Below are 72089 nucleotides of genomic sequence, written 5' to 3' on the forward strand. Positions count from 1 at the left end.
AATCTTGAATGTTTCTCCGGCTAAATTTATTTTACAATCACGGCAAATTTTATCGGCTTTAATTAGTTTACTATTAGCTAACTCAATCATGTACTTAGCATCTAGAGGTAATGATGAACAATTCAATTTAGCGTAAAAGTCTCTACGCACGTAACTTCTATCGGCACCAGTATCAAATATAATAGATGCTGATAAGTTATTAATGATAAACGTACCCGTAACCAGCTCCGGGTCTTCATACGCCTCTCTAGCATTAATAATAAATGCTCTTCCACGTGCAGATCCGTTATTCTTCTCTGGATTCGGGCACTGGCTCTTATAATGACCCTGTTTCCCACACCCATAACACGTAACAGTGGCCAAGGTAGTTCTATTTGCATTGGTGGCAGGAGTCTTGGTGCCATTGGTATTTGTAACAGGAATCCTACAATCTTCAGCAAGATGACCCCTTCGATTACAATTTTCGCACACCACATTACAATAACCAGAGTGATGTTTGTGGCATCTGTTACATAAAGGATTTCGTCCTTTATAACCAGAGCTTGAACCACTACCCGCACCTTGCGTGGTTTCTTATTTCTTGTTGGATTGTTGATTACCTTCCCATTTTCTTTTGTTTTCTGATGTCTTGACATCGGTGTTCTTATCCAGAATAATCTGGTCCATCAACTCGTTTGCCATGGTGATGGCTTCGTGAATAGTCTTGGGTTTCGATGCTGTAACATTTGCTTTGACATTTTTAGGCAAACCATCTTTGTACAGTTATATCTTCCGTTCTTCGGTTGGTACCAATTCGGAACATAGCAAAGCTAATTCCATGAATCGCTGATTGTAGTTGGTGAGTTCGGTACCAACAACTTTCAGGCTTCGTAATTCAGCTTCCAACTTCCTAACCTCGTTCCTTGGACAATACTCGTTGATTAGCATTGTTTTGAATTCTTCCCAGGGAGTATCATAAGCTACATCTCCTCCTACGGCCTTTACATAGTTTTTCCACCACGTGAGTGCACTATCTTGTAAGGTGCACGATGCATACTTGGTCATGTCCTTCTCAATACAACCACTGATTTTAAACACAGACTCAATCTTTTCGATCCACCGGGTTAAACCGACAGGTCCTTCTGTTCCACTGAATGATGAGGGCTTGCAACCTTGAAAAGTTTTGTAAGTACATCCCACACGAGGATTTGGGTTAACTGCAGCACCTCTCGCAGCCTCGACCCATAACATTCTGTCGTCCACTCGCTGATTGATGAGTTCCTCGATTTCTTGTTCCGTCATTCGGTTCAATTTCGCCATAATCTTCAATAAGAATGAGAAAAATAATTATTCACATGGAATATTATAGATGTAGTATGTATTTACAGTACATCGTAGCTTATTAATAATATGAACAAGTTATTATTATAAAAGCATTTTCTTCTTATTAGCGTTTTATAATTATATCTAGGGTAGTACCTAGCCGTTAAAGTTCATACTTAATAGCTTAGTACAGAAATTAATTACTACCATCCAAATAATACTCAACCATGGAAAATTATTGCATTTCACACTTCACTATTTTACAAATGCTTATCTTACATCAAACATTAAGCAAACCACACTAGTAATATTATACAAAATGTTATATGATCCCATGGTTTAAAACAACAGCGCATCATTTAACCCAAAATGTTTGTGTTCAAAGAAATTGCTTAAAGGTTATCTTGACTGTCTCCCTGCGTTTTGGCTGAGGGGCTGAAGAACTGGATGCCGGGATAGAACAAATAGGAATAGCGGGAATAGGGGTGGAAGTGTCTGGTGGAGTTGGTGCCACAACATTCTCACTAAACTTGGGATTTGGATTTTCCAATTCAGTAGCCTTTCGTTTCTTTCCTCTTTCGAACTTGTCTTTCGTGATTTCCTGTATTTCTTCCTCCTCAGGATCACTTTCCGGTTCCTCTTCATTTGATTCATCCGAAAATTGTGAGTCTTCCCCAAAGGTGTCGTTTTCATCATCGAATAGGTTAATGACTGGAACACCATCTGAAGATTCTGGTTCGGAGTCGATGAATGTGATAACAAGTTCTAAGCCAGACATCTATCACATAACAACTAGCAAATTAGTACCACATAATATTTACATATTAATTTTTAACCAACAAGGATAAGCAATAGTTTTCAAAATCAAACACGTTCAAAGTCCAGACTCACTAATGCATCCTAACAAACTCGATAAGACACACTAATGCAAATTTTCTGGTTCTCTAAGATCAACGCTCTGATACCACATGTCATAACCCGACCTTAACCATAAGTACGAATACAATAACATATGATTTCATCGCGAGGTATTGACCTCTATATGCGACATTTTTCAAAAACTGCATTCGTTTTTACAATACGAACCATAGCTTTTATTACAAATACAAGGTTTAAACAACTTAATAATAATTATCATTTAGCGATAATCTTAGACTTACAAACTTTACATGTGATAATAACAATACGACTTCCAACATATTTTACATTACAAATCCTCCGATATGCAGTTTTATTTTTGACACAAATATGCATACTCAAGATCTTGCTTAAATTCAACATGTTGCAGCGGAAGCTTTTAGTTATCACCTGAGAATAAACATGCTTAAAACGTCAACATAAAGTTGCTGAGATATAGGTTTAATGCCGGAAGCGTTATAAATATAGACCACAAGATTTCATATATAAACGTTTTAATAAAAATATTCTAAGTTGTTGAGCACTTGATAACCATACTTAACATTTAATCAACGTCGCATATTCCCTTTATTATGAAATCTTACTACACCGAAACGAAGTACTGTGCAACCGTTGAATACTGGTCGTCCAGTCCGGTTGGGGTTGTCAGGCCTGATAGATCTATCAACAGGATTCGCGTTTACAGTACCTCATGTAAATAGTAGTTACCAAGTTACAGGGAAGTATGCCAGTGGTACAACTCAACGTAGAATATATATTTTTAATCACTTGTGTCCATAACGTAAATCATAAAATGCATGTATTCTCATCCCGAAATATTTAGAGTTTAAAAGTGGGACTATATACTCACTTTTGCCTTGAAGGTATTTAATTCGACTTGGTCTCCGATAGATATCACGAACCTAACCATATATATAATATATCAACATATTTTCTTTTTAAGTAATCTTTATATATATATATATATATATATATATATATATATATATATATATATATATATATATATATACTTTTAATACTTTTAATACTTTTAATACTTTTAATATTTTCTTAGTCCGTAGTTAGCAGTTCGATGTTAGTGGTCCACAATTAGTTGCTTAAATAAAATAAATAAAGACCCCATCGTATTCGTATTGATCAGAATTAATCTCGACCCATGGTACCATGTTGTCAAATGACGTGTTGCGTACATAAAGTACCGTGTTGTCAAATGACGTGTTGCGTACAATCATGAGGTCTTATGATTAATCTTCTCGTGTTGTTTACGGGTGGTCCTGAAATATATAAAATCAAATCATAAGTAATTATATATAATATATCATATTAATTAGAAAAGATATGATTAATTTACTTTTTCTCCAAATATTTTCGCAGCTAAACTAGCTTCGGATACCCAATCTTGTTTTAGTCGTAGTTTCTTCATTACAACTCCGTTTTTGTTGGTTCAACTTGCCACTTCCTTGGATCGAGTCAAATTTTAAGAATATGAACTGAAAATACCTTAGTTTATATTCGAAATCATAGGTTATAGGTCAAACTTTGGTGAAACTTATGAAAGTGATCATTTTCCATCATAAAAACAACATTTAATGATCATTTTTCTAAAAATACTTACACTTTGAGTTAAACCATGAAATCATTATGTGTTAACATATTCATAAGAAATATCATTTTTCCAGAACATGAACTTCCAATTCAAAGTTCAAGATAGTTTTTAATTATCCAACCCAAAACAGCCCCTGGTTGCACTCCGACGACGTAGATTCAGTTTTTAAGATGTTCTTTGTAAAACCAAGTTATATCTTGTTAAGTTAGCATATAAATATGATATATTACAGATCTTGAAGTGTTTTAAAAGTTAAGTTAGAAGGATCTATTTAGTTTGCGAACAAGTTTGAAATCATTCAAACTATGTTCTTGTTGTTAAAATTTTATACCACAAAATAAGATAGCTATATGAATATGAATTGAATAAGATTATGAACAAGGTTACTACCTCAAGTTACTTGGACAAAGTTACTGCAAAAGATAAGAAATAATCTTGGAATCAAAGAGTGGTGGAGTTAGATCAAAAGGTTGGAAGTAAACTTCTTCAAATGGGTGGTTATTTTGATATGTTCTTGAAAGAGTTTTCTTATGGTGTTTAAGGCTTGTAATTGAAGCTAAATGATGGGGAAAATGCTTGGAGATGATCAAGTATGAAGTTAGGAGTATTTTGAGAGATAAATGAGGGTGTAGGTATGAGAAAATGGAGTGAAGAAATGGTGTTCTTTCATAAAAACGTTTTTAGTTTATAAAGAAAGAAAAGGATTCCTAATTTTATTTTCTTACTAATAATTCATGCTACTTGACAAATCCTAGTTATCTCATATCTAGGGCAGTAATAATGTTGATTAGGATGTTGATTTGATGTGTATATACCAATAGTAAATACATATAGAAGCTGGGTATGATACGGGTACATATACCCTAGATATACGTATAGAAATCTTGAGGAAACGGAACGAGAATTCAAATATAGCTATCTTTTGTGAATATACTTATATTGTTTTATGTATTTAAGTCCTTAAAAAGTGATTAAATACATTATATATATGATACATGTATAAGCATTATAGATTATAAGTATATATATCAAAGAATGTTACGTATAGTTATCGTTTTGAAAACTTAAGTTAGTAGTTTCAAAATATACTTATAACTCATTGTCATTAGTACACAATGAGATGTTAAACCATCCTTAGATCATGTTAAATATATATAAATACATATATATACACAAACGTATAATTAGCGTATGTTATATAGTTCGTGATATCATCGGTCATATTGGACGGTCAAACGTTGTGTAAAACTCTTTTCAAAAACACAAGTCTCAACAATTTGGATTGCTTATCATGTTGGTATGGTTTAATTTATGTAAATATTAATCTCATAAGTATAAAATGATCTGAAAAATCCGTGTCGTTACAAACCAACAGTATCCTTATCAAGCACTGAAGCAGAATATCGATCGACGGCATCAGCAACACAAGAAATTATGTGGTTGAAGCAACTAATGGAAGATCTACATCAATCAGCAGATTATCAAGTAAAGCTTTTCTCCGATAACCTATCAGCTATACGTCTAGCAGAAAATCCAGTCTTTCATGCGAGAACAAAGCATATAGAAGTGCACTATCACTATGTTCGCGAAAAGATTCTTGAAGGGGAGATCAATATGGTGCCAACAAAGACAGATGAACAAGTTGCAGATATATTCACCAAGAGTTTAAGTAAACCAAAGTTTGAAAAATTCAGAGAAGCACTTGGAATGGTCTGCAAGTCACCAATAGAAGAAAATTTGCATTGAGGGGGAGCGTTAAAATGCAATGCAAATTTAGATAATATGGAATTAGTAATGTATGTAAATATCTAGATATTAAAATGTTAAAGAAATATCTAGATATTAATGAGGAAAAATCTAGTTGTTTAAATGTAAAAAATCTAGATATTTTTATGTGGTAAAAATATCTAGATATTTATCCATGGAAAATTCTAGTGTGTAGAAGTTTCCATGGAGTAGTATAAATATGGGTGGTGATTTTCATTTGTGAGTAAGGTGTGAGTAAGTGAAGTGTGAAGTAGAGAAGAAGTAAGAAGTGAAGAAGAGTTAGAAGTAGAAGTTGTGAAGAAGTAAGAGTGTGTGTTGAGTCCATAATATTGTAATTGTTTCTTTGTATTAATAAAAGTGTTCTTTGATAAGTTTTCCGGTTAAGCCTCAGTTTGTGTTTAAGTTCTTAGTGCACTTGTGTTGTATCTATTATATAGTCGGCTTTGCCGCCTAAGTGATATATGGTCGGTTATACCGCCTAAACGATATATGGTCGACACTGTCGCCTAAGTATTATTGTGCACTAAGGATTTATAAAATTAAAGGCTAACCAACGTCAAAGTGTTGGTGTAGTGAGTGAGTTTAACCTAGGTCCTCTATAGTGGGTGTGTTGGGCTCGTCGAAGCTTCCAACATTCACTGGGGTCGGTCACATGAGCGGTGTGTTGGTTGTGTATGTAGTTGGAAATGTTAGTGAGAGGGGAGGGAGATTGAATTGGTTCCAACATTACACTGAAAACAGTCGTATTAGAATATTAAGACCAGCCCAACTCGAATGTATAGACGGGCTCGGTCCATTAGGGTTTAGTTAGGGTTTATGTATCTATAAATAGTGATCAATGAAACATAACACCTCACGGGTTCTAGTCTCTTACATGGTATCACGAGCCAAAGGGTTCCTATTTTTTTTTCTGTATATTCTTTGCCGCCGCCACCAAAAATCGGTCTGCTGCCGCCATCAAAAATTGGTCTGCCGCCGCCACCGAGTAATGGTCTGTCGCTGCCTTTTGTATTCTCTTTAATCGCGTTCCCCGTCAGCGAATCACCATCTTCAACCTCTTTCGTTTCCTTTTTTTTAAGTAGATAAAATTCTCAACTACTTCCAGGTGTCCTTACCTATCTTCAATATATATTCTTTTTCGACTAAAGAAAATACTCCATATAATAATTCTCCGTTGCATGCTCTCAACCAGGTTTACGCAACCAGGTTTTCATTCTTTTCTAAAATCCCTTTTCACTAATTTGTCCCCAAATTTTGGACATACTATTGTATTTTCTTCTTCCCTACTTTTAATTCGTTACCAATTCGTGAATCCTTGAATCCTATCATCTAATCTTCTTCCATCTTTTTAAAAATTTAAAAAATAAAAATAAAACTTTTCGTGTCTACTTTGCTTCTTGTTCTTATCACTCCACTATTTTTCCTTTTAATCTTGTATCATATTTCCTTTTATTTATCTTTGTTATTAATTCTTAAATTTTTTTCCATAACTAAAATTCTCCATCTTATTTCTTGTTCGTGTCCTTTATTCCGATCTCTTTAAAGAAAAAAAAAATATGCTTCTTAATGTCCGGATCTTCTCAACCTCCTTCCTATCCATATCTGTTATTTTATTTACTTTCCAAAAAAAAAAAAAATCCTTTCATTCTACTTCAATATTTCCTTTTCTAATGTTTCCTATTAATATTCTTTTTCCTTATTCTTCTTGATTTATTCTCCAAAAATAAAACCTTTTTTCTTTTCTATACTCCTTACTCTAGTATACGAAGAAAAAAAAAAGAATAATGAAAGCAACAACATCAAGTCACGATCGAAGTTTAAGCCACGATCAAAGTCAAACTGCAAGATGAAGCATGACGATTTTAGTTGTATTTTTAGTTTTGTTATGTTTGTATTGTAATTATGTTTCAGTTTGAACGTTTGTATTTTCCTCACGCTCCAACTGCGGGGAGTATTAGAATATTAAGACCAGCCCAACTCGAATGTATAGACGGGCTCGGTCCATTAGGGTTTAGCTAGGGTTTATGTATCTATAAATAGTGATCAATGAAACATAACACCTCACGGGTTCTATTCTCTTACAAGTCGGTTAGACATGTTTTATTGGTTATTAACTGCATTATGTCTGGGTTTTTTTACCATACGGTTTTCGGTGTTCCACTACTTCAACAAAAGACTCTATTGTTGGAAGCTTCGACGAGCCCAACACACCCACTATAGAGGATCTAGACTATACTAGACTCACTAAACCAACACTTTGTCGTTGATTAGCCTTTAATTTTATGAATTCTTAGTTCACAATAGTACTTAGGCGACAGTGTCGACCATATATCATTTAGGCGGTATAACCGACCATGTATCACTTAGGCGGCAGAGCCGACCATATAATAAGAACAACACAAGTGCACTAAGAACTTAAACACAAACTAAGGCTTAACCGGGAAACTTAACAAAGAACACTTTTATTAATACAAAATACAATTATAATATTACTTACAAGCTTTTCTTCTCTACTCACACTCTTCTCACTTTTTCTACTTCTTCTCTACTTCTCAACTCACTCTTTTCATAACTTACACACAAATGAAACACTCACCTCTATTTATACTACTCCATGGAAGTTTCTACACACTAGATATTTCCATGGATAAATATCTAGATATTTCTCACCTACAAATATCTATATTATCTAGATTTTTCTACATATAAATATCTAGATATTTCTTTTACATATTAATATATCTAGATATTTTCTTATACATATTAATATCTAGATATTTTTCCATACATATTTACAAATTTCATAATATTCCAAATTTGCATTGTATTTTAACACTCCCCCTCAATGCAAATTTTCTTCCAACGATGACTTGCAGACCATTCCAAGTGCTTCTCTGAATTTTGTAAACTTTGGTTTACTTAGGCTCTTGGTGAATATATCTGCAACTTGTTCATCTGTCTTTGTTGGCACCATATTGATCTCCCCTTCAAGAACCTTTTCGCGAATATAGTGATAGTGCACTTCTATATGTTTTGTTCTCGCATGAAAGACTGGATTTTCTGCTAGACGTATAGCTGATAGGTTATCGCAGAAAAGCTTTACTTGATAATCTGCTGATTGATGTAGATCTTCCATTAGTTGCTTCAACCACATAATTTCTTGTGTTGCTGATTCCGCCGATCGATATTCTGCTTCAGTGCTTGATAAGGATACTGTTGGTTGTCTCTTGCTGCACCATGATATTACTCCCGATCCAAGACTAAATATGTATCCAGTTGTTGACCGTCGTGTATCATAGTCTCCAGCATAATCGGCATCACAATATCCAATCACATGACATTCTTTTATTTTCCTGTATAAAATGCCAAAGTTAATAGTGCCTTTAACATACCTTAAGATGCGTCATACAACATCAAGGTGAGGCTTCTTCGGATTGCTCATGTATCGACTAACCACTCCAACTGCATAAGATATGTCTGGCCGGCTTAGTGTGAGATAAATAAGACTTCCGACCATCTTTCGATACATGGTAACATCTTGAAGACTTTTTACTTCATCTGCTCGTAGTTTTGTATTCGGATCCATTGGAGTTGAGATAGGTTTGCAATTAAGCATTCCGTACTTTTGTAAAAGATCACGCGCATATTTCTGTTGTCCCAGAAATAATCCTTCTCTTTTCTGCTCTATTTCGAGTCCAAGAAAATGTTTGAGTTCTCCAAGTTCCTTCTTATGAAATCTGATAGACAGATTCTCTCTTGTTCTTTGGATCTCCTCATAGTGATCTCCCGTGATGATTAAGTCATCCACATATACTAGCACTATGGTTAGTTTTTCTTGATCTTGTTTCACAAATAAACTAGAATCTGAAGGAGCAACTGTGAAACCACTTTGTACTAAGAACTCTCCAATCTTCCCGTACCAAGCTCTTGGAGCCTGCTTCAAGCCGTATAGTGCTTTCTTTAATTTGCAGACATGCTCGGGATGGATTTTGTTCTCAAAGCCTCTTGGTTGATCCATATAAATGTCTTTGCCAAGTTCTCCATGTAAGAAAGCGTTCTTGACATTCATCTGCCACAGCTTCCAAGATTTTCTAGCGGCTAAAGCTAGTAGAGCTCGAATTGTTGTGATCTTCGCCACTGGACTAAACGTTTCTTCATAATCCATCCCATATTGTTGAGAAAAACCTCTAGCAACAAGTCGAGCTTTATACCTTTCAATGGAGCCATCTGGTCGAGTCTTCACCATGTAAACCCACTTACAAGATATTGGTTTCACATCTTTTGGCTTTGGAACTAAATTTCATGTCTGATTTTCTGTTAGTGCATTAATTTCTTCTTCCATTGCTTTCTGCCGCTCTTGACTTTGTGCTGCTTCTTCATAAGTGAAAGGCTCAATAGGTATTGATTCATCCACATGATCAGCATTGGCATACCTTGGATTAGGTTGTCTCAGCCTTGTTGATCTCCTTAATTCTTGTGCATGCTCCTCGACTTCCATTTGGCTTGGACGAACCTCCTCTGATATAGATTGATGTACACCAGTTTTCCATGGACTCTTTTCCTTAGAGTACGACACTTCTCCTTCTTTTATTGGATCCAATATCTGCTTTTTAGGTTCTTCTTTTTCTTCTGGACCTTCTTCTAATCCATGAGATTCTGGAAGCTCTATCTTTTGAGGTGACCACCATGAAGAAGCTTCATCAAATACCACATTTCTTGAAGTATGACACTTTCCAGTATTTGGATCACAACATCTCCATCCTTTTCTTGAATCATCATAACCGACAAAAATGCATCGAATTGCCTTCTTATCAAATTTGCTTCGGAGATGATCTGGCACTAAGACGTAGCATACACATCCAAAAACCTTGAGATGATTGACGGTTGGCTTGATCTTCCATAATCTTTCATATGGTGAAATATATCCCAACTTTGTTTGTGGGAGTCTGTTAATCACGTATGAAGCCGTCCTCATACATTCGGCCCAAAATCTTCCTGGTACATTCTTACTATGAAGCATACTTCGATAAGTTTCAGCAAGATGACGATTCTTACGTTCTGCCACTCCATTCTGTTGTGGAGTATTAGGGCAAGTTAATTGCCTTCTGATATTGTGCTTCTCAAGATACATATTGAACTCAGTCGATAAATATTCTCCTCCATTATCTGTGCGTAAGCACCTAATCTTATTATTGAGCTCACTTTCTATCTTCTTCTTGAACTCTTTAAACTTCTGAAAAGTCTTCGACTTTTCTTTCATGAAGTAAACCCACACATACCTTGAGAAGTCATCAATGAATGTCACCATATACTTCATGCCTCCAAGTGATGTTTGTTTCACTGGGCCGAAGACATCTGAGTGTATGAGCTCTAGTGGTGTCTTGGACTGATGCGCTGACTCCTTGAATGGTAATTGGTGAGCTTTGCCAAATTGACATCCAGCACAAATTGTATCTGTTCAGATATCAATTTGAGGAATCCCATTTACTATGTGTTTCACCATCATCTCCTTTAACTTGTTGTAGCCCACATGCCCAAGACGTTCATGCCAAAGATCAGCCGTCTCATTCTTTCGAGTCTTATCCACATATGCTGTTTCAGCAGATAGTACATAGACCGACTCTATTCTTCTTCCTTGCATAATTGGATTGCCAACCACCTTTACTCTCTTGAATAAGGACACATCTTCTGGTCCAAAGAGCACATAATTCCCTTCTACTGTCAATTGTGGTACTGACAGTAAATTCTTCTTTAGGCCAGGGCCAGGGACAAGATACACCTTCTCGAGTTGAAGCTTATGAGATCCACCTTCACTTGGAATTATTGTCTTTCCAATGTGAGAAATAGACAACCTTGAATTGTCGGCTGTCAACACGACTCTCTTTCCTTTGTAATCATCCATTTCTTGCAGCTTCATCTCATCATTGGTCATATGATTTGAGCACCCAGAATCAATGATCCAATCATCTTTGTAGTTTATTTTTGACTTTAAGGTTGCTGCAAGAGCTTGATCATCCATGTCAGCTTCAACGGAGAGTCCTGCTTCTGCATCCCAAGTTTCCTTATTAATGGATGCTTCGAATGTGACCTCTTTCTTCTCATTTCTTGCGGTGGCCACATTTCCTTCGAAAGTTCGCCTTCTGGGAAATCTACAATCTCGAGCAAAATGACACTTCTTGCCACAATTGAAGCATTCACCATTCTTTCTCTTATCATTTTCCACGTATTGTTGGCGATGATCTCTTCTTCCTTGTTGAGCTCCCCCTGAAGCGTTGCCTTTTGATTTTGGGTGACCCTTCCACCCATATGTCTTACTTTCTTTCATCGCCTCTTGTCTTTGAGATGTTGCTTTCTTCTTATTGGTGAAGAGTGCATCTTCTCCGTCTTTTATGGTTACTTCATTCATCTGCTTGGCTAATGCCTCTTGATTAGCCAATAAATTCTCCAGCTCTATTAATGATGGTTGAGTAGGCCATCCTCTCACAGCGGCTATAAATCTATTATACTCGAATCTTAAGCCGTGGATGATAATTCTCTTCATCCTTGCATCACTCACTTTCTCTTCAGGAGCAAGTTGAGATATCTCACGACAAATAGATTTCACCTTGGTGAAATACTGAGAAATATATAGACTTCCTTGTGAGATAACTGCGAGTTCATTTTTCAAGAGCTGGAGGCGTGCTTCATTCTTGTTTGAAAATAATTTTTCAAAAGTTTCCCAAGCTGCCTTTGGTGTTTTCTCGTCACGAAAGTGCTCCAATATATCCTCCTCGATTGTAGTCTTCAATATAAATAAATCCTTCCCGGCCTTGATGTTCCATTTTCTCAAGGCTTCGGCATTTTCTTTCGGTGGAGGCGTTGTGTCACTGCCAGCAACTATTTCCCATAAATCATGTCCTTGTAGGTAGGATTCTATGCAAGTCCGCCAATAACCATAGTTGTGGTTATTGAGACTCTTGATTCCACTGCTCGTATTTGCAAGATCTGCCATTATGACGTCCAACGTCCAATAAGCTTGGTCTCTGATCAATGAGCTTTCACAGTTCCTAACTGTGCTCCGACAGAATCTCTCTTAGAGCCTTGGTGAAAACAAGTCGATGTAAACGTCCAACGTTTACCGATTTTCTCCACTAGAAATGGTCCCGAACGACCCGCTCTGATACCAATTGTTGGAAGCTTCGATGAGCCCAACACACCCACTATAGAGGATCTAGACTATACTAGACTCACTACACCAACACTTTGGCGTTGATTAGCCTTTAATTTTATGAATTCTTAGTGCACAATAGTACTTAGGCGACAGTGTCGACCATATATCATTTAGGCGGTATAACCGACCATGTATCACTTAGGCGGCAGAGCCGACCATATAATAAGAACAACACAAGTGCACTAAGAACTTAAACACAAACTAAGGCTTAACCGGGAAACTTAACAATGAACACTTTTATTAATACAAAATACAATTATAATATTACTTACTTACAAGCTTTTCTTCTCTACTCACACTCTTCTCACTTTTTCTACTTCTTCTCTACTTCTCAACTCACTCTTTTCACAACTTACACACAAATGAAACACTCACCTCTATTTATACTACTCCATGGAAGTTTCTACACACTAGATATTTCCATGGATAAATATCTAGATATTTCTCACCTACAAATATCTATATTATCTAGATTTTTCTACATATAAATATCTAGATATTTCTTTTACATATTAATATCTAGATATTTTCTTATACATATTAATATCTAGATATTTTTCCATACATATTTACAAATTCCATAATATTCCAAATTTGCATTGTATTTTAACATCTATCCCAATTCTCAACAACATCCATTGGTTGCTGACGCAAATGTGAAATGTATACGAGAAAGTGGGACTAAATTGCGGCGTTGTTATTCCAGTTTATGTGGTGGATTACGAGTGGTTGTGAAATAGGATTGGTGTTGTTGGTTTGAACTCAAATTTAAAGTTATTTTATGTATCAATCCATACATCTTCTAGGTGGGGTGACAGCTAGTTTTGATATGTGCTTGCAGGTTGTAAATAAGCATAGTATGGAAAAGCATTTATGTATATAGGACACTACTATTTTTCATACAATGGTAAGTTAATCATCACATACACACAGCTCTATTTAATATTTCTATTCCTAATAGTCTATCAACAGATTGTAATCCATGTTTTTATATCTTCATTAATAGCAAGAAGAAAATAGTCTCAGTTTGTTTTTGATAATCAGTAGACTATATTCAACACTCGGTAGTAGAGTGTGATTAAAGCTAGATGTAGAAAGGAAGTAACATCAGGGGATCATGAGTCAGTGAGTAGTGGATAACATGAATGGTTAATTAGATCATGTGTATGTTTTGCTATTTGTTTTCTAGGATGTTGTGAATGTCAACACATTGTAATCCAAGTATTACATTTTTATTAATAGCAAGAAAATTGCCTCACTCCGTTTTTTTATAATTAGTAGAGTATATCTAACAAGTTACCCATAGAACATCCTACATTACTTGTAACTTTGATCTAGAGATCACCTCTCTTATACTTTTCCTATGATAGAGATGTTAGGATATTAGGACCCAAACAACGCTAGTAATTCTACAAGATTACTAGCCGAGTAGTGATACTATCAAGATCACTCAACCCACTTAATGAACGAAAGATTAAAATGCAAGAAATGTAAGAATGACACAATATATAACGTGGTTATACGCAATCGTTGTGATTGCTTTAGTCCACGGACCAACTAGAGAGTGTTTATTTACTGAATATTTGTATGTGGTGTGTTACAATTGCATACAATGAGTTATATATATAGAGAAAACAAGAACACCATGAAACTTCAACTTGTTCTTCAAGTGTGCTAGCTAACATGAAAGATAAACCAACTAGCCATGCTTTCCACCTTGTATTGGCATGATCACAGCCCTAATTTTAGGTGTAAAGTGATCAACTTTGCACCTAAAGTGAAAGGAGTCCAAAGCATGCTCGGATGTCAAGTGTGCAAGTTGACAACTTGCTGACAGGCAGGCGATGCACCGCATCACCAAGGAATGCGCCGCATCCCTTTGCTTTCCACGAATGCAGATTCAAGAACTGGCATCAGATGCGCCGCATCTGAAGGAGATGCGCCACATCTCTGCCCTTTGATGCGCCATATCAGCTTGAAACGCCGCATCCAAAACCTTCGAACCATTTTGCTTGCATAGATGCACCGCATCCACCTATGATGCGCCGCATCACAGCCCAGATTCAGTTTTCTTGTTTGTTTAACGACTCCATACTCCAACAAATCTCCCATTTGGAGACTTTGAACAAACTCCAATTATATCAATGAATTAACCAAGAACATTAAACCACCTTCGATTATCGCCAAATACCATTTGGAACACGCACGCTCAACACAAACTTCGGATGAGTAGACTTTCGATAAAAGGTCTTCAATACTACTTGCTAAACTTGTAACACCATTCAAATCTCTAGCTGGGGTCTTCTCTCATCAATTCGTGAGAAGACCAATTGAGGAAATGCAAAACCTCAATTTCTCCGTCGTGACCACCTTAGTAAACATATCGGCAGGATTCTTCGTACCAAGGATTTTTTCCAAGAATAAAGTGCCATCATTTATATGTTATCGAATAAAATGATACCTTATCTTGATGTGTTTCGTACGACTATGAAACACCGGATTCTTTCCAAGATGAACCGCACTTTGATTATCACAATACAAGGCGCAATAGTCTTGTCTTTTACCCAACTCGCCTAAGAAGTTCTTCAACCACACTAGCTCTTTAGAAGCTTCCGCAATAGCCATGTATTCGGCTTCGGTGGTTGACAAAGCAACACTCTTTTACAATCGAGATAACCAACTAATCGCCGTCTTCCCCATTGTGAAAACATAACCCGTAGTGCTTTTCCCCGAATCATCACATCCACCCAAATTAGCATCCGCATAACCTCTAAGTATGAGATTGTTTTTGGAGAAACACAATCCCATATTAGAAGTACCTTTCAAATAATGAAGCAACTATTTGACCATTTCCCAATGCTCTTTCCCCGGATTAGACATATAACGACTTACAACTCCCACTGCTTGAGCAATATCGGGTCTTGTACAAACCATGGCATACATAATACTACCAACAGCCGATGCATATGGAACCTTTTCCATATCCATTTTGTCTTTTACTGTCTTTGGTGATTGACTTTTTGATAATTTTAAGGTGCTCCCCAAAGGCATAGAACGAGCCTTTGAATCTTCCATGTTGAATCTCTCTACTACTTTCTCAATATATATAGATTGAGACAAGTATAGAGTACCCTTCATACGATCACGCACAATACTCATGCCTAGTATTTGCTTAGCACCACCAAGATCCTTAATCTCAAATTCTCGGGAAAGTAATCCCTTCAACTTGTTAATTTCGGACATGTTAGAACCTGCAAGCAACATGTCATCAACATACAACAATAAGATTATGTAAGAAGACTTGAATTTATTCAAGTAGCAACAGTGATCCGCTTCACATCTTAAGAAACCAATCTTCTTCATAAACTCGTCAAACTTCAAGTACCATTGCCGAGGTTCTTGCTTCAATCCATACAAACTTTTCTTTAGCTTACAAACCCACTTCTCTTTACCCTTTACCTCAAAGCCCTCGGGTTGCCTCATGTAGATCTCTTCAACAAGATCACCATGTAAGAATGCAGTTTTTACATCTAGTTGCTCAAGATGTAAGTCTTCGGATGCAACCATAGAAAGTACCAAATGGATAGTAGTCATTTTAACTACCGGTGAAAATATCTCTTTGTAGTCAACCCCTTCCTTTTGTTGAAAGCCTTTGACTACCAAATGAGCCTTGTACCTTCTCTTGCCATATAACTCATTCTTGATTCTATACACCCATTTGCTTTGCAATGCCCTTTTATCATGAGGTAACTTCACTAGTGATCAATTCTTGTTCTTCTTAAGTGATCATATCTCTTCTTTCATGGCAAGCTCCCATTGTATGGATTCTTTTGTCTTCCTTGCCTCAAAGTAACTTTCGGGTTCACCATTCTCGGTATAGAGCAAGTAGTTTGCTGATGGAGAATACCTAGGATTAGGTTTGTGCACTCTAGTCGAGCGTCTAGGTATAGGAGTAACCAGAATGGTTGGACCGATTTCATTTGTGTCCTCCTCATCACTAGAACTCGCACTATGTTCGGAATCATCACCGCTTTTCGAATCATTCCCATCATTAGCATTTTCCGACGCCTCTCCGTCATTCGGCAATTCATTGTTTCCCAAACTCCCACTAGAACCTGCAAGATCATCAATAGAAACATCATCAAAAGTAACTTGACTCGGTTTAGGAATCCCCGTTTCCGGTTTGCCATAGACCGAATCTTCATCAAAAGTAACATCTCGCGAACGAATTACTTTTCTAGCTTCGTTGTCCCAACAACGATAACCCATTTCATCCGACCCGTAGCCTATGAAAATATACTTCTTTGACTTAGCTTCAAGCTTGTCTTTATCCACATCTTTGGTCTTCACATATGCATTACACCCAAAGATCTTAAGGTGACCATAACTCACCTTCTTGCCTTGCCATTCTTCCTCGGGAATTCGGAAACCCAACGGTGTTGAGGGTCCCCTATTTATCAAATAAGCTGCCGTGCTTACCGCATCCGCCCAAAACATCTTAGGCAAACTGGCATGTAGTCTCATACTCTTAGCCCTTTCATTTAACGTACGATTCATACGTTCGGCGACCCCATTACGTTGCGGTGTCTTCGGTACCATTTTCAACATTCTAATACCGAGCTTTGTACAATGGTCTTTAAACTCAAGACTACCATATTCCCCTCCATTATCCGACTTCAAGCACTTGACCTTCAAGTTAGTCTCATTTTCTACCATAGCTTTCCACTTTACGAAAGTATTAAATACATCGGATTTAGCTTTAAGAAAATAAACCCATACCTTTCGAGTGGAGTCGTCAATGAAGGTGACATAATAGCGAGAACCTCCATGTGATTCTACATTGGTTGGACCAAACACATCCGTATGAACGAGCTCCAATTTCTCTAACTTAGGTGTATTCCCTGATTTCCTAAAAGTCACCTTCTTTTGCTTCCCATAAACACATGGTTCGCAAAACCCAAGTTCTACCTTTTACAAATCCGAAATTCTCCCACTTGAAACAAGCATCTTCATACCCTTCTCACTCATATGCCCGAGTCTTCGGTGCCATAGGGTTGTCGGACTCAACATTAACTGTAGCAACCACCGTGTCTTCATCAAACACTTCAACCATATAAAGAGTTCCCTTTTTATGTCCACGAGCCACTACACAACTACCCTTAACCACCTTCCATTGGCGGTTTTCAAAAGTAACCGGGGTACCTTCATCATCTAATTGACCAACCGAAATAAGTTTCCCTTTTAATTTAGGAATGTACCTTACGTTCTTCAAAATCCAATTAGAATCAAGAGTAGTCTTCAAAACAACATCTCCAATGCCCTCTATGTTGAGTTGCTTGTTGTCCGCCAATCTCACCTTGCCTTGATATGAACGAAAATTCTTCATCATGCTTTTGACATGAGTAGCATGAAACGAAGCTCCCGAATCCAAAATCCAAGACTCCATAGAATTTTCAACACTACACAAAAGTGCATCATCACTTTCCCCTTCGGCCAAGTTTACACCTTTCGCGGAACCATTTTTGCAATTCCTTTGAAAGTGCCCTTTTTGATTGCATCCCCAACAAGTAACTTCACTTCTATCTTTCGATGGATTCCTCTTCTTAGACTTCTTCCTACCCTTCTTGTCACCGCGTTCAAATTTCCTACCCCGGTTGTCGGTACTTAACAAAGAACCGGACATTGATTCACCCGAGTTTCTCCTACGAGTATCTTCACCAAGAATCAAATCCCTTATGGCTTCAAACGCTAGCTTAGTAGTTCCCGTAGAGCTACTAACCGCGGTAACCGTACCCGACCAACTTTCCAGTAATGATGAAAGCAAGATAAGTGCTTTTAGTTCATCATCAAACTTAATCTCTACCGATTCAAGTCTTGAAACGATATTATTAAATTCATTGATATGATCCGTTGCACTCGTACCTTCCTTCATCTTAGTATTAAACAATTGACGCATGAGAAATACCTTATTTGCAGCGGTAGGTTTCTCATACATGTTAGAGAGTGCTTTCAAGCAAGCAAACGTCGTCTTCTCATTCACAACGTTGTATGCAACGTTCTTAGCAAGTGAAAGACGAATAGCACCCAAAGCTTGGCGATCCAAAAGCGTCCAATCGGCATCGTCCATGCTTTCGGGTTTGGTCTCTAACAAGGGTTGGTGTAGCTTCTTTTGATACAAGTAATCTTCAATTTGCATCTTCCAAAAGCCAAAGTCTCTCCCATCGAATCGGTCGATTCTAAACTTTCCATCTTCTGCCATCGTTCCCTTAACAAAACCTTGTGCTCTAGATACCAGTTGTTAGGATATTAGGACCCAAACAACGCTAGTAATTCTACAAGATTACTAGCCGAGTAGTGATACTATCAAGATCACTCAACCCACTTAATGAACGAAAGATTAAAATGCAAGAAATGTAAGAACGACACAAGATATAACGTGGTTATATGCAATCGTTGTGATTGCTTTAGTCCACGGACCAACTAGAGAGTGTTTATTTACTGAATATTTGTATGTGGTGTGTTACAATTGCATACAATGAGTTCTATATATAGAGAAAACAAGAACACCATGAAACTTTAACTTGATCTTCAAGTGTGCTAGCAATCATGAAAGATAAACCAACTAGCCATGCTTTTCACCTTGTATTGGCATGATCACAGCCCTAATTTTAGGTGTAAAGTGATCAACTTTGCACCTAAAGTGAAAGGAGTCCAAAGCATCCTCGGATGTCAAGTGTGCAAGTTGACAACTTGCTGACAGGCAGGCGATGCGCCGCATCACCAAGGAATGCGCCGCATCCCTTTGCTTTCCACGAATGCAGATTCAAGAACTGGCATCACATGCGGCGCATCTGAAGGAGATGCGCCACATCTCTGCCCTTTGATACGCCATATCAGCTTGAAACGCCGCATCCAAAACCTTCGAACCATTTTCCTTGCATAGATGCACCGCATCCACCTATGATGCGCCGCATCACAGCCTAGATTCAGTTTTCTTGTTTGTTTAACAACTCCATACTCCAACAAGAGATTATAAAAAGGAATGTGCTAGTGCTAATCGAATCTTTAGATCAAAGTTTCTAGCGAATCGTTAACTTGCAGGCATCGATTTAGTCACACCGATCAATATACGACGGATTAGATCGATGCCTAGAGTTGTTAATTCGATATGGTGGGTTTTCTAGATGAATTATGATGAGAGAAAACGGTTGGAATCTAATAGAATGATTAACCCTAAATGTGAAGCATTAACCTCCTTATATACTGGCCAGGTCTTCTGTCGGGCGACAAAATCATCTATCGTGTGGCAGTGTCTTTTGTCTTTAACTTGGGTTGGTTGATACGAATTAGAGACTTAAAATGCACCAACAAAATGTCATGTTATTTTCCTTTTATGTTGTATGATTTTAGAACATGTCACATCTTATCAAAACAACCCTTGTTAGTTGTTAGAGCATAAACTATATAGTACATTGTAGAAAACTTGAAAATATATGCTATATTTATAACGATGCACTAAGAAAATATAGGAACAGAGAGGTATTTTATACAACATGTGTTACTTGCATAATCAAACTAGTTCACCCATGAATGTCAATAAAATTTACCACTTTTTCTTACTCAATATACTTCGACTATGATACGTCGACTTCAACATTCTCCACAATAGAGGGCATTGTGAGAACACGAAAAACGTCACAGTAAGACCTCCCAGTACAAAAAGTGGAAAAAGTATTATAAACTTTTTGGTGGCAACTACAAGATACAGAGTAGCACTGAATGCAATCAACATTGTCGTCACTGATAGAAAAAGGGTAAAAAGGCCAATACTTAGTTTATTTGGTAAGGTGTAAAGAAAGTTATCAATGGTGTATCGTGTAGTTAGGATGGATAAAAACATTAATACCGAAGATATAGATGAGAATAGTGAAATCGCTATTGAAATGATGAAGATTGTGAATGATTTCGTGTTATAGAAAATGGGGAGGCCGGTTTCATTGTTGGTGCCACCTGGAACAGTGATGCCTGCTGCGAAAACTACGGTTGCAATGAGTGATGCAACGAATGTGCATGACTGAGCGGTTTCTTTCATCCATTTTTCACCGTCTTCAATTAGTTGCTTATGTTCTTCGGTGAATACCATCAACGGCGTCTTAACAGCATTGTTCTTCATGTCTTTGTAACTTGGCTCTACACATGTTTCCACCACCTGCACATCATGTCATATCATTTAATGATAGTGGTTGAAATGTATCAAACTGGGCCTGCAAAATGAAGTCTCCGTTTTTATATATATAATTAATAATTAATGGTATAACGCGTTTAGTGCTTCGGTAAAATAGATATTTGGAGGTGGTAAGCATTATATATACACGTTCAACTTCTTTTAAACCGTTTGACCCATTTGCGCCCTTTCCCTTACAGCCAACTTAGTACTCCCTACGTCTCAAAAATTACTGTCCAGTTTGACTTTTGAAGTCTTTCTTTCATAACTTTCACTTTAAATATTTTTCACAACTTTGACTTTAAAATATTTATGTTTGCATTATATAAAATTTGATGAAAATTTTATCAATAAAAACACGTTTAAAACTTGGTATATTCATACAAATTCCATCAAATATCATATAAAAAATAAAACATTTAAAGTCAAATGGGATAGTTATTTTGGGACGGAGGGAGTATATTAGCCATTCGACCCGTTGAGGATAAGCTATAACCTAGATCAACCTATTCATAAATACGTGGGTCAAAATTGTCACCTCTAATATATGATGGTATTGGACATTGGACATACACCTTTGTATGATAAATTCCAAAACATAGAAAACATTAAATATACCTTAAACCATTGTAGTTCCCGTTGCATTTGTAGAGCTGGTCCTGGGACGATATTCAACCTATCCGCAGGTGCTAACATTGCAGCCATATGCAAAATGTTATTATTATATATATCTTTATGTTTGGTTATCAGTTGTCTATAGTGACTCATATGGTATATGAGGCTGAACACTTTCTCATGACGATTTAAAATGGCTACTTGTAACGCGTTCCTTATATGTTCATCCGTTAACCAAATTGCAGTAGGAAGTTCCATCACAATGGCTTCCACTAGCTCATGTATTCCCAATTTTGTCGCTAAAAATAACGGTTTACTAATTGCTTTCTCTACTTCATTGTGATCCAATGCATTTATTATGTTACAGAATTTTTCAATTAGTAGCAAAAGTCTGGCATGATTCATCTTCGTATTGTAAATGCTTCGAAAGGGCATTGCTGTGCCAAAAACACCCAAAAAAAATTAATAAAAAAAAAAAAATTTCAAAAATGATAGAAATCATCAATGAGGATATTGAAAGATATTTATCATTTAAATTTTAAAAGTCGGTTCTTGTACCTATTCTTTCAATGAATCCCTGGATCTTTCTGTGTATATTATGCCAAGGTATATTAGCTGCAAATTTATAACACAAACAAAATTAGTATAAGTCATATTTTGATCAGATGAAAGTAGTTAAATAAGAGTTTTTATACAAAGTGTATGAAATAAACTCAGAAAAAAATTTATATGCAAATAGTTTTGAGAAGAAAAACAGAAAAATAATAATTGGAAATCACCTTCAAGGGTTTCATCATCCATGTCTGTGTCACCTATTGTGTTATTTTGACGGTTTGCTTGCATTAAAATAGTGGTTTCTGCATGATTATCTTTAGCATCGATAGTCAAATGGTTATGCATGACGTGATGTTAAAATGAGTATCAAGTCATTAAAAGATATTCAATTCAATACCTGTCGGAATTCTTATCCCCTGCATCTCTGTTTCGTCTGTGTTGTGTTGTTTCTTACGTGCAGGATCAACTATTATTCCTTTGGTCTCACCTTTCAAATTTAACACTTAATATCAGATTTATCAAACTTAATAAACAAGTAAAACATTTCATTTAATTAATATAAACATATGCCCCCATACTATCACAAAATAGCCTAGTGATAGGGACCTGATATCCTTGCAAGAGGTTTCAGGTTCAAAATTTGGGGTGGCCAGGGTAGGGTTTTGAAACGGTTACACTGTTCCGGATAGGCGGCATACATTATAGGTAAAATTAATCGCTTCTAGTAAACATATTATGCCTATTGTGACAAGTTTACTAACTACAACAATAAGTTAGTTTTGGATAATACTTTTTTAAAAGTTTCATGCATTTTGGGTCAGCATCGACCCATTTGACCCAAAAATTAAACTGTTTTAAACTAATATTTCAAAATTTGCATGTTTGATTCGAGTTAAAGTCTGTCCCAATGATAAATTCTGTTATTCAATCAGACATCTTAGCAGTTCTCACCATTAAAGAGATATATACAAATCTATTTAATATGTATGTAAATGTAATAGATTACTTACAAGAATTATATACCCACTGTTGCCAAAAGTTCAAATTGATTCCGCTTAAAAAAGCTTCTTGTTTTGCAGCTATTAAAGCCAAAGGTGAATCTTCGCGGTTCAGGTACTCCAAACTCAACAAATAACTGTATCTGTCAACTAACTTCAATGCAATATCTGCACAATACAACGTAAAAACTGATAAATCTCTCTTTTTAGTCCATATGTAAAAGTATATTACGAAATTTTATTCGGCTTACTAACCGTAAAATCCTGCAGATATGACCAGCTTCAAAAGTAAAAAACCGGACTCTCCTTCACAAGGATTTTGTCCTCCCACAACATCATCACGATGAGGAATAAAGTCAAACAAATAGTCAACCATCTTCTTTTGCACGTACTGTGCAGCTCGATGAATTGGAAAGTAACCGTCTTCCCCACTAATGTACGGCTACTTATCGTTCACCGAAATCAATAAAACAGCTGCATTTAGGTTCCCAATTGCCGCAGCAATCAAAAGCGCCGTTTCACCTTTATCATCAGGCAATAATAAAGCATCTTTTTTCATGTTTTGTAACAACTTTTTTACAAAATGGTTGCCATTAGTTGTCCCTGTTCCAACTGCTATATGAAGTACTGTCTTCGAGTCACCTGTAATTGGATCATTGTATGCTTCTGGATTTTGTGGAAATATATAGTTTTCAGCAAGCTCCCAGTGACCACCCAATGCAGCTCTGTATAAGAGTCTGTAATCTTTCTTTTTTGTTTCATTAAGAATCACTACTTGTGGCTCCAATTCTACAAGTAATAGTCATTAGATGCATAACAACCGCTTATGATTTATAGATAATAAGAAGTTCAATCAAAATGACGCCTTAAGCAATACCTGGAAAGCGGGTCAGGTTGGATCCGTTTGGGTAACAGGTCAAATGGTTTTGGGTTGGAATGGTCATGGGTCAAATGAGTTATATTTCTAAATGGGTCCTAACTCCTAATGGGTCAGGTTGAGTTGGGTTGGGTAACAGGTCGAAACAGGTACGGTTCAAATGGGTTCAATCAGGTAATATACTTTTAAATTGATTTTTACACTTATTATATTATATTATTTGTTATTTGTTATCATCAATTTTTAATTTATTATATATAAAAAAAATATTAATATACATAATAAATGATATAACCATGAATGTTTTCATAAATGTTTGGCAGATGAAACTTATTACGCTCGACCCATCTGACCCATTAGACATATCTCTATTTCTTGAGCTTTGGGAATTGATACATGTTAGGTCCGTTCTATAATATTTTGTATAGGACCTAATAGGTTTGAGGGAAACATATTGTACCTTTTTTAAGTTCGATTTACATTGCTAGACCTAATTTTTCTCATGACCCAATTGACCCGAAAGCTCGACCCAATTGACCCAAATTTTAAAGTATGAGTCTCAATTGTCCAGTATAGTTAAACTACCCTTAGAATATAGGATAGAATTTTCATGATTACACATAATAGACGTAAACGGGTGAACGGATAAGGTTTTTTTTCTAATTAGGATACCCGGGAAGGAGAGTATTTTTTACATAGGTGTACGCGGCCTATCAAGGTATCGAGGGCGATTCTAGGTAGAGAGGTACATGGCCACTAGTTCAAAATTTTTTAACGGAGTATCCTTCAATTATAAAATTGAAAGGTAAATAACTATTAAAATACCCTTCAAATATAATTATAGTGAAAAAAACATTCGGTACCCCTTCAGGTTTTGATCCCAGATTCGCCACTGTTGGGTGTCCGCGTGACCGTTGCCGACCCTTTTCCTTGGCCACCCCAGAATATGCTTCCAATGACCAGTTAGGTTTAGTATCAGTGGCGGAAACACCAAGGGATAGATGGGGGCAGTCGCGCCCAATGGATTTGCAATTTTTAGTGTAAAAATTTTGGGTTTTTTTCAATTTTGCCCAAATGAAATTTTTTTTACCCCAAAGCCTTCATATTTTGCCCAAAAACCTTCATATTTTGCCCCAAAACCCCCCAAATTTTGACCAATAACCTTCATATTTTGTCCAAAAACCTCTATATTTTGTTCAAAAACATCCATATTTTACCCAAAAATTGTTGCTACGTTTAAAAAAAAAAAAAAAACACCCTGGGTGAAAAAAATTTCTGCTTTCGCTACTGTTTAGTATAACTATTGTCTATTTATGCAGGCTCGAATGCCTAAATGACAAAGATATGTTGATATCATAATCCTTAAATATTTAGGACATAATTACGAAATTGGTGCGTTCTACAACATATATCAACTAACATCACCCAAGTATAATGACCAAATTGGTATCTGTTATGAATACTGATCAACATTGCAGTTAACTTTAAAACAAATACTACATGAACAGGGAATTGGTAACACAAATCTATATCTTGTCCAACAACAGCATTTGTATGACATATGTAGTAAAAAAATAGCAATAAAACTAAGTTATGAACTCACCATGATTGTTAACAGCATCAACAGCATCCACAATCATTATTTCACCCAAAGACATTGGTTGTTAAGATATAGAACTTCTTTCAGGTCTGAATATATATCAATTTTGTATTAATATAATAAATGCACACATAACCGCGTAAGATTATATTTCAGTCGTCACAATATTAAACATATATATGAGAGTTGACTTCGTTATAATCAGGTGTACGGTATTTTTATAATCTTAAGAATTAAAAGATATAACAATAATTTGTGGATGAAATTATGAGAACAGTCCCTGTGGTATGCTTAGATTTCACACTCTGTCCCTATACTTTTTTCGCATTGACAGTCCTTGTTGTTTGCACGTTTTGTACGTGCAGTCCCTCAGGTGGACGGACGATAAAAAGTCCGTTAAATGGTGTCACATACATTGCATGTGAGGGTATTTTGGTCAGTGTACTTTTTCCTTCATCTTCTCCATTTTTCACCATATAAAAAATACTGGTAACTCCCTAATTTATTATCTCTTTCAAATTTGTCAAGCTCCTTCAACCGGCATCTTCTTCAACCACCATCAGTTAAAACGCCGGTTATTTCTTTGAAGGAGAAAATCAAGTGTCACCGGTAGGTGAGTGATTTCAGATCTGAAAACCACCGGAGATAGCGCACTAGCAAATAACAGCTGAGCCTGATGGCTGAAGTGTTTTCAGATCTGGTTCCTGTGGTGAGTGACGTGACCATATCTGGTCAAGACTACCATCTAGTATGTTGTCCTATCCGGCGGGTACAATTTCTGATGGGTATATCTATAAAATCTAAGTAAACTGATTTGTGATTTGGGAGTATTGTAGAAAGTGGTTAGAAGGTAAATACATTATGTCCTTACAGTTACATGGGTTGTTGGATTTTTAGTTGTTAATGGTTATAAAGGAAACAAATACTATCAATGCTGAAATAGAATATAGTCATGGATGTGTTAAACTGATAAGGTGAGGGTAAAAACAGAATTGCTACTTTGATGTATAAAAATTAAGTTACAGTGATGTTAAAGTTATTGGTTAAATGTTATTAAGATATTCTAAACAAGCGACTGGATTTCTAAATGAGGAGAATGAGAAGAGATGATATTGAAGATGACGAAAATACTTTCATGCGTCTGGCATGTGAGGCCATTTAGCCGGCCTTTTAACATCCGTTAGACTCAAAGACCGCACGTGCAAAATGTGCAAACCACAAGGATTGCCAGAGTAAAAAAATAGTATAGGGGCTGGAACGTGAAATTTGATGTGTCTGGCATGTGAGGCCTTTTAGCCGGCCGTTTAACATCCGTCAGCCTCAAAGACCACACGTGCAAAATGTGCAAACCACAAGGATTGCTAGAGCGAAAAAATAGCACAGGGACTGGAACGTGAATTTGATCAAACCACAAAGACTATCCGCGTAAATTTGTGTAATTAGTATAAAAAACAATAGTTATATAACAATATTTTTTTGAGCCACTAACCATTAAACTTGATAATCTATACTCACTTATAACTGTTTTTTTGTTGCCAGTGGTTCAATGGTTATTAATAATGTTGTTCGGGTCAATAAGGATTCGGTATACTCCTCTCATGCTGAGTCATTAGCTTTTTATTTGAAAGGTTCTGTTGCTAGCAATAATTCGGTTTTAGGTAATAGATGTGTTCAAAATGGTGATGCATTTACGAGTGATAACCCTAATATTAGATTTGGTTCGTTGGACTCACTGTATGATTTTTGAACATGGCACATTTTTTTTTATTAAAACAAACCTTGTTAAAGGATAACCTAAAAACCCTAGGTTATACTAAACTAACCGAACTTCAATATATATATAGTCTAATACTCTCGCAACCATTTTGAACACGTCTATTACCTAAAACCGAATTATTGCTAGCAACAGAACCCTTCAAAGACACAGCTAATGACTCAGCATGGGAGGAGTATACCAAATCCTTATGGACCCGAACAACATTATTAATAACCATCGAACCACTAGTCACAATAAACCTATTAGTGAGTGTAGATTATCAAGTTTAATGGTTAGTGGCTCAAAAAAAAAATATTGTTATATAACTATTATTTTTATACTAATTACACAAATTTACGCGGACAGTCTGTGTGGTTTGATCAAATTTCACGTTCCAGTCCCTGTACTATTTTTCGCGCTCTGGTAGTCCTTGTGGTTTGCACATTTTGCACGTGCAGTCCTTCTGTTCAAAACTTATAATTGTCTTTTGTTGAAAACGTTTTCTTTTCGAAAACATTTTCCGTTTTTATATAAGTTTTTGTTATTTTTGCCAAAAAAATAATAATAATAAATATAATTGTTTTTTGTTTTTTAATGGGCTTTTGACCCATAAACTTTTTTAATAATACAACCTACTAAAAAGCCCATTTGAAAAAAGATAAAACCCTAAATTATTTATTGTTTTCTTTCGATCTTGAACTTACATAATTCACCATTGTGATTGCGAGAGTATTAGACTATATATATATATATATATATATATATATATATATATATATATATATATATATATATATATATATATATATACTAGATTTTTTGAGCCCGTGCGATGCACGGTGGATATAATATAACTGATTATAAAAGATTTTTTATTAAATTAGTATCAACATATGATATAATTTTTATTTTTTAATCACCAAATAAATTTATTTTAATTTGTGTAACAAATATTTTTTGTAATTGTTCGATTATTCTATGATTAATGATTATAGCTACTTCATTAACTGGAGCAACAATTGGTAGTTGTTTTTTAAAATGTTGATGCAAACATTTAGAAGTTATGATATGTAATTAATAGTTGATGGATCTCATAAAAATAAAACATAGTTCTACTACCTAAACAATACATGCAAAAACTACTACCTAAACGATTGTAAACAGCCGTTAACATGTATCAAACAATAAAATCAAAAACTACTTCCTAGAATTCTTATACTATTATCCTAAACTGGATAGCACAAAGAACACGTACCAAACAATACATTTAAACACTGCCAATTAAACATCCATAGTCTATTATCTAGATAAAAAAAACAACATACATTAAAATGAGTAAGTAAAATGTTAAGAAACAAACAATAAAAAAATGAGAACAAACACTAACTGAACAATGAAGTTACCACCACCTAAGATTGAAAGCTGGAAAAAACAAAACGAAAAAAATAAAGATAAAGGTACGTATCATGGTAGCCAAAATAATAAAAACGATTAAGCAAAAAATGATAAACTAATACTTACTGAACAAAGTGTGACAATACATTATTAAAATGGTTATCCTTTATATATAGAGAAAATGGTGATTTTGACATAACCCAAATGAACCATCTTATAAGATAAGTCCAACTAAACCATATTGTTGTAATGCTAAAGTTAATACGATTTTAATCGTTCACATGACCCAAATGTCCTTCCTATCTTTCAAATACAATGATAATAATAGGTGATTACCACTATATGCGTACATGAAGAATTTTTATAGAATTAAAAACCACATTCAACTGAATTAAAAAGTTAGGCATTGAATTGTAATTCTTCAATCTACTACTATTTCGTTGTAGTATCTTCTCGATCTCTTGTAACGTTTTGTAACAATTCTCTTCTTGGTTCTATACCTGCATTATAAACATGGATATGAATTACTACACTGAAAAAAATAAGTTAACTATTATTTATGATAAGACTCACTTAAGTGGTTTTCATGAGCACTACAGTTGCATTCAAGCCAATAAAGCAATGCCAAAAAGTAGATTCTACCAACAATAATAAAGTCTATTGTCATAGAGGTCAATGTCGATGATGATTTCCAACAATGAATTAGAATTTAATTGGGTTGGATCAAATTGAGACATGGACTCTTACTTTACTCCCTGAAGATCATAAAACAATATGCTCATAATTGGAATATAAACCATGTTCAATCTAGTTGGATCAGAATAAAGAATATATTGGCACATTGGATCAGAAGGATTCTTGTATGTGATATGCCTATGTCCTAATGTGAGTAAATAGAAGAAGAACATATTTTACCACTTACAGTCTGAATATCTTTATATGAAGTAGGACCTTTTACCTTGTTCAACAAAATCCGAAGATAAGAGAGTTATAACAGTACAAATCTCATTCAAACTCCGATTTAAGAAACTTCGACAGGAGCTGCAATTTGATTAGGTTTGGCAGTACCAAAAATTAATGTTTAATAAAAACTTATACTTCCTAAACTAATTAGCCTAGTACAATGAGGGTAACTAAACTAAAATGATCATGTAACAACAAAAAACCGTTTCGTCAATACTCCTAAAAGATTGCATGCCATAATAAGTTTCATGAATAACTGATGTGTGCAGCGGTGTATACGAAATACTATTATAGTTACTACGAAATATTATTAAATACGATACAATTTTACACAAGTTTTATTAATTTACGGATGGGATATATCTAAACCTTGCTACAACACTTATAGGCAGTGTACCTAATCGTAGAGTAGTGTAGTTTTTAGTAAGTCCGGTTCGTTCCACATGGATCTGCTGAGTTTAACGCTATATTTTAAAAACTATATTTGTATAAAATATATATAATTATATATAGTAATATTATTATAAAAGGGGGTTTTTACCATTTAATGACCGGTTTGTCGATTTTATATTTTAAGCGTAAAGATAAATGACGATAATATAAATGACATAATTTAAATTGCGATAAAGTAAATTGCAGTAATTAAAATGACAGTAAATAAAGGTACGATGAAATATGAAATAAAAGAATTATGCTTATTTAAACTTCCGTAATCATGATGTTTGACGTTTTTATTTTAATTAATTGTTACCCGGGTTAATTGTCCTTTGTCCTGGTTTATTTGATACCTATCTGGTTTTTGTCCATAATAGTCCATCGGTCATAATTATAAAATTCTCGTCAAATTAACCTTATTCCCGAAGTCAAATATTCCAACTAATTAGGGATTCGAACTGTAACAAGGTTTTAATACTTTGTTTAATGATTACACCAGGTTATCGACTGCGTGTAATCCAAGGTTTTAATACTTTGTTAACAATTACACCAATTATCCTTGTATGTAATCCACCGCTGTTTTAATGAGATATGAATATTAATTTACCCACTTGATCAGAATGAATAATCAATTACCCAACCCGAATAATTAATTAAATGATCGTAAAAGATGTCGTATAAATGTCACTAACTAGGACATACATAATCATTTTAATAATTATTAGATTAACTAATTTGAAGATAGGTTCGAAAGATTCTAGTGAGTTGTCATTTGATTAGACAATACTCCCCATCTATTAATAGTCAATATTCCAATGTCCACAAGTGTCGGTCTTTTGTCCAAACCCTAATTATGGTACAAAATCCAATAACCCCGTCTTAATATTTAGTATAACATCACGATTACTTCGGCTCAAATAAGCATAATAATAACTTAGTTACGAGACATTAATTTAAAAAGGAAGAACATAGCTTACAGTGGCGATTAATCGCGTAGCGTTACACGGACAGAGTTCCGTCTTACAAAACCTTAAAACATTTCTTACAATAACCCAATTATTATTAAACTTAGTTTAAACTTAATATTATAAATATAAATATATATTACATTGATCAAAGGAATGAAAAGAAAAAGATGTACATAATTCGCTGAAAACGTCGCCTTTTATAGCACTTGGCCAGGTTCTAACCTCCATGCGATCGCATGGATTTTGTGCCTTCTGGCCATGCGATCGCATGGCCCTCTGATCCAGCTCATATGCTTTTGTTTTCTAGTTTGCCGACGTTTTAATTAAATATATATAATTTATATTAATTATATATATATATTATATTATATTCTTGTGCATAGTTAACTTGTAATTTTAGCTCCGTTAACTCGCGTGTTGATGCTCGGTTCATGTCTCGGTTCCGGATTTTCGAACGTCCTTTCGTACGCGTAGATATCGTTTACTTTGCGTTCTCCGGCTCGTACTCTTGTCATTTTTAGACGTTTCTTATCAATAAATGGAACCACTTGAATTATATCTTGTTCATTTGAGCTTTTTGGTCATTTGCGTCTTTAAATCGTCGTTTTCTTCTTTTGTCTTCGCACTTATTTATTTAAACGAATATTACATAAAAATAGAACAATTGCAACTAAAGCTTTACATATTGGAAGGATATTGTGCCTAAATATATGTTCATTTGGAGCACTATCAATAACAGAAAAATATCATAAAACACTATACGGAGTATTACTTACCCTGAAGAAATGCATGAAAAAAAAAAAAGTTGAACAAACTTACTACAAATTGGAATGTGAAGTAAAACCCAAAATGACCTACAACAACATTTGCATAAAATAACTACTTGTCATAAGAAACAAAGAACACATGATAAAAGCTAATGTTATTTAAACGGAAATAGTGAAACATACTTACCGCGAATTTACTGATGAACGAATTAACATCGAGATTCACATGGGACAATAAACATCAGCATTAACTTAAAAAGTAAAAAACCATGATAACGATTATAACAACATGAAAAACTAATGATACGAAATAAATCAAAAGTATTCCCTTAAAATATAAAAAAAAATCATAAACCTTCATAAACTGATAAACACAAAGAGGGCAACATCAACCACATACAACTGAAAAACAAAACGACATGATGGAGACATGTAATTGCCGAAGCAAAATAACGATTCAAAAACCATAACAATTTCAAACGATAAACTCCGCTCATCAATGCGTACACCTTAGAAGACCAATTTTATAAGTATCTAGGAAAAAAATTCGAGAACCATAACAATTTCATATGTAAAATTTGCTCATCGATGTAGTGACCCGAACTTTTCCATGTTTATATATATTAATTGAGATTGATATTTACATGATTAAATGTTTCCAACATGTTAAGCAATCAAACTTGTTAAGACTTGATTAACTGAAATATGTTTCATATAGACAATTGACCACCCAAGTTGACCGGTGATTCACGAACGTTAAAACTTGTAAAAACTATATGATGACATATATATGGATATATATATAGTTAACATGATACTATGATAAGTAAACATATCATTAAGTATATTAACAATGAACTACATATGTAAAAACAAGACTACTAACTTAATGATTTTTAAACGAGACATATATGTAACGATTATCGTTGTAAAGACATTTAATGTATATATATCATATTAAGAGATATTCATACATGATAATATCATGATAATATAATAATTTAAAATCTCATTTGATATTATAAACATTGGGTTAACAACATTTAACAAGATCGTTAACCTAAAGGTTTCAAAACAACACTTACATGTAACGACTAATGATGACTTAACGACTCAGTTAAAATGTATATACATGTAGTGTTTTAATATGTATTTATACACTTTTGAAAGACTTCAATACACTTATCAAAATACTTCTACTTAACAAAAATGCTTACAATTACATCCTCGTTCAGTTTCATCAACAATTCTACTCGTATGCACCCGTATTCGTACTCGTACAATACACAGCTTTTAGATGTATGTACTATTGGTATATACACTCCAATGATCAGCTCTTAGCAGCCCATGTGAGTCACCTAACACATGTGGGAACCATCATTTGGCAACTAGCATGAAATATCTCATAAAATTACAAAAATATGAGTAATCATTCATGACTTATTTACATGAAAACAAAATTACATATCCTTTATATCTAATCCATACACCAACGACCAAAAATACCTACAAACACTTTCATTCTTCAATTTTCTTCATCTAATTGATCTCTCTCAAGTTCTATCTTCAAGTTCTAAGTGTTCTTCATATATTCTACAAGTTCTAGTTACATAAAATCAAGAATACTTTCAAGTTTGCTAGCTCACTTCCAATCTTGTAAGGTGATCATCCAACCTCAAGAAATCTTTGTTTCTTACAGTAGTTTATCATTCTAATACAAGGTAATAATCATATTCAAACTTTGGTTCAATTTCTATAACTATAACAATCTTATTTCAAGTGATGATCTTACTTGAACTTGTTTTCGTGTCATGATTCTGCTTCAAGAACTTCGAGCCATCCAAGGATCCGTTGAAGCTAGATCCATTTTTCTCTTTTCCAGTAGGTTTATCCAAGGAAATTAAGGTAGTAATGATGTTCATAACATCATTTGATTCATACATATAAAGCTATCTTATTCGAAGGTTTAAACTTGTAATCACTAGAACATAGTTTAGTTAATTCTAAACTTGTTCGCAAACAAAAGTTAATCCTTCTAACTTGACTTTTAAAATCAACTAAACACATGTTCTATATCTATATGATATGCTAACTTAATGATTTAAAACCTGGAAACACGAAAAACACCGTAAAACCGAATTTACGCCGTCGTAGTAACACCGCTGGCTGTTTTGGGTTAGTTAATTAAAAACTACGATAAACTTTGATTTAAAAGTTGTTATTCTGAGAAAATGATTTTTATTATGAACATGAAACTATATCCAAAAATTATAGTTAAACTCAAAGTGGAAGTATGTTTTCTAAAATGATCATCTAGACGTCGTTCTTTCGACTGAAATGACTACCTCTACAAAAACGACTTGTAACTTATTTTTCCGACTAAAAACCTATACTTTTTCTGTTTAGATTCATAAAATAGAGTTCAATATGAAACCATAGCAATTTGATTCACTCAAAACGGATTTAAAATGAAGAAGTTATGGGTAAAACAAGATTGGATAATTTTTCTCATTTTAGCTACGTGAAAATTGGTAACAAATCTATTCCAACCATAACTTAATCAACTTGTATTGTATATTATGTAATCTTGAGATACCATAGACACGTATACAATGTTTCGACCTATCATGTCGACACATCTAGATATATTTCGGAACAACCATAGACACTCTATATGTGAATGTTGGAGTTAGCTATACAGGGTTGAGGTTGATTCCAAAATATATATAGTTTGAGTTGTGATCAATACTGAGATACGTATACACTGGGTCGTGGATTGATTCAAGATAATATTTATCGATTTATTTCTGTACATCTAACTGTGGACAAGTAGTTGTAGGTTACTAACGAGGACAGCTGACTTAATAAACTTAAAACATCAAAATATATTAAAAGTGTTGTAAATATATTTTGAACATACTTTGATATATATGTATATATTGTTATAGGTTCGTGAATCAACCAGTGGTCAAGTCTTACTTCCTGACGAAGTAAAAAATCTGTGAAAGTGAGTTATAGTCTCACTTTTAAAATCTAATATTTTTGGGATGAGAATACATGCAGGTTTTATAAATGATTTACAAAATAGACACAAGTACGTGAAACTACATTCTATGGTTGAATTATCGAAATCGAATATGCCCCTTTTTATTAAGTCTGGTAATCTAAGAATTAGGGAACAGACACCCTAATTGACGCGAATCCTAAAGATAGATCTATTGGGCCTAACAAACCCCATCCAAAGTACCGAATGCTTTAGTACTTCGAAATTTATATCATATCCGAAGGGTGTCCCGGAATGATGGGGATATTCTTATATATATGCATCTTGTTAATGTCGGTTACCAGGTGTTCACCATATGAATGATTTTTATCTCTATGTATGGGATGTGTATTGAAATATGAAATCTTGTGGTCTATTGTTACGATTTGATACATATAGGTTAAACCTATAACTCACCAACATTTTTGTTGACGTTTAAAGCATGTTTATTCTCAGGTGAATACTAAGAGCTTCCGCTGTTGCATACTAAAATAAGGACAAGATTTGGAGTCCATGTTTGTATGATATTGTGTAAAAACTGCATTCAAGAAACTGATTTCGATGTAACATATTTGTATTGTAAACCATTATGTAATGGTCGTGTGTAAACAGGATATTTTAGATTATCATTATTTGATAATCTACGTAAAGCTTTTAAACCTTTATTTATGAAATAAAGGTTATGGTTTGTTTTAAAAATGAATGCAGTCTTTGAAAAACGTCTCATATAGAGGTCAAAACCTCGCAACGAAATCAATTAATATGGAACGTTTTTAATCAATAAGAACGTGACATTTCAGTTGGTATCCGAGCGTTGGTCTTAGAGAACTAGAAAATTTGCATTAGTGTGTCTTATCGAGTTTGTTAGGATGCATTAGTGTGTCTGGACTTCGACCGTGTTTACTTGAAAAATGATTGCTTAACAAATTTTGTTGGAAACTATATATTTTTAACATGTGAATATTATGTGATATATTAATCTCTTAACGCGTTTAATATTATGTGATAGATGTCTACCTCTAGAACAAGTCTCATTGACTCACCTAATAATAATGAAGAGTCAAATGTAAATTGGAATGATTCGTGGACTGATTCACAAGTTCCCGAAGAGGAACCGGAATAAGAGTCGGAACCGGAAGAAGAATCGGAACCGGAAGAAGAATCGGAACCAGATGAAGAAATAGAACCGGTGGGGGAAATAATAAAACGGTTAAGTAAAATAAAATCCTCAACCAACCGACCAAGGTTAATTATGGTCAATGGTGTTTCCGCCAAGGAAGCAAAATATTGGGAGGATTACCAATTCTCCGATGAATCGGATTCCGACGAGAATTCCGATGATGTTATAGAAATTACCCCAACTGAATTTAAAAAGGCAAAAGAAAATAATAAGGGAAAGGGCATAAAAATAGAGAAATCTAATTCCAACCCCGATGAACTTTATATGTATCGTCAACCCCCGAAGTCCTTAAGTTGTAACAATGACCCGGGAACCTCTAAACCACCAGGTTTTTCTAAACCAATGTGGACAACGACGGCTCGTATTAGGGGAACATCATATATCCCTAGAAACTTGGCAAAACGAACCAAAACCGAACAAGAAGAAACGAGCGAGTCGGAATAAGATAGTTGTATTCGTGTGGTGTAATATATGTAATATAGTGTGCTTATGCTTTATGATATTTGTAAAAATTGCTTGTATTAATAAGTATTTTTTTTATGAATCTAACTCTTGTCTATTTTACAGTATAAAAACACAAAATGGATAGACAACCCAATATTTTAAGAGACCTACCCGGAGACATGATTGATGAAATCTTGTCTAGAGTCCGTCAGAATTTCTCGGCACAACTATTTAAGGCAAGATCAGTTTGTAAGACATTCGAAGAACGTTCCAAGAATGCCTTGGTTTATAAAAGGCTTTCGTTCGAAAGATGGGGGATATCACATTGGGAAATCCATAAGTTACGATGTGTTTACTTTGACGCATATATTGCGGGGAACCCAAATGCTATTTTACGCAACGGGTTAAGAAATTATTTTGACTCAGTATATCCGAATATAGGACTTCATGATTTAGAAAAAGCGGCTAACATGCAACATAAAGAAGCATGTTATGCTTACGGGTTAGTAATGTTCGCTTCTCACCAAAGTGAGAACAAGAACATCGGGCTACAACTATTAAACAAAACGTTCCCACAAGTGACGGAGTCGGTAATTGGGGTAAGAAATGAGGTTTTTAGGTTATTACGAGACTGTTGGTCATTACGTAACCCTCGTCCCTTTGACGACGTTACAACATGCTGTCTTATCAACGGCCATAACGGTTATGTTCCACAAGACCAAGGATGGGAAGTAATCCTAGTAAAACCCGAATGCATGACTTGTTTCTGGACGTATGAATTACGTGTCTTTATTGCCTTTGCTGAACGACTTGTGTACTAGCTAGAATTATCTTCACAACCATTTTGTATCAAATTTATTGTGTGCTATATTTCATGCTATATGTAAAATAAGCGGTATTGTAAGTTTGTAAAATATTGTGTAAAAGTTTGAACGAGAAATATTATTATAATCAGTTTTTCATATAGAATTGTAGTAGTTGAATTGTATATTAGCTACTAAGTATGAACTTAACGGGTAGGTACTACCCGAATTTAAACTTATAAAACGCTAATATGAAGAAAAAGCTTTTATAAATGAGTTCATATTATGCTACGAAATACTATTAACTACTCTTAATATTCTGTATGATTAACTTGTTCCATTTGACTATTTTGAAGGAAATGGCACCGACTACTCGACACACCGTGAATACGAATGAAGAGGAATTCCGTACTTTTCTAGCTTCAAACATAGCCGCAGTACAGGCTGCGCTACATACTAACAATAACCTTGGATCTAGCAGTACAGGAAATCGTGTAGGATGCACCTACAAAGAATTCACTGCCTGCAAACCTTTGGAATTTGATGGAACCGAAGGACCGATCGGATTGAAACGGTGGACCGAGAAGGTCGAATCGGTGTTTGCCATAAGTAAGTGTACTGAAGATGACAAAGTGAAGTACGCTACGCATACCTTCATAGGTTCTGCGTTAACATGGTGGAATACCTATCTAGAGCAAGTGGGACAAGATGATGCGTACGCACTACCGTGGTCAGCATTCAAGCACTTGATGAACGAGAAGTACCGTCCCAGAACCGAGGTCAATAAGCTCAAGATAGAACTTAGAGGGTTACGAACCCAAGGATTTGATATTACCACGTACGAAAGACGATTCACAGAATTGTGCCTATTGTGTCCGGGAGCATTCGAAGATGAGGAAGAGAAGATCGACGCGTTTGTGAAAGGATTACTGGAAAGAATCCAAGAAGATATAAGTTCACACGAGCCCGCCTCCATACAACAGGCATGTAGAATGGCTCACAAACTAGTGAACCAGATTGAAGAAAGAATTAAAGAACAAACTGCTGAAGAGGCCAATGTGAAGCAAGTCAAAAGAAAGTGGGAGGAAAACGGTGATAAGAATCACCAATACAACAACAACAGCAATTACAACAATAATCGCAACAATTATCCCAACAATCGCAACATCAATCGCAACTACAACAAACGGCCCAACAACAACAACAACAACAACAACAACAACAGCAACTACAACAATCATCCCAACAACAATAATAACCGCAATAACAACAACAATCAGAAGCAGCTATGCCAAAGGTGTGAACAGTATCACTCGGGGTTCTGCACCAAATTTTGCAACAAGTGTAAAAGAAATGGTCATAGCGCGGCGAAGTGTGAGGTCTACGGACCAGGGGTTAATAGAACGAAAGGAACAAATGGTGTCAGAACGAGTAATGGCGGAGCAAGTAGTGTCGGAGCAAGTTATGCCAATGTAGTTTGTTATAAATGTGAAAAACCAAGCCACATTATTAGAAATTGCCCGAACCAGGAGAACACGAATGGACAAGGCCGCTGAAGAGTTTTCAATATTAATGCGGCAGAGGCACAGGAAGACCCGGAGCTTGTTACGGGTACGTTTCTTATTGACAATAAATCTGCTTACGTTTTATTTGATTCGGGTGCGGATAGAAGCTATATGAGTAGAGATTTTTATGCTAAATTAAGTTGTCCATTGACGCCTTTGGATTGTAAATTTTTACTCGAATTAGCAAATGGTAAATTAATTTCAGCAGATAATATGTGTCGGAATCGAGAAATTAAACTGGTTAGTGAAACATTTAAGATTGATTTGATACCAGTAGAGTTAGGGAGTTTTGATGTGATAATCGGCATGGACTGGTTGAAAGAAGTGAAAGCAGAGATCGTTTGTTACAAAAATGCAATTCGCATTATACGAGAAAAAGGAAAACCCTTAATGGTGTACGGAGAAAAGGGCAAAATGAAGCTACATCTTATTAGTAATTTGAAGGCACAAAAACTAATAAGAAAAGGTTGCTATGCTGTTCTAGCACACGTTGAGAAAGTACAAACTGAAGAAAAGAGCATCAATAATGTTCCCATTGCAAAAGAATTTCCCGATGTATTTCCGAAAGAATTACCGGGATTACCCCCACATCGATCCGTTGAATTTCAAATAGATCTTGTACCAGGAGCTGCACCAATAGCTCGTGCTCCTTACAGACTCGCACCCAGCTAGATGAAAGAACTGCAAAGCCAATTACAAGAACTTTTAGAGCGTGGTTTCATTCGACCAAGTACATCACCGTGGGGAGCTCCTGTTTTGTTTGTCAAGAAGAAAGATGGTACATTCAGGTTGTGTATCGACTACCGAGAGTTGAACAAACTTACCATCAAGAACCGCTACCCACTACCGAGAATCGACGACTTATTTGATCAACTACAAGGCTCGTATGTTTATTCAAAGATTGACTTACGTTCCGGGTATCATCAAATGCGGGTGAAAGAAGATGATATTCCAAAGACTGCTTTCAGAACACGTTACGGTCATTACGAGTTTATGGTCATGCCGTTTGGTTTAACTAATGCACCAGCTATGTTCATGGACCTTATGAACCGAGTGTGTGGACCATACCTTGACAAGTTTGTCATTATTTTCATTGATGACATACTTATTTACTCAAAGAATGACCAAGAACACGGTGAACATTTGAGAAAGGTGTTAGAAGTATTGAGGAAGGAAGAATTGTACGCTAAGTTTTCAAAGTTTGCATTTTGGTTGGAAGAAGTTCAATTCCTCGGTCACATAGTGAACAAAGAAGGTATTAAGGTAGATCCGGCAAAGATAGAAACTGTTGAAAAGTGGGAGACCCCGAAAACTCCGAAACACATACGCCAGTTTTTAGGACTAGCTGTTTACTACAGAAGGTTCATCCAAGACTTTTCCAGAATAGCAAAACCCTTGACTGCATTAACGCATAAAGGGAAGAAATTTGAATGGAATGATGAATAAGAGAAAGCGTTTCAGTTATTGAAGAAAAAGCTAACTACGGCACCTATATTGTCATTGCCTGAAGGGAATGATGATTTTGTGATTTATTGTGACGCATCAAAGCAAGGTCTCGGTTTGTATTAATGCAACGAACGAAGGTGATTGCTTATGCATCTAGACAATTGAAGATTCACGAACAAAATTATACGACGCATGATTTGGAATTAGGCGCGGTTGTTTTTGCATTAAAGACTTGGAGGCACTACTTATATGGGGTCAAAAGTATTATATATACCGACCACAAAAGTCTTCAACACATATTTAATCAGAAACAACTGAATATGAGGCAGCGTAGGTGGATTGAATTATTGAATGATTATGACTTTGAGATTCGTTACCACCCGGGGAAGGCAAATGTGGTAGCCGATGCCTTGAGCAGGAAGGACAGAGAACCCATTCGAGTAAAATCTATGAATATAATGATTCATAATAACCTTACTACTCAAATAAAGGAGGCGCAACAAGGAGTTTTAAAAAAAGGAAATTTAAAGGATGAAATACCCAAAGGATCGGAGAAGCATCTTAATATTCGGGAAGACGGAACCCGGTATAGGGCTGAAAGGATTTGGGTACCAAAATTTGGAGATATGAGAGAAATGGTACTTAGAGAAGCTCATAAAACCAGATACTCAATACATCTTGGAACGGGGACGATGTACAAGGATCTCAAGAAACATTTTTGGTGGCCGGGTATGAGAGCCTATGTTGCTAAATACGTAGGATAATGTTTGACGTGTTCTAAGGTCAAAGCTGAGCATCAGAAACCATCAGGTCTACTTCAACAACCCAAAATCCCGGAATGGAAATGGGAAAACATTACCATGGATTTCATCACTAAATTGCCAAGGACTGCAAGTGGTTTTGATACTATTTGGGTAATAGTTGATCGTCTCACCAAATCAGCACACTTCCTGCCAATAAGAGAAGATGACAAGATGGAGAAGTTAGCACGACTGTATTTGAAGGAAGTCATCTCCAGACATGGAATACCAATCTCTATTATCTCTGATAGGGATGGTAGATTTGTTTCAAGGTTCTGGCAGACATTGCAACAAACATTGGGGACTCGTCTAGACATGAGTACTGCCTATCATCCACAAACTGATGGGCAGAGCGAAAGGACGATACAAACACTTGAAGACATGCTACGAGCATGTGTTATTGATTTCGGAAACAGTTGGGATCGACATCTACCATTAGCAGAATTTTCCTACAACAACAGCTACCATTCAAGCATTGAGATGGCGCCGTTTGAAGCACTTTATGGTAGAAAGTGTAGGTCTCCGATTTGTTTTAGTGAAGTGGGGGATAGACAGATTACGGGTTCGGAGATTATACAAGAAACTACCGAGAAGATCATCCAAATTCAACAACGGTTGAAAACCGCCCAAAGTCGACAAAAGAGCTACGCTGACATTAAAAGAAAAGATATAGAATTTGAAATTGGAGAGATGGTCATGCTTAAAGTTGCACCTTGGAAAGGCGTTGTTCGATTTGGTAAACGAGAGAAATTAAATCCAAGGTATATTGGACCATTCAAGATTATTGATCGTGTCGGACCAGTAGCTTACCGACTTGAGTTACCTCAACAACTCGCGGCTGTACATAACACTTTCCACGTCTCGAATTTGAAGAAATGTTTTGCTAAAGAAGATCTCACTATTCCGTTAGATGAAATCCAAATCAACGAAAAACTTCAATTCATCGAAGAACCCGTCGAAATAATGGATCGTAAGGTTAAAAGACTTAAGCAAAACAAGATACCAATTGTTAAGGTTCGATGGAATGCTCGTAGAGGACCCGAGTTCACCTGGGAGCATGAAGATCAGATGAAGAAGAAATACCCGCATCTATTTCCAGAAGATTCGTCAACACCTTCAACATCTTAAAATTTCGGGACGAAATTTATTTAACGGGTAGGTACTGTAGTGACCCAAACTTTTCCATGTTTATATATATTAATTGAGATTGATATTTACATGATTAAATGTTTCCAACATGTTAAGCAATCAAACTTGTTAAGACTTGATTAATTGAAATATGTTTTATATAGACAATTGACCACCCAAGTTGACCGGTGATTCACGAACGTTAAAACTTGTAAAAACTATATGATGACATATATATGGATATATATATAGTTAACATGATACTATGATAAGTAAACATATCATTAAGTATATTAACAATGAACTACATATGTAAAAACAAGACTACTAACTTAATGATTTTTAAACGAGACATATATGTAACGATTATCGTTGTAAAGACATTTAATGTATATATATAATATTAAGAGATATTCATACATGATAATATCATGATAATATAATAATTTAAAATCTCATTTGATATTATAAACATTGGGTTAACAACATTTAACAAGATCGTTAACCTAAAGGTTTCAAAACAACACTTACATGTAACGACTAATGATGACTTAACGACTCAGTTAAAATGTATATACATGTAGTGTTTTAATATGTATTTATACACTTTTGAAAGACTTCAATACACTTATCAAAATACTTCTACTTAACAAAAATGTTTACAATTACATCCTCGTTCAGTTTCATCAACAATTCTACTAGTATGCACCCGTATTCGTACTCGTACAATACACAGCTTTTAGATGTATGTACTATTGGTATATACACTCCAATGATCAGCTCTTAGAAGCCCATGTGAGTCACCTAACACATGTGGGAACCATCATTTGGCAACTAGCATAAAATATCTCATAAAATTACAAAAATATGAGTAATCATTCATGACTTATTTACATGAAAACAAAATTACATATCCTTTATATCTAATCCATACACCAACGACCAAAAATACCTACAAACACTTTCATTCTTCAATTTTCTTCATCTAATTGATCTCTCTCAAGTTCTATCTTCAAGTTCTAAGTGTTCTTCATATATTCTACAAGTTCTAGTTACATAAAATCAAGAATACTTTCAAGTTTGCTAGCTCACTTCCAATCTTGTAAGGTGATCATCCAGCCTCAAGAAATCTTTGTTTCTTACAGTAGGTTATCATTATAATACAAGGTAATAATCATATTCAAACTTTGGTTCAATTTCTATAACTATAACAATCTTATTTCAAGTGATGATCTTACTTGAACTTGTTTTCGTGTCATGATTCTGCTTCAAGAACTTCGAGCCATCCAAGGATCCGTTGAAGCTAGATCCATTTTTCTCTTTTCCAGTAGGTTTATCCAAGGAACTTAAGGTAGTAATGATGTTCATAACATCATTCGATTCATACATATAAAGCTATCTTATTCGAAGGTTTAAACTTGTAATCACTAGAACATAGTTTAGTTAATTCTAAACTTGTTCGCAAACAAAAGTTAATCCTTCTAACTTGACTTTTAAAATCAACTAAACACATGTTCTATATCTCTATGATATGCTAACTTAATGATTTAAAACCTGGAAACACGAAAAACACCGTAAAACCGGATTTACGCCGTCGTAGTAACACCGCGGGCTGTTTTGGGTTAGTTAATTAAAAACTATGATAAACTTTGATTTAAAAGTTGTTATTTTGAGAAAATGATTTTTATTATGAACATGAAACTATATCCAAAAATTATGGTTAAACTCAAAGTGGAAGTATGTTTTCTAAAATGGTCATCTAGACGTCGTTCTTTCGACTGAAATGACTACCTCTACAAAAACGACTTGTAACTTATTTTTCCGACTATAAACCTATACTTTTTCTGTTTAGATTCATAAAATAGAGTTCAATATGAAACCATAGCAATTTGATTCACTCAAAACGGATTTAAAATGAAGAAGTTATGGGTAAAACAAGATTGGATAATTTTTCTCATTTTAGCTACGTGAAAATTGGTAACAAATCTATTCCAACCATAACTTAATCAACTTGTATTGTATATTATGTAATCTTGAGATACCATAGACACGTATACAATGTTTCGACCTATCATGTCGACACATCTAGATATATTTCGGAACAACCATAGACACTCTATATGTGAATGTTGGAGTTAGCTATACAGGGTTGAGGTTGATTCCAAAATATATATAGTTTGAGTTGTGATCAATACTGAGATACGTATACACTGGGTTGTGGATTGATTCAAGATAATATTTATCGATTTATTTCTGTACATCTAACTGTGGACAACTAGTTGTAGGTTACTAACGAGGACAGCTGACTTAATAAACTTAAAACATCAAAATATATTAAAAGTGTTGTAAATATATTTTGAACATACTTTGATATATATGTATATATTGTTATAGGTTCGTGAATCAACCAGTGGCCAAGTCTTACTTCCTGACGAAGTAAAAATCTGTGAAAGTGAGTTATAGTCTCACTTTTAAAATCTAATATTTTTGGGATGAGAATACATGCAGGTTTTATAAATGATTTACAAAATAGACACAAGTACGTGAAACTACATTCTATGGTTAAATTATCGAAATCGAATATGCCCCTTTTTATTAAGTCTGGTAATCTAAGAATTAGGGAACAGACACCCTAATTGACGCAAATCCTAAAGATAGATCTATTGGGCCTAACAAACCCCATCCAAAGTACCGGATGCTTTAGTACTTCGAAATTTTATCATATCCGAAGGGTGTCCCGGAATGATGGGGATATTCTTATATATATGCATCTTGTTAATGTCGGTTACCAGGTGTTCACCATATGAATGATTTTTATCTCTATGTATGGGATGTGTATTGAAATATGAGATCTTGTGGTCTATTGTTACGATTTGATACATATAGGTTAAACCTATAACTCACCAACATTTTTGTTGACGTTTAAAGCATGTTTATTCTCAGGTGAATACTAAGAGCTTCCGCTGTTGCATACTAAAATAAGGACAAGATTTGGAGTCCATGTTTGTATGATATTGTGTAAAAACTGCATTCAAGAAACTGATTTCGATGTAACATATTTGTATTGTAAACCATTATGTAATGGTCGTGTGTAAACAGGATATTTTAGATTATCATTATTTGATAATCTACGTAAAGCTTTTAAACCTTTATTTATGAAATAAAGGTTATGGTTTGTTTTAAAAATGAATGCAGTCTTTGAAAAACGTCTCATATAGAGGTCAAAACCTCGCAACGAAATCAATTAATATGGAACGTTTTTAATCAATAAGAACGGGACATTTCAATCGAGTACAACGCAAATATAGACGACTCTAAAGATTAACTGTAAGAAACAAACTGAAAGTAAATCCTAACCTCTCAGCATGTTGATCGCTTCAAAAGGGAAAAATCATTGATTGACCAGACGACCTAGTAAATAATCAGTTTAAAAGATATTGTACAATTTAAACAATCACAACCGTTAATATAATCAATTGCATAACATTAATATAAATAACCCATTAACAACAATAAATGTAAGTCAAAAAATAGAAATATATTACTGAATAAAAGTGATACAAACATCTGAAATTAAAATACAGGAAAAAATGTATGTACCTTCACAGAAGCCGTAATCGATATGGAGGTGAATCACCTAAAACAACAACATTACAAAACTAATTAAAGACACAAAGAACATAAATATAGGTAAAAGGAAAAAAATTAACTAATCTACTTAAACAATATACATGTAATCGATAACGATGACCTAAAGTAAGCGTCAATTGACGACTACCAAAAAAATTCAGCAAAACTACAAAATTTCATTATATACAAAAATTATTAAGAATTAAAACTTCAAAATACCCAATTTTTGATAGCCAATGTTAGGATTTGTTTGAAAACCCTAATTTGTGTTTTTTTTGTAATCAACATCTGTAGCTTTATATGTAGTTAGAGATTTATATGTTTATAAATAGGACATATGCTTATAGATTTATATGTAGTTAGAGATAGTTGTGAAAGTAAATAAAACTTTAAAGCCCGTGCATTGCACGGGTGGGTAAAATAATCGTACAAAATTAATTGATTTTTTCAAACAATTATTCTTTTGACCCGCCCATTTACATCACTGCTCATTTACCTGACCCACCCATTTTACTCTACATAAGTCTTGAAAGTTGAAAAATGGTAAAAAAGAAAAGGAATATGCATTAAATTATGACAGCATTCAGTATTTCACAAAATGGTGTCCCTTACTAACCATGAACTTCAAAAAATGGACCACTAATTAAGAGATGAGCATAAACAATATAGTTGGATATATTGTATTGTCTATAAGGACTTGCAGTAGTTAAAGTCAATTTATTATGGGTATACATTATACTTATCTAGAAGTAAGCATTTTTCGAGCATAGTTAGTTCTTGATGATAAAACACAATGAAAAAGCTCTGCAAGTGTGTTGTAATCTGCATGTAAAACCTCTATCCAATTGATAGATCACCAAAACAGAATTCGCATCTACCTGTTAAAGACGCATCAAACTGTTGGCATCATATAATTCATTGCAAGCCATTTCGTATTCAAATTATATTAAAGGAAATTCTTTGAAATTCATTGGTGAAAACTATTTATAACTAATTAACAAATATTAAAGGTTATTTATACCTCGAGTTCATCATTGTCACTGAATATGAAGCAATTGGAACCAAGATGATGTTATTGAAGCCAATCGAGTAATCTGACATAGTCAAAATAACATATGTTAATGACAGGTATAAATGAAAAACTGAATGGTTCAAAACAAACAATCTAAACCATCAAACTCACTTATAATCTATAGGTTTATGCACATCCCTGGAAATACGATCAGTTTGTTGGTTTGGTTAAAGGTACTTGCAATAGGACAATTGCTTGCAGAGCTTGTAATCGTAAAAAACATAAAGAATTACACAACCCGACCAAAATAAATAAGACACTAACTAATAAAAGAGATAACAATTGATCTTTTTATAACATTTTTTTGTTAATGTGCTTTGTATACATAATATTCTAATAACAATAAACACTTGAAGGCACATACCTTTATAAAATTCTTAATTACTAACCTTTGAGTAACTAAGGAAGATCCGTAAACATGGAGTAAGGAGCAACACCCTTAGGAAAGCAACCTTATAAAGCCTGTTGTAGTGAGAAATTAACAAATAGACATCAGAAAATGCATAACAGACACTATATATATATATATATATATATATATATATACATATACATATATATATATATATATATATATATATATATATATATATATATATATATACATATACATATATATATATATATATATATATATATTTTTTTTTTTTTGAAAAGCAAAACAATAATTTTATTAAAAATAAAGGGAGACACTATATTGTTTAAGATATTTAGGTTGTATTTAGTTAACGAATAAATGCTATACAAAATATATTGTAATGACTAAATTAAAATGACAATCTGTAACTATGAAGGTTTTTTTTGAAGCATATAAAATATAAGATAACATATACTCTATATAATTAATCGAATTATAATATAATTTAAAAGGTACAACCGTCACATACAAACCGTCAATGTAGATTGCTTTGGAGACAATGAAATTTGTAGATTTCCTGATTAAAAATTCAAAAATATGAGAATTAACCGAAAATTATATATCAAGATGAAATTTGTGTAACCAGTGAATCTACCAAATCAATGTACTTTCAACAAGAATTTAAATATTAAAGTTATTAAATATTAATGTCTATAGCTCTATCTCATCAAACAGTTAAAAAATTATATAAAATTAGTTATACATAAACGTGAAAAAATACCTACTTTGATATTGAAAGATCAAAAATCCATATGCATCGTCGAACGAAAACTCCTAAATTTATGTTTGATAATGCCTTCAAGGTACTTGAATCATAACATGAAAGTAGGGAATTCCTTCAATATGAAATCTGCAACAACATCAAAATTAATTGTAATTTCAAACTACAAATACAAACATTTATATAATCCGATTAATCTTAACTGATTGTAATTTGCAAGAAGAAATACTAACATTTATGTAATAAGTCGATTAATACCTAATATAACCCAGCGGATTATTCGTTATAGATGACGATGTAACTGGCGTATAGGGGATATTTGAAATGCCCCGTTCATATCGATTATAAACGTTTCATATTAATTGGTTTCATTGCGAGGTTTTGACCTCTATATGAGATGTTTTTCAAAGACTGCATTCGTTTTTAAAACACACCATAACCTTTATTTTATCGACAAAGGTTTTAAAGACATAATAGAGATTATTAAGTAATGATAATCTAAAATTATAACGTTTACACACGACCATTACATAATGGTTTACAATAATAATATGTTACAACAACATAAGTTCTCGAATGCAGTTTATAAACAATATTATACAAGCATGCAGACTCCAAATATTGTCTTTAATTAGCATGCGACAGCGGAAGCTCTTAATAATTACCTGAGAATAAACGTGCTTAAAACGTCAACAAAAATGTTGGTGAGTTATAGGTTTAACCTATATATTAAATTAATAATAGACCACAAGATTTTATTTTTCATAAATAGCCATAAAAATCATTCATATGACTGAACACTTGGTAACCGACATTAACAGAATGCATCTAGAATATCCCCAACACAGAACCACTCGTCTGTAGAGAAAAATCGAAGTACTAAAGCAGTTCAAATTCTCTGACTGGGGCGTGTCAAAGCCCATAGATCTATCTTTAGGATTCGCGTCAATTAGTGGCAACTATAATAAACACTAATTCTTAGGTTACCAAGTTCAAAAAGGGTGATATCCGGTACAGTAATTCATCATAGAATGTAGTTTCAATTACTTGTGTCTATTTTGAAAAACATTTATAAAACTGCATGTATTCTCATCCCAAAAATATTAGATCGTAAAAATGGGACCATAACTCACTTTCACAGATTTTAAATTCGTCGGAAATAAGACTTGGCCACGGGTCAATTCACGAACCTATAACAAATATATACACACATATCAAAGTATGATCGAAATATATTCACAACATATTTTATTACGTGTTGACGATTTAAGTTGTTAAGTTAGCAGTCCAACGTTAGTAGTCCACAATTAGTAGTCCACAGTTAGTAGTACATAAATAAATCAATATATCATATTTTGCATATTATCTTGAATCAATCCACGACCCAGTGTATACATGTCTCAGACTCGATCACAACCCATGGTATATATATTATTTTAGAATCAACCTCGACCCATTATATGCTAACTCGAGCATTACCGCATATAGTGTCTTACAGTTATCCCAAAATAATATATATAGATGATGTCAATATGATATGTCAAAACATTGTATACGTGTCTATAGTTTATCAAGGTATATATATATATATATATATATATATATATATATATATATATATAGGATAAGTTAGTTAGGATTAACTTTGTTTGCGAACAAGTTTAGAATTAACTAAACTATTTTCTAGTGATTACAAGGTATATTCTTCGAATAAGATAGTTATATATATATGAATCGAATGATGTTATGAACATCATTACTACCTCAAGTATAGTAGGTAAACCTACTGAAAATGATGAGAAAATAACTTGAGCTTCAAATGATCTTTGATGGCTTGGAAGTTCTTGAACCTTAACGATTGGTATTTTTTTTTTACTTAAGTCCTTTAACCTCACGATCCATTATTTCGACTGGTTCTTCAACGAATTATAGTTTTTCGTTGATCTTAATTTCGTCTAAAGGAATAGTGAGATCTTATTTAGCTAAGCATTTCTTCAGAATCGAGACGTGAAAGGTATTATGTACGCCGGCTAATTGTTAAGGTAATTCTAGTCGATAAGCTACTGGCTAACACATTTGCCTTTCCCGGGTGGTAACGAATCTCAAAGTCGTAATCATTTAACAGCTCAATCCACCTACGTTGTCTCATGTTTAGTTGCTTTTGATCAAATATATGTTGGAGACTTTTGTGGTTGGTATATATGGTACATTTGACCCCATATAAGTAATGTCTCCATATCTTTAATGCAAAAACAACAGCGCCCAATTCCAAATCATGAGTCGTATAATTCTGCTCGTGAATCTTCAATTGTCTAGACGCATAAGCAATTATCTTCTTTCGTTGCATTGATACACAACCGAGACCTTGCTTTGATGCGTCACAATAAATCACAAAATCATCATTCCCTTCAGGCAATGACAATATAGGTGCCGTAGTTAACTTTTTCTTCAACAATTGAAATGCTTTCTCTTGCTCATCCTTCCATTCAAATTTCTTCCCTTTATGCGTTAATGAAGTCAAGGGTTTTGCTATTTTGGAAAAATCTTGGAAAAATCTTGGATAAATCTTCTGTAGTAACCAGCCAATCCTAAAAATTGGCGTATCTGCGTCAGAGTTTTCGGGGTTTTCCACTTTTCAACGGTTTCAATCTTTGCTGGATCAACCTGAATACCTTCTTTGCTCACTATGTGACCGAGGAATTGAACTTCTTTCAACCAAAATGCACATTTTGAAAACTTAGCGTACAGTTTTTCCTTCCTCAATAATTCTAGAACCATTCTCAAATGTTCTTCGTGCTCTTGGTCATTCTTAGAGTAAATAAGTATGTCATCAATGAAAACAATGACAAACTTGTAAAGATATAGTCCACACACTCGGTTCGCGAGATCCATGAATACGGCTGGTGCGTTAGTTATACCAAACGGCATAACCATAAACTCATAATGACCGTAACGTGTTCTAAAAGCAGTCTTTGGAATATCATCCTCCTTCACCCGCATTTGATGATACCCAGAACGTAAATCAATATTCGAATAAATCGATGAACCTTGCAATTGATCAAATAAGTCATCGATTCTCGGTAGTGGATAACGGTTCTTGATGGTAAGTTTGTTCAACTCACGGTAGTCGATACACAACCTGAATGTACCATCCTTCTTCTTGACAAACAAAACTGGAGCTCCCCATGGTGACGTGCTTGGTCGAATGAAACCACGCTCCAAAAGTTCTTGTAATTGGCTCTGCAATTCCTTCATTTCACTGGGTGCGAGTTGGTAAAGAGCACGAGCTATCGGTGCAGCTCCGGGTATAAGGTCTATTTGAAATTCGACGGATCGGTGTGGAGGTAGTCCCGGTAATTCTTTCAGAAATACATCAGGAAATTCTTTTGCGACAGGAACATCATTGATGTTCTTTTCTTCGAAATTGATTTTCTCGACATGTGCAAGAATGGCATAGCAACCTTTTCTTATTAGCTTTTGCGCCTTCAAGCTACTAATAAGATTTAACTTCGCGTTGCTCTTTTCTCCGTACACCATTAAGGGTTTTCCCTTTTCGCGCAGAATACGAATCGCATTCTTGTAACAAACGACCTATGCTCTCTCCTTTTTCAACCAGTCCATGCCGATTATCACATCAAAGTCCCTAACTCTACTGGTATTAAGTTGATCTTAAACGTTTCGCCGACCAGTTTAATTTTTTGATTCCGGCATACATTATCGGCTTTAATTAATTTACCATTCGCTAATTCGAGTAAAAACTTATTATCCAAAGGCATTAAAGGACAACCTAACTTGGCACAAAAATCTCTACTCATATAGCTTCTATCCGCACCCGAATCAAATAAAACATAAGCAGGTTTTTCATTAATAAGAAACGTACCCGTAACAAGCTCCGGGTCTTCCTGCGCTTCAGTCGTATTGATGTTGAAGTCTCTTCCACGGCCTTGTCCATCAGTATTTCCTTGGTTTGGGCATGCTCTGTTGAAATGGCCCGGCTTTCCGCATCCGTAACAAATAACAGAATTATTTGTTCTGTTATTTTTGTTGGCCATCGGTCCATAGACGTCACACTTCGTTGCACTATGACCGTTTCTATTACACTTGGTACATACTACCGCACAGAACTTTTTCGGATGGTATCCTTCACACCTTTTGCATGGAATTTTCTGCCTCTTGTTGTCATTGTTGTTATTGTTGTTGTTGCTGGGATTATTGTTGTTGCGGTTATTATTGTTGTTGGGACAGTTGTTGTATTTGTGGTGGTTGTTATTGTAGTTGTTGTTGGGGTTGCGATTGTTGTTGTTGCGATTGATATTGCAGTTGTTGTGATTGTTGTTACGATTATGGTTGTGATTGTTGTTGTTGTTGTTATATTGGTGACCCTTGTCACTGTTTTCTTCCCACTTTCTCTTGGCTTGTTTCATTTTGGCCTCCTCGGCTGCCTGCTCTTTAATCCTTCCCTCAATCTGGTTTATGAGTTTGTGAGCCATTCGACTTGCCTTTTGCATTGAGGTGGGCGCGCTTGAACTCACATCCTCCTGAATCCTCTCTAGTAACCCTTTCACAAATGCATCGATCTACTCTTCTTCATCTTCGAACACTCTTGGACACAATAGGCATAACTCGGTGAATCTTCGTTCGTATGTGGTAATATCGAATCCTTGCATTTGTAATTCTCTAAGCTCTGTTTTGAGCTTGTTAATTTCATTTCTGAGATGATACTGCTCATTCATTAAATGTTTGAATGTTGACCACGGTAGTGCGTAAGCAGCATCTTGTCCCACCTGTTCGAGATAGGTGTTCCACCATGTTAACGCAGTACCTGTGAAAGTATGTGTGGCGTACTTTACCCTGTCTTCCTCTGCACATTTGCTTATAGCAAACACAGATTCGACCTTCTCGGTCCATCGTTTTAGTCTGACTGGTCCTTCAGTTCCATCGAATTCCAGAGGTTTACAGGCAGTCAAAGCCTTGTAGGAGAATCCTACATGGTTTCCTGTGGAGTTAACTCCACTGCTAGACCCTGAGTTATTGTTGTTGTTTTGCATTGCAGCCTGTACTGCGGCTATGTTTGCAGCAAGGAATGCACGAAAATCTTCTTCGCTCATATTCAAGTTCTGTCGAGTAGTCGGTGCCATTTTCTTCAAAAATAGCCAAAAGAGTTAAGTTAATCATATAGAATATTAGGAGTAGTCAATAGTATTTCATAGCATAATATGAACTTATTTATAAAAGCCTTTTCTTTATATTAACGTTTTATAATTTTAATTTGGGTAGTACCAACCCGTTAAAGTTCATACTTAATAGCTAGCGCAAAAATTAACTACTACTATCGAAATAATATTCTATCATGAAAAACTTAATTCGCTTAAACTTTTGATACAATATTTTACAATCATACCATACCGCTATTTTACATATAGCATAAAAGTACAAGCACATTATCATACATATTTTACAAGACATGGTAAGAGTAAATGACTTCAACTCTTTTATTCAGACTTGCTTGCTTCATCTTCCTCGGACTCGGTTCGTTTTGCTAGTTTCCTAGGGATAAACGGGCCAGTACTCATACGAGGAGTCCTTTTCACAAATGGTTTAGAAAAATCTGGTCTCTTAGATGTTCCCGAGCTATAGTTAAAGTTTAAGAAATACGGGTGTTTACGGTATATTTCGTCAGGGTATTTCATGTTAACATATAGTTCATCGAGTTTGGGATCGGGTTTCTCTATTTTGATAGCTTTTCCCTTATTGTTTTTTTTTCTTTATTAAATTGGGCCGCGGGAATTTCTATTACTTCATCGGAATCCTCATGGGGATCCGATTCATCAGAAAATTGGTAATTTTCCCAATATTTTTTCTCCTCAGCGGAGACACCATCGACCATTTTTAACTTTGGTCCATTGGTTGAGGATTTTCTTTTATTTAACTGTTTTTCTATGGTTTTTAACATTTCCTCCTCCGGATCTTCTTCTTCATCTTCTTCTTCTTCTTCTTCTTCTTCTTCTTCTTCTTCTTCTTCTTCTTCTTCTTCTTCTTCTTCTTCTTCTTCTTCTTCTTCTTCTTCTTCTTCTTCTTCTTCTTCTTCTTCTTCTTCTTCTTCTTCTGGTTCTTCTTCTTCCGGTTCTTCTTCCTCTTCTTCCGGTTCCTCTTCTTTCGGTTCCTCTTCTTCCGGAATTTGTGAATCTTCCCAAAATGTATTTGATTCATCATTGTTATTAGGTGAGTCGATGGAATTTGTACTAGAAGTAGACATCTATCACACAATAGCAAGCACGTTAAGAGATTAACATATCACATAATATTTATATGTTAAGAATATATAGTTTCCAACAAAAGTGTTAAGCAATCGTTTTTAAAACAAACACGATCGAAGTCCAGACTCACTAATGCATCCTAACAAACTCGGTTAGACACACTAATGCAAATTTCTGGTTCTCTAAGACCAACGCTCTGATGCCAAATGAAATGCCCCGTTCATATCGATTATAAACGTTTCATATTAATTGGTTTCATTGCTAGGTTTTGACCTCTATATGAGACGTTTTTCAAAGACTGCATTCATTTTTAAAACACACCATAACCTTTATTTTATCGACAAAGGTTTTGAAGACATAATAGAGATTATCAAGTAATGATAATCTAAAATTATAACGTTTACACACGACCATTACATAATGGTTTACAATAATAATATGTTACAACAACATAAGTTCTCGAATGCAGTTTATAAACAATATTATACAAGCATGCAGACTCCAAATCTTGTCTTTAATTAACATGCGACAGAGGAAGCTCTTAATAATTACCTGAGAATAAACGTGCTTAAAACGTCAACAAAAATATTGGTGAGTTATAGGTTTAACCTATATATCAAATTAATAATAGACCACAAGATTTCATTTTTCATAAATAGCCATAAAAATCATTCATATGACTGAACACCTGGTAACCGACATTAACAGAATGCATCTAGAATATCCCCAACACATAACCACTCGTCTGTAGAGAAAAATTGAAGTACTAAAGCAGTTCAAATTCTCTGACTGGGACGTGTCAAAGCCCATAGATCTATCTTTAGGATTCGCGTCAATTAGTGGCAATTATAATAAACACTAATTCGTAGGTTACCAAGTTCAAAAAGGGTGATATCCGGTACAGTAATTCATCATAGAATGTAGTTTCAATTACTTGTGTCTATTTTGAAAAACATTTATAAAACTGCATGTATTCTCATCCCAAAAATATTAGATCGTAAAAATGGGACTATAACTCACTTTCACAGATTTTCAATTCGTCAAAAATAAGACTTGGCCACGGGTCGATTCACGAACCTATAACAAATATATACATACATATCAAAGTATGATCGAAATATATTCACAACATATTTTATTACGTGTTGACAATTTAAGTTGTTAAGTTAGTAGTCCACAATTAGTAGTCCACAGTTAGTAGTACATAAATAAATCAATATATCATACTATGCATATTATCTTGAATCAATCCACGACCCAGTGTATACATGTCTCAGACTCGATCACAACCCATGGTATATATATTATTATAGATATCAACCTCGACCCATTATATGCTAACTCGAGCATTACCGCATATAGTGTCTTACGGTTATCCCAAAATAATATATATAGATGATGTCAATATGATATGTCAAATATTGTATACGTGTCTATGGTTTATCAAGGTATACTATATATATATATATATATATATATATATATATATATATATATATATATATATATATATATATATATATATATATATATATATATATATATATATATATATATATATATATATATATATATATATATAGTATAAGTTAGTTAGGAATAACTTTGTTTGCGAACAAGTTTAGAATTAACTAAACTATTTTCTAGTGATTACAAGTTATATTCTTCGAATAAGATAGTTATATATATATGAATCGAATGATGTTATGAACATCATTACTACCTCAAGTATAGTAGGTAAACCTACTGAAAATGATGAGAAAATAACTTGAGCTTCAAAGGATCTTTTATGGCTTGGAAGTTCTTGAAGTAGAATCATCACACGAAAACAAGTTCAAGTAAGATTACTACTTGAATTAAGATAGTTATAGTTATAGAAATAGAATCGAAGTTTGAATATGAATATTACCTTGAATTAGAAAGATAACCTACTGTAAATAGCAAAGGTTTCTTGATCTTAGATGATTGCTTGGAATGGATTAGAAAGCTTGGAAGTAGACTTGCAAACTTGAAAGTGTTCTTGAAGTAATCTTGAGTAGTTGTTTTGTTTGTTGATTTATGTATCGATTTATGAGCTAGATTGATGTAGATTTTGATGGAGATGATGAAGAACACATAGAACATCATCATAGAACTAGAGAGAGAGATCAAATAGATGAAAGAAAATTGAAAAATGAAAGTGTATGTGTGTGTGATCAATTTCGTGAATGAGCATGTGTATATATGCAAGTTGTAGTTTGATTTTTAGTGTAATAATTCAAGCTAGTTGCCAAATGTTTGGTTCCACATGTCGCTTAATTTTTTAGGGCTGCTAAGGAGCAGATTTTTATTGGTATAGATCAATAGTAAATACATCTAAAAGCTGTGTACAATACGAGTATAACTACTGTATGAATACGAGTAGAATTGTTGATGAAAACGAATGGGAATATAAATGTAATCATTTTTGTTAAGTAGAAGTATTTTGATACATTTCATTAAGCCTTTAAAAAGTGTACTAATACATCTTAATACAATACAAATATATACATTTTAATTAAGTCGTTAACTCATCGTTAGTCGTTAAATGTATGTGTTGTTTTGAAACTTATAAGTTAACGATCTTGTTTTAATGTAATCAACCCATTATTATTATATCCAATGAGATGTTAAATTGTTATATTATCATGATAACATGGTGTATGAATATATCTTAATACGATATTTATACATTAAAATGTTATTACAACGATAATCGTTACATATATAACTCGTTTTGAAATCCTTAAGTTAGTAGTCTTGTTTTACATATGTAATTCATTGTTAACACAATTAATGATATATTTAATTATCATTTTATCATGTTAAACATAGTGTATTAATATCTTAATACGATACATATGTATTTATTTTAATTCAGACGTTGTTATAACGATAATCGTATCATTTCGAGTGCTTTAATTCTGTAGTTTCATTTTATGCATATAACTCTTTGTTAATATACTTTGTAAGATACTTACTTATCATAATATCATGTTAAATATATATATATATATATATATATATATATATATATATATATATATCATGTCGTTTTTACAAGTTTTACCGTTTGTGAATCGCCGGTTAAATTGGGTGGTCAATTGTCTACATAAACTCATTTAAATTAATCAAGTCTTAACAAGTTTGATTGCTTAACATGTTGGAAATATTTAATCATGTAAATATGAATCTCATATAATATATAATCATGGAAAAGTTCGGGTCACTACAGTATTAAGGAAAGGGTTAAAAGTTATAACCTTTGTTAGTATGTAGAAAGGTATTGGTGCGTGAATTTTGATCAATCTCGAAAAGGGGCATGGCGTGGATGTAATTAGAGTTTGTAACAGATGAATTAGGGATGCGGTGTATGAGAGGATTAAGGATACAGTGTACAGAATGGCATGGCGTGGATGTAATTAAGGTTTCTTACACAAATCGTTCTTAAAGAAGAAGGTTGAAGGATGTGGAGAGAGAGAGATTGTGCAGTTTTTATGTCTGTAGATCTAAATTGAAGATCAATAAGATGCTTTTTGCACATGGTGTCCTGCAAAAAGTAAGTCTTGGGAAGGACACTAAAAATTCAAATTTGAATTTGATTTTAAAAACTTAGGCCACATGGGATGGTGAGGTGGTGTATGTATATATATGTATAGGTATGGTGTGAGGTAAAAAAAAATAGGAACAAATGTTGTATATGTATAGTTTTTTTGTGAGACAAATCTCTCTCCTAAGTGTCCCTTAAATCATGGGTTGGATGACACATAGAACATATGCTTATAGATTTATATGTAGTTATATATATATATATATATATATATATATATATATATATATATATATATATATATATATATATATATATATATATAGGTTAGTTTAGTTTAGTATAACCTAGGGTTTTTAGGTTATCCTTTAACAAGGTTTGTTTTAATAAAAAAAAAAAGTGACATGTTCAAAAATCATACAAAACAGAAGGAAATTCACATGACATTCCTTAGTCTTATTTAAATTATCAAAAAACCCAAGTGACATATTGTTGGTGCATAATCCCAAGTTCTATTTTGTAATGAGTTCTATTCGTTTTGTATTTTCTATTTCAGTCGTGTAAGGATTACGTCATTAATACATTGTGTTTGGATTGTTTAAGATGATGACGTGAAATGGTTCGAGCAGTTTGGTTGGCTGCTCAGACAATCATCTAGGCGTCGTTTGTATCAACATATTGTTGGTTAGATCGATCCCGAAAGTGTAATTCGTATTCGATTCACCCTAGTTATTGTTTTTTACCTTTAATCTAGGTTCTACGTTTGATCTAAGATCCAATTAGCACTTACAAAGTGGTATCAGAGCTTTACATTGCTGATCCAAACGTTTTTGAATCGAATTCATTGTTTTTATTTTAGGGTTTTTGGTCTAAACGAGTTTTTAATCGAAAGTTGAGATTTTTACGTTTAAATGTTGTGTTTTTGGGTCTATTATTGTTCAAGGGTGTGTTTATGAAGTTTCTATCGGTTTAGTTTAAGTCTAGAACGTCAAAATCGATCAAAATTGAAGTTTTTGTCGAAAACCCTAGCTTTTTCTGCCCAGAATTCGTAAGAACAACCCTCGGCCGATTGTCTTAGACCATCGAACGTTCGTCCCAACCCTCGACCGTAAGTCATACACAATCGACCGATCGTCTAGCAGTGAACTGGAGGACAGTCTTTCATAACTTAGATCAGTTTGTCTCAACCATCGGCCGTTCGTCTCTTGACCTTCGACCGATCGTCTTGTACCATCGACCGATCATCTCTTCCATCGACCGAAGGACTAAATTTATAGATTCTGTTACAACATCAGCACCTCCGACCGATCGTCACAGACCTACGACCGATCGTCACAGACCTCCGACCGATTGTCTTGTCCATCGGTCGATCCTCTTTGGAGACAGAATCTTTTAATTGCACTTAAGTAATCTTAATCAGTCAAAATGTCTGACACTAATGAACAAATGACTAATGAATACAGCGCGTTAGTAATTGCACCTGGACTACAAAAACTGTTACTTAATGAAAGTGAATCTGGATCAGCGAATAAAGTACCTAGACTTGACAACCTTAAGAATTTCTTGGACTGGAAAGTTAGATTTGTTATTTACTTAAACGGTGTCGACTCTAGACTTTGGGAATGTATTAAGAATCCGTATGTATGGCCATGCGGAGCAGATGGTGTGTAGTGACCCGAACTTTTCCATGTTTATATATATATTAAATTAAATTGTTATTTACATGATTAAGTGTTTCCAACATGTTAAGCAATCAAACTTGTTAAGACTTGATTAATTGAAATAGGTTTCATATAGACAATTGACCACCCAAGTTGACCGGTGATTCACGAACGTTAAAACTTGTAAAAAACTATATGATGACATATATATGGATATATATATATAGTTAACATGATATGATGATAAGTAAACATATCATTAAGTATATTAACAATGAACTACATATGTAAAAGCAAGACTACTAACTTAATGATTTTGAAACGAGACATATATGTAACGATTATCGTTGTAACGACATTTAACGTATATATATCATATTAAGAGATATTTATACATCATAATATCATGATAATATAATAATTTAAAATCTCATTTGATATTATAAACATTGGGTTAAAAACATTTAACAAGATCGTTAACCTAAAGGTTTCAAAACAACACTTACATGTAACGACTAACGATGACTTAACGACTCACTTAAAATGTATATACATGTAGTGTTTTAATATGTATTCATAAACTTTTGAAAGACTTCAAGACACTTATCAAAATACTTCTACTTTACAAAAATTCTTACAATTACATCCTCGTTCAGTTTCATCAACAATTCTACTCGTATGCACCCGTATTCGTACTCGTACAATACACAGCTTTTATATGTATGTACTATTGGTATATACACTTCAATGATCAGCTCTTAGCAGCCCATGTGAGTCACCTAACACATGTGGGAACCATCATTTGGCAACTAGCATGAAATATCTCATAAAATTACAAAAATATGAGTAATCATTCATGACTTATTTACATGAAAACAAAATTACATATCCTTTATATCTAATCCATACACCAACGACTAAAAATACCTACAAACACTTTCATTCTTCAATTTTCTTCATCTAATTGATCTCTCTCAAGTTATATCTTCAATTTCTAAGTGTTCTTCATAAATTCTACAAGTTCTAGTTTCATAAAATCAAGAATACTTCCAAGTTTGCTAGCTTACTTCCAATCTTGTAGAGTGATCATCCAATCTCAAGAAATCTTTCTTATTTAGAGTAAGATATCTTTCTAATACAAGGTAATACTCATATTCAAACTTTGATTCAATTTCTATAACTATAACAATCTTATTTCGAGTGAAAATCTTACTTGAACTTGTTTTCGTGTCATGATTCTGCTTCAAGAACTTTCAAACCATCTAAGGATCCTTTGAAGCTAGATCCATTTTTTCTCATTTCCAGTAGCTTTATCCAGAAAATTTTAGGTAGTAACGATGTTCATAACATCATTCGATTCATACATATAAAGCTATCTTATTCGAAGGTTTAAACTTGTAATCACTAGAACATAGTTTAGTTAATTCTAAACTTGTTCGCAAACAAAAGTTAATCCTTCTAACTTGATTTTTAAAATCAACTAAACACATGTTCTATATCTATATGATATGCTAACTTAACGATTTAAAACCTGGAAACACGAAGAACACTGTAAAACCGGACATACGCCGTCGTAGTAACACCGCGGGCTGTTTTGGGTTAGTTAATTAAAAACTATGATAAACTTTGATTTAAAAGTTGTTCTTCTGGGAAAATGATTTTTTTTATGAACATGAAACTATATCCAAAAATCATGGTTAAACTCAAAGTGGAAGTATGTTTTCTAAAACGGTCATCTAGACGTCGTTCTTTCGACTGAAATGACTACCTTTACAAAAATGACTTGTAACTTATATTTCTGACTATAAACCTATACTTTTTCTGTTTAGATTCATAAAATAGAGTTCAATATGAAACCATATCAATTTGATTCACTCAAAACGGATTTAAAATGAAGAAGTTATGGGTAAAACAAGATTGGATAATTTTTCTTGTTGTAGCAACGTGAAAATTGGTAACAAATCTATATTAATCAACTTATATTGTATTATACATGTATTCTAATATATTATGTAATCTTGGGATACCATAGACACGTATGAAAATGTTTTGACATATCATATCGACCCATGTGTATATATTATTTGGAACAACCATAGACACTCTATATGCAGTAATGTGGGAGTTAGCTATACATGGTTGAGGTTGATTCTAAAAATATATATACTTTGAGTTGTGATCTAGCCTGAGACGTGTATACACAGAGTCGTGGATTGAATCAAGATAATATATATCAATTTTTTTTCTGTACATTTAACGTTGGACAACTAGTTGTAGGTTACTAACGAGGACAGCTGACTTAATAAACTTAAAACATCAAAATGTATTAAAAATGTTGTAAATATATTTTGAACATACTTTGATATATATATGTACATATTTGTTATAGGTTCGTGAATCGACCAGTGGCCAAGTCTTACTTCCCGACGAAGTAAAAATCTGTGAAAGTGAGTTATAGTTCCACTTTTAAAATCTAATATTTTTGGGATGAGAATACATGCAGGTTTTATAAATGATTTACAAAATAGACACAAGTACGTGAAACTACATTCTATGGTTGAATTATCGAAATTAAATATGCCCCTTTTTATTAAGTCTGGTAATCTAAGAATTAGGGAACAGACACCCTAATTGACGCGAATCCTAAAGATAGATCTATTGGGCCTAACAAACCCCATCCAAAGTACCGGATGCTTTAGTACTTCGAAATTTATATCATATCTGAAGGGTGTCCCGGAATGATGGGGATATTCTTATATATGCATCTTGTTAATGTCGGTTACCAGGTGTTCACCATATGAATGATTTTTATCTCTATGTATGGGATGTGTATTGAAATATGAAATCTTGTGGTCTATTGTTACGATTTGATACATATAGGTTAAACCTATAACTCACCAACATTTTTGTTGACGTTTAAAGCATGTTTATTCTCAGGTGAATACTAAGAGCTTCCGCTGTTGCATACTAAAATAAGGACAAGATTTGGAGTCCATGTTTGTATGATATTGTGTAAAAACTACATTCAAGAAACTGATTTCGATGTAACATATTTGTATTGTAAACCATTATGTAATGGTCGTGTGTAAACAGGATATTTTAGATTATCATTATTTGATAATCTACGTAAAGCTTTTAAACCTTTATTTATGAAATAAAGGTTATGGTTTGTTTTAAAAATGAATGCAGTCTTTGAAAAACGTCTCATATAGAGGTCAAAACCTCGCAATGAAATCAATTAATATGGAACATTTATAATCAATATGAACGGGACATTTCAGTTGGTATCAGAGAGTTGGTCTTAGAGAACCAGAAAATTTGCATTAGTGTGTCTTATCGAGTTTGTTAGGATGCATTAGTGAGTCTGGACTTCGACCGTGTTTTCTTTAAAAATGATTGCTTAACATTAATGTTGGAAACTATATATTTTTAACATGTGAATATTATGTGATATATTAATCTCTTAACGTGTTTGATATTATGTGATAGATGTCTACCTCTAGAACAAGTCCCATTGACTCACCTAATAATAATGAAGAGTCAAATGTAAATTGGAATGATTCGTGGACTGATTCACAAGTTCCCGAAGAGGAACCGGAAGAAGAGTCGGAACCGGAAGAAGAATCGGAACCGGAAGAAGAAATAGAACCAGTGGGGGAAATAATAAAACGGTTAAGTAGAAGAAAATCCTCAACCAACCGACCAAAGTTAATTATGGTCAATGGTGTTTCCGCCAAGGAAGCAAAGTATTGGGAGGATTACCAATTCTCCTATGAATCGAATCCCGAAAAGGATTCCGATGATGTTATAGAAATTACCCCAACACAATTTAATAAGGCAAAAGAGAACAATAAGGGAAAGGGCATAAAAATAGAGAAATTTGATTCCAAACCCGATGAACTTTATATGTATCGTCAACATTCGTATTTCTTAAGTTGTGACAATAACCCGGGAACCTCTAAACCACCAGGTTTTTCTAAACCAATGTGAAAAACGACGGCTCGTATTAGGGGAACATCATATATCCCTAGAAACTTGGCAAAACGAACTAAAACCGAAGAAGAAGAAACGAGCGAGTCGGAATAAGATAGTTGTATTTGTGTGGTGTAATATATGTAATATAGTGTGCTTATGCTTTATGATATATGTAAAAATTGCTTGTATTAATAAGTATTTTTTTTATGAATCTAACTCTTGTCTATTTTACAGTATAAAAACACAAAATGGATAGACAACCCAATATTTTAAGAGACCTACCCGGAGACATGATTGATGAAATCTTGTCTAGAGTCGGTCAGAATTCCTCGGCACAACTATTTAAGGCGAGATCAGTTTGTAAGACATTCGAAGAACGTTCCAAGAATGCCTTCATTTATAAAAGGCTTTCGTTCGAAAGATGGAGGATATCATATTGGAAAATCCATAAGTTACGATGTGTTTACTTTGACGCATATATTGCGGGGAACCCAAATGCTATTTTACGCAACGGGTTAAGAAATTATTTTGACTCAATATATCCGAATATAGGACTTCGTGATTTAGAAAAAGCGGCTAACATGCAACATCAAGAAGCATGTTATGCTTACGGGTTAGTAATGTTCGCTTCTCACCAAAGTGAGAACAAGAACATCGGGCTGCAACTATTAAACAAAACATTCCCACAAGTGACGGAGTCGGTAATTGGGGTAAAAAATGAGGTTTTTAGGTTATTACAAGACTGTTGGTCATTACGTAACCTTCATCCTTTTGACGACGTTACAACACATTGTCTTACTATCGGTCACAACGGTTATGTTCCACAAAACCAAGGATGGGAAGTGGTATTTGTAAAACCAGAATGCATGACTTGTTTCTGGACGTATGAATTACGTGTCTTTATTGCCTTTGCTGAACGCCTTATTTATTAACTAGAATTATCTTCGCAACTACTTTGTATCAAAGTTTTATGTGCTATATTTCATGCTATATGTAAAAAAGGGGTATTGTAAGTTTGCAAGTTATTGTATAAAGGTTTGAATATGATATTTTTTTTTATTAGTTTTTCATATAGAGTTGTAGTAGTTGAAATGGTATGTTAGCTACTAAGTATGAACTTAACGGGTAGGTACTACCCGAATTAAAGAGTATAAAACGCTAATATGAAGAAAGAGCTTTTATAAATAAGTTCATATTACGCTACAAAATACTATTAACTACTCTTGATATTCTATATGATTAACTCGTTTCATTTAACTATTTTGAAGGAAATGGCACCGACTACTCGACACACCTTGAATATGAGCAAAGAGGAATTTCGTGCCTTTCTTGCTTCAAACATAGCCGCAGTACAGGCTGCGCTACATACCAACAATAACTCCGAATCTAGCAATGCAGCTAACGGCGCAAGAAATCGTGTAGGATGCACCTACAAAGAATTCACTGCCTGCAAACCTTTGGAATTTGATGGAACCGAAGGACCGATCGGATTGAAACGGTGGACCGAGAAGGTCGAATCGGTGTTTGCCATAAGTAAGTGTACTGAAGAGGACAAAGTGAAGTATGCTACGCATACCTTCATAGGTACTGCGTTAACATGGTGGAATACCTATCTAGAGCAAGTGGGACAAGATGATGCTTACGCACTACCGTGGTCAGCATTCAAGCACTTGATGAACGAGAAGTACCATCCCAGAACTGAGGTCAATAAGCTCAAGACAGAACTTAGAGGGTTACGAACCCAAGGATTTGATATTACCATGTACGAAAGACAATTCACAGAATTGTGCCTATTGTGTCCGAGAGCGTTCGAAGATGAGGAAGAGAAGATCGATGCGTTTGTGAAAGGATTACAGGAAAGAATCCAAGAAGATATAAGTTCACACGAGCCCGCCTCCATACAACAGGCATGTAGAATGGCTCACAAACTAGTGAACCATATTAAGGAAAGAATTAAAGAATAGGCGGCCGAAGAGGCCAATGTGAAGCAAGTCAAAAGAAAGTGGGAGGAAAACGGTGATAAGAATCACCAATACAACAACAACAGCAATTACAACAATAATCGCAACAACTATCCCAACAATCGCAACATCAATCGCAACTATAACAAACGGCCCAACAACAACAACAACAACAACAACAGCAACTACAACAATCATCCCAACAACAATAACAACCGCAACAACAACAACAACAACAATCAGAAGCAGCTATGCCAAAGGTGTGAAAAGTATCACTCGGGGTTCTGCACCAAATTTTACAACAAGTGTAAAAGAAATGGTCATAGCGTGGTGAAGTGTGAGGTCTACGGACCAGGGGTTAACAGAACGAAAGGAACAAATGGTGTCGGAACGAGTAATGGCGGAGCAAGTAGTGTCGGAGCAAGTTATGCCAATGTAGTTTGTTATAAATGTGGAAAACCGGGCCACATTATTAGAAATTTCCCGAACCAGGAGAACACGAATGGACAAGGCCGTGGAAGAGTTTTCAATATTAATGCGGCAGAGGCACAGGAAGACCCGGAGCTTGTTACGGGTACGTTTCTTATTGACAATAAATCTGCTTACGTTTTATTTGATTCGGGTGCGGATAGAAGCTATATGAGTAGAGACTTTTGTGCTAAATTAAGTTGTCCATTGACGCCGTTGGATAGTAAATTTTTACTTGAATTAGCAAATGGTAATTAATTTCAGCAGATAATATATGTCGGAATCGAGAAATTAAACTGGTTAGCGAAACATTTAAGATTGACTTGATACCAGTAGAGTTAGGGTGTTTTGATGTGATAATCGGTATGGACTAGTTGAAAGAAGTGAAAGCAGAGATCGTTTGTTATAAAAATGCAATTCGCATTATACGAGAAAAAGAAAAACCCTTAATGGTGTACGGAGAAAAGGGCAACACGAAGCTACATCTTATAAGTAATTTGAAGGCACAAAAACTAATAAGAAAAGGTTGCTATGCTGTTCTAGCACATGTCGAGAAAGTACAAATTGAAGAAAAGAGCATCAATGATGTTCCCGTCGCAAAAGAATTTCCCGATGTATTTCCAAAAGAATTACCGGGACTACCTCCACATCGATCTGTTGAATTTCAAATAGATCTTGTACCAGGAGCTGCACCAATAGCTCGTGCTCCTTATAGACTCGCACCCAGCGAGATGAAAGAACTGCAAAGCCAACTGCAAGAACTATTAAAATGTGGTTTCATTCGACCAAGCACATCACCATGGGGAGCTCCTGTTTTGTTTGTCAAGAAGAAGGATGGTACATTTAGGTTGTGTATTAACTACAGAGAGTTGAACAAACTTACCATCAAAAACCGTTATCCACTGCCGAGAATTGACGACTTATTTGATCAACTACAAGGCTTGTCGGTTTATTCGAAGATCAATTTACGTTCTGGATATCATCAAATGCGAGTAAAGGAGGATGATATTCTAAAAACTGCTTTTAGGACGCGTTATGGTCATTACGAGTTTATGGTTATGCCGTTTGGATTGACTAACGCACCAGCTGTGTTCATGGACCTTATGAACCGAGTGTGTGGGCCATATCTTGACAAGTTTGTCATTGTTTTCATCGATGACATACTTATTTACTCAAAGAATGATCAAGAACACGAAGAACATTTGAGAAAAGTGCTAGAAGTATTGAGGAAAGAAAAACTGTACGCTAAATTTTTAAAGTGTGCATTTTGGTTGGAAGAAGTTCAATTCCTCGATCACATAGTGATGAAAGAAGGTATCCAGGTGGACCCGGTAAAGATCGAAACAGTTGAAAAGTGAGAAACCCCAAAAACTCCGAAGCATATACGTCAATTTTTAGGATTGGCTGGTTACTACAGAAGATTCATCCAAGATTTCTCCAAAATAGCAAAACCCTTGACTGCATTAACGCATAAAGGGAAGAAATTTGAATGGAAAGATGAACAAGAGAAGGCGTTTCAATTATTGAAGAAAAAGCTAACTACGGCACCTATATTGTCATTGCCTGAAGGGAATGATGATTTTGTGATTTATTGTGACGCATCAAAGCAAGGTCTCGGTTGTGTATTAATGCAACGGACGAAGGTGATTGCTTATGCGTCTAGACAATTGAAGATTCACGAGCAAAATTATACGATGCATGATTTGGAATTAGGCGCGGTTGTTTTTGCATTAAAGACTTGGAGGCACTACTTATATGGGGTCAAAAGTATTATATATACCGACCACAAAAGTCTTCAACACATATTTAATCAGAAACAACTGAATATGAGGCAGCATAGGTGGATTGAATTGTTGAATGATTACGACTTTGAGATTCGTTACCACCAGGGGAAGGCAAATGTGGTAGCGGATGCCTTGAGCAGAAAGGACAGAGAACCCATTCGAGTAAAATCTATGAATATAATGATTCACACTAACCTTACTACCCAAATAAAGGAGGCGCAATAAGGAGTTTTAAAAGAGGGAAATTTAAAGGATGAAATACCCAAAGGATCGGAGAAGCATCTTAATATTCGGGAAGACGAAACCCGGTATAGGGCTGAAAGAATTTGGGTACCAAAATTTAGAGATATGAGAGAAATGGTACTTAGAAAAGCTCATAAAACCAGATACTTGATATGCGCAGAGGTGTATATAAAATAGCTTATATTTTATAAGGAAATACTATTAAATACGATACAATTTTACACAAGATATTTATTTATTTATTGAATGGATATACTTAAACCTTGCTACAACACTTATAGGCAGTGTACCTAATCGTACAGTAGTGTAGTTTTTAGTAAGTCCGGTTCGTTCCACAGGGAATCTTTTAATCAAAGCTTAACGCTATATTAGTTTAATTTATAAAAATACGAATATATATATAAGTAATATTATTATTTTAAAGGGGGTTTTTACCGTTTAATGACCGGTTTGTCGATTTTAAAACTTTAGTCGCAGTTAAAACCAAATGTAAAATATTAAATAAATAAAAGACTTAATTTAAAGCGTAAAGTAAATAACGATAATGAAATTGCGATAAATAAAAGTACGATAAAATAAACTTGCGATAATTAAAAAGTACGATAATTAAAAGTGCAATTAAATACAATAACAAAAAATAAAAGTGCGATAATTAGAAGTGCAATTAAATATAAAATAAAGGAAATTAAATATGAAATAAAAGAATTATGCTTATTTAAACTTCCGTAATCATGATGTTTGACGTGTTGATTTTAGTTTTATGCCCATGGGTTAATTGTCCTTTTTCCTGGATTATTTAATATGTCCGTCTGGTTTTTGTCCATAACAGTCCATCAGTCATAAATATAAAGTGCGAGTGTCCTCGTCAAATTATCCTTATACCCGAAGTTAAATATTCCAACTAATTGGGGACTTAAACTGTAACAAGATTTTAATACTTTGTTTAATAATTACACCAGGATATCGACTGAGTGTAATCCAAGGTTTCAATACTTTGTTATCAATTATGCCAAGTGTCCTTGTACATAATTTCACCCCTGTTTTAATAATTCTAGTGGCTATTAATCCATTCCCGTGTCCGGTTAAATGAACGATTATTCGTACATATAAATACCCCGCCCATCGTGTCCGATCGAGTGTAAATGGTTATTTATAGGGACGCCCAATTGTAAATCTTTATATTAACATTAACATTAACAAACTATCATTTAGTTAAACAAATATAAAGCCCATTAATAGCCCATAGTCTAATTTCCACAAGTGTCGTTCTTTTGTCAAACCCCAATTATGGTACAAAGCCCAATTACCCAATTTTAATATTTTTAGCCCAACATCATGATTACTTCGGATTAAATAAGCATAATAATAAATTAGATACGAGACATTAAATTAAAAAGGTTGAACATAACTTACAATGATTAAAAATAGCGTAGCGTTACACGGACAGAATTTCGACTTACACCCTTACAACATTCGCTAACACACCCTTATTATTATAAATTAAAATTAAAATTATTATATAAATATAAATATTATACGTTGAATGAGGAGAAGAAAAAGATGTGTGTTTTTGCGTCCAAAACTCGCGAACTTTATAGGACAGGCCTGGAAAAAGGGCTCATGCGATCGCATGGGCTTTGCCCTTCAAGGCCATGCGATCGCATGGCCAGCTGGGGAGGCTCAAAAGTCTTTGTTTTTTTATGCCGACGGTTTTATAATATAATATAATATATATATTAATTTTAAGAATTAATTATATATTATATTATATTCATGTGCATAGTTGACTTGTAATTTTTAGTCCGTTGCATCGAGCGTTGAGAGTTGACTCTGGTCCCGGTTCCGGATTTTCAAACGTCCTTGCGTACAATTTAATATCTTGTACTTTGCATTTTGAATCTTGTACTCTTGTAATTCTGAGACGTTTCTTATCAATAATTGGAACTTCTTTGATTGTATTTTGTACTTTTGAGCTTTTTGGTCGTTTGCGTCTTCAATTCGTCGAATCTGTCTTTTGTCTTCACCTTTTATTATTTAAACGAATATCACTTGTAAATAAAACAATCGCAACTAAAAGCTTGTCTTTCTTGAGGGATAATGCTATGAAATATATGTTCGTTTTTAACATTATCAAATATTCCCACACTAGAGCGTTGCTTGTCCTCAAGCAATATAGTCTTGAAATACTAGAATCACTTCTTTATTCTTTACACTTTGTACATCAGTGATTTCAATACAGCGGTATAAACAATGGTAGTAGCGATGTGGTTTACAGTCCCACATGACTATAAAATTTAGATCCATTAAGGAAATTGGATCTTTATGAAAACATTTGATCTTTTTTTTTTTTTTGAAAATTAAATCTAGCTTTTACCCTAGATAAGTTTTCCGGAATAACCCTTCACTGGTGTTTGCAAAATATTTTTGTGGGTTTGGTGGGTTTCAGATTTGAAAATTTTAGCTCAAAACTTGCGGTTTTGTGTCACCCACTTGCTAACCTTGTATTGGGAAAGTAAAACGTCCAGTTTACTTGTTCCGAATATTACCTTTCGGTAAACTACCGTCCGTTTGTAAAGGAAAGCGTTGAACAAGCAACTGTTAAGGCAATGTCCCGTGACATGCTTTTGATTATGGTCTTTAACGTGTCGGACGCAATTACTATCCTTTGTAGGAGCAATAGTAAAGCTCACCCTTATAATTTTCCGGTCTGGCACAAGGTCCTGTCTTTGACCATGCTATGCAACCACCGTTCTTACGGTTGACACCCGATTTGGTTCAGGTGACCTAATGAATTCCAGGTGAATTCCTAGGATTTTACGTTCAACGGTAATGAATGCATTGAAAATGGGTTTTCAGAAAACAAATCAGTTTATAATTTGATCAAAATATTTTCTCGTTCAAGCTCGAGTTTAGATATCATTGAATTCCATGAGTTTGTAATTCTCAATCTTTAAGGTCAATCTCTAGGATTGAGTAATATCAGTCTTAAAAGCTGATTTTTGATCTTTTAAGGAGATTATCCTTTCTGGGGGTCTGATTCATTAGTCTTATCAAGCTAATTTACACGGTGCCCCCCATTGTACGAGATAAATCCTTCTCATGGTTAGGATAAATCTGACCACTTGGCGACCCTGTTTGATGCTGAGGTCCGTGGATTTCCTGCTGATTTTAGAGATGACTTTTCTAGATTTTTCATCAACCTACAGCTGGTCTGGACGACAACTTCATGACCTAAATCAAGAAGCGCGTGTCTTTTTCGGAAGACTTTACTTCTTTTTAATGATGGAATTGATTCATCGTGTAGATCCATCTTTTCTTTTCTTTCATCGGGTAAAACAGTTAATTATCGTCCAAAACAAAAGTATTTTCAATTATTTGTACAAAAATATGTGATATATATTTTGAATAACTCGGTGAAAATTTCCCACACTTGGCTTTTATTTTCCTTTTTATTGTCCTCTATTCCATTTTAAATGAATTCTAACATTTTGATTTATTTCTCAATTTATGTCCTTTCCGAGGTAACAATAATTTCGGTGTTAACACCTAGTTTTATCGTTCATAAATATGTATAAACATGATTTTGAGTTCATTTAATTGAAAATTTTGAAAAATTTTACTAGAATTGGGTAGTCAGTATATAAGACTAGGGCTGTTCTTTATTATCAGAGAGCACTAGATTCTAATACAACTACTACTTTACTAGTATTTCTAATGGTAACTAAGTGTATAAAGTAAAAATTTTAAAATCCAAAAGAATTTAACCTCTTCCCACACTTAAGATCTTGCAATGCCCTCATTTGCAAGAAATCAGCAACAATTTAAATTATTGAGGGTGATTAGCGTAGAAAAATGATTAAATTTTACCAAAGTTTCCAAACATATTGGCGTTTGTTTGCTGAATGATAAATGGTGCATATCATTTGTTCATTCCGTCTGTTGTTACATCACATTTATTTGTCA

General features: G+C 34.4%; 1 protein-coding gene across 2 annotated transcripts; it reads right to left on the bottom strand.

The window, feature by feature from the left end:
- Positions 1–20312: 20312 nt before the first annotated feature.
- Positions 20313–25842, bottom strand: LOC139898873 (uncharacterized). 2 transcript variants are annotated; one of them, XM_071881673.1, is made up of 8 exons: positions 25679–25842; positions 23454–23987; positions 23211–23366; positions 22598–22687; positions 22425–22502; positions 22204–22260; positions 21649–22082; positions 20313–21015 (listed from the first exon to the last, which is right to left on the bottom strand). In XM_071881673.1, the coding sequence occupies exons 2-8, from the start codon at positions 23572–23574 to the stop codon at positions 20410–20412; spliced, it is 1542 nt and encodes a 513-aa protein (XP_071737774.1). In that variant the 5' UTR covers positions 23575–23987; positions 25679–25842; the 3' UTR covers positions 20313–20409. The 2 variants fall into 2 exon arrangements, with proteins under 2 accessions (XP_071737774.1, XP_071737773.1); XM_071881672.1 differs by having other exon boundaries at positions 22425–22514.
- Positions 25843–72089: the final 46247 nt, after the last annotated feature.

Source organism: Rutidosis leptorrhynchoides, chromosome 3 (genome assembly GCF_046630445.1).
Source record: "Rutidosis leptorrhynchoides isolate AG116_Rl617_1_P2 chromosome 3, CSIRO_AGI_Rlap_v1, whole genome shotgun sequence".
Taxonomy (NCBI): domain Eukaryota; kingdom Viridiplantae; phylum Streptophyta; class Magnoliopsida; order Asterales; family Asteraceae; genus Rutidosis; species Rutidosis leptorrhynchoides.

What these genes read in the sequence shown, in the direction of transcription:
- LOC139898873 (XM_071881672.1), bottom strand. Translation starts at nt 23,574, where the DNA reads ATGGTTGACTATTTGTTTGACTTTATTCCTCATCGTGATGATGTTGTG. An exon ending in ACAGTGGGTATATAATTCTT is followed by an intron (nt 22,688 to 23,210) that starts GTAAGTAATCTA and finishes TAAATTTGAAAG; the next exon opens with GTGAGACCAAAGGAATAATA. An exon ending in GGGAACTACAATGGTTTAAG is followed by an intron (nt 21,016 to 21,648) that starts GTATATTTAATG and finishes CATGATGTGCAG; the next exon opens with GTGGTGGAAACATGTGTAGA.